Raw genomic sequence first — 72,089 nt, forward strand, 5'->3', positions numbered from 1 at the left:
GTATCCATTCACAGTTGGAAGTATAACCAGAAAACAAGTGAATGGGAATGAAATTATTTGTGGAAACTATTCACTCAGCTGTTGTCTTACTATTTTCTTCCTTTAAATGTTAGATGCAGTTGATTTAATCCTAGAAATGGAATTAACATTATAGCCATTCTGTAAAAAATCTCAGTGACAACTAAAAGAGAAACAATCACCTTTCTACAAGCTTCATGAAAGAGTAAAGGTTTCTTTTGTTCTCATGTAAAGCTTTGCATAAAGTCAGAAACTAATTCTGTTTGTGTGCAGCTGGGAAGTTATAATTCAGATTTTTTTATAGCACTTGCGCATCATATTGAAACAGAAAAGAAAATTTTCCTCCATCGGTTTTTCTTAATAGCAATGTTTCTTCAGGAAGAAAATTTGACTCCAGTGACTTTCCAAGTGCTGCTAACAGAGCCTTCATGTGTGCTCACTAAATAAAAACATTTCTCACTTCACAGGTAAGTGATTGGTAATGCTTGGGCCACAGCAACATTAAAATTAAAACTACTGTTTTTTATAATTTACTCCATTACGTATACACCAGAGATTCCAGGACTAGCTCTCCCAACCTTAGCAGGGCTCTGGGCTTGACCCAATAACACATAATACACCTATTGCAGTATATGCTGAGAGGTGGCATCCACTGAGCAATCCCCCTTTCCATGAGATTAGGGGCAGTGTTTGGTTTTGGTTTTGTTTTTTTATTAAAGTGATTCATATGATGAACTTTAGGTGAACCAGAACTGATTATTAATTTATATTTAATTTATCATATCAGAAAAAGGAAGAACACAGAAAAATATCTGAAACAATACTTGCATGTTTATATATATATATATATATATAGTTAGCATTAAATAATCCCAAAAACCCCAAACCTTTTTCAAGATATTTTCCTAAGTAAACAAAAATGTGATTTATATCACTACCTCTCCTATGGTCTAGTTCAGCCTTAGGACACAAAATTCTATAAACACATTTAAGGTGCAAGATGTTGCTTTTTGTTATGTATCAAACTGACAAATTATTCTATAGCATTCACCAGTTTTATAACATTAAGCACTTAATCAGTAAAATCCAAATCTTTTCAGAAATTAGGAGCCTCTAATAATTTAGCTTGATTTCTTTTAAATGTCATTCCTGTATGAAACATCCCTATTCACTGAAAAGTCATTGAGACTGCTTATCAGATAAGGGAAATAGAGACTTTCAAGCTGGCTGCTCCCTTCACAGGGGAGATTGTCATATGTCATGTTTTTATTAAAAGTTCCTTGATATTTATGCTTGGAGGAAATTCTTCTTTGAGGATGACTTAGTTGGTTCCTGATTTAAAAATCCATTACTGACTATTCAGTATTTTTCATATATTCCACTTTGTTTAAACTCTCCAGAAAGAAGTCTGGGATGTTGCCTTCACTTTGTCAGCATGATAGGAAATCTTTTTTAATGTTGAGAGTGAATTGTGACTTGCCCTGTTACTGAAGATGTGTATTTGCAGCTATGAAAAAGGATAGCATTATCACTGTCTTTCCTTGGTTTTGAAGACTTTACTAAGAAAGGTTTCTGTTATTTTCCTAACAAATAAGCTCATGTGTGTATCCTTTATAAGTGTCTTTATCTTAAACACAGAAGAAGTCAATGTTGAAGTGACAAAGTAAAATTATATTTACCTGTTAAAGATATTTCTAGGCTTGTACAGTTTTCATAATTTGTGATGTACGATACCTCCTGCTAAACATCCTACTAGTAATTTCTCTTTATTTTTAGAAATTCTGGCTCTGTATTCCATTTTCAAGGGATTTTAGCTCACAGGAGCCTAAAGGCATGTTTACAGTATTCAGTGGAACTCCAGTTTGAGGAGCTATAACATAGCCAATATGACATGGTAAATTCAAAAGAGTGAAGCATAACCTGTACTGGTGTGTGCCATGTTGACCAATTTTTTTGGTTTCGACATTATCTCGCAGAGTCAGCTTAGCTGACTGTACCAACTGATTATTCATGTTTGGTGTTACCTATATTTGAGTCTATATAGCTGGTTTTGATAACGTGATTCTAGGTTTTTAAAAGAATGGAGAGAGAATTCCCAAATGTGTTCAATGCATGACCCTGATTAAAATGCAAAATAATTTAGTTGTCATGTAGCCGGTTAAATGCCTAAGAAGATATTCAAAAGAGCTTGTGTTCCAAGACATTTTGAAAATGTGGTCTCAACTGTCAAGCGTTAAGTTATACAAGATAAACAGACCTAAAGAATTTTATTGATCTTGATTTTGTGGGTATCTAGCAGAAGAGAAACAGGGTCAGAAACATCCAATGCCCAAATCAGAGAGGACAGGGATGTAAACAATCATTTTACATGATCTTCCTTTCAGCTTACACGTTTTAGAGATTTTTGAGTTTTAGGATCTAAACATTAGCCATGAATGCCAGCTCCATAACTGACATCCACCAAGTAATTCAATCTGTTTATGTATCAGATCCTGTTCTGTAGAATGAGAAAGTATTTCCTCTGCATCGTAACAAATTGTGAAGACAACTCAATAATAACCGTGATGCTCCCAGTGTATAGGGAAACAGATAAACACCTAATACATTACGACTCACTTTTATCTCTCACTTTACTGCCTTATTTTAATTTTCCTCCTCAAGTCTCCTGTCATCCACACTATTCCTCCCTTTTTTTCATCCATCTATACTTCACCTCCCATATCCTCTTTCCTATGTACTCTCATTTGTACATCAGAGTAAGGATAAACTTACCAGCCAAATCTAGATATTGATATTTCCCAATACTAGCAGTAAAATCATGTTATTCCTTCCCATCTCATTCCTTCCCTTGTCTGTATTTCACATATATTTTGGTATCAAAGAATGAGATAGTAGGTGCCGCATGGGGACTTTAATGCATACTCTAAACTCAAACCATCCAGTCATGACCTGGCCCACCAGAATAGATGCTGATGATTTGCTACTAGTGTCACTGCTATGCAATGCTACTTCTGGGATCTATGATTCAAACAGTAATGGAAGAAATGGAAAGATGAAGCATCCACAGGTTTTCAAACATGAACAGCTCTCTGTTGCTGCTAGTCAACATTACGGATGGACACACACACACACACACACACACACACACACACACACACACACGGGTCTGTCATCCCTGCAGTGCACAGAGAGAGAGATCCACCTAGTGACTAATTCATCTACAACAAGACCCGTGCAGTATGTTAACATCATGCAGCACAATCTATGCTTATAAGCATGCCAGAGAGAAGTACGATTCTGTTTGTATTCAGATAAAGAATCCTTTATACATACCACTTTCTCCCATTAACCCCACTAATTAGGTTGTGATCCTAGTTTGGCTGTTTGATATGGGTTGGTTGATATGTGCTCCTTTGCTGGCTGTGACAGTTAGCTGAAGACCTCATCCAGGTCTCTCCTCCAGTAGCATATGAATCTTTTTTACATTTTCTTTCCAGCTTGTAATAGAACAAAGCAATGCTCCCAACCCCACCTCCTCATGACCTGTACAAATAGATCTATTGCAAGCATGAAACAAATCATGAACACAGAATTAAAAGCACATCTTGTTATCCCTACATGACAGTAGAACCCATCCTTCATTTCAGCTCATCTTTACACTAAACGACAAATGAATTGATGAACACGGTAGAAGTTCACACACATGGAATCTAGCAGGCCACTAATAGCTGACTTGAAAAATACGGGCTGATACAAGTCAGGTCTGTTGAATACTCCTGGGGCAACTGCGGAGATTACAGCTCCCTGTTATTGGTCCCATCTCACTGCTGGAGGTTACCACATCTTATGCAGGTGCTTACACTGGCACCTCAAGTGTGTAATTTAGAGTACAGACCCTAAGCTCCATAGGACTATGAACCTCAGCATCTGAAGGATAAATACATGCCCCATTTTGCCTTCATGATATGCAGGCAGTGACCTCTGCAAAGATCAGATGGGCCAGTATCAGGGAAAGCATTACTGCTGTTGTTTCAAGTAATATCTGGCAGGCAGACTCATTTGCTGCAGTCCAAAGAATCACTCAAATAGAATGACACGGATCCCAAGTGACAGGTAGAAAAATTCTACATAGAAGAAATGAAACTTATATAGCTCGTTTTACAAAACTAAATTCAAGTAATTTGCCTCCACCTAATGCACACATTTACTGCAGCATATTCTGAATATTTTTTTCCTTTGATATTTTCAGTTTACCTGAAACATTTTGTAGCTAAATTATTGGGATATATATCACCAGCTTCTATAGATTTATCTGATCTTAGCTATTTCATTGCAAACTTCACAGAAGATGAAAACAAAAGCCAGGTATTACGACTGGCTTGCTGCTGCCTAATTATATGGAAACACTGCTTTTTTGATAATAATGATAAGTTAGCAACTTGATTTACTAATCAGATTCTGTATCTAGGGATAGGAAGGGGGGGTATGTGCACATATGGACATGTATATTTGTTCCAACATTTGTATTTTATGTAAGCTAGCACTGATCAGTGACTAAATTTTCAACAGTACTTGTAGAGAATAATTTGGCTGAATCATTAAATACAACATGGTACCTTTGAAAGTAGAAATCTACAGTTCTGGCGAGAAAACAAAATACCAGTACTATATACTACACTGAAATACAACAATATTGATGGAATAACTTACTTATTCCCCTGAATAAGTAAGTCCAATCACAGAACAGAAATAATAAAACTATGTAACTCACTAATCATGCAAACAATACTGAATAATCAAAATAATTTGCAAAATGCAGACTGAAAACCATTTGTTGAACAAGTCATTTAGCCAGTCCATCCAAACTCAGAGCCACTGCCAAAAGACTCTGGGTCTGTAACAAATATAATTTACAGCAAATGTTCACACTGCTATGCTCAGAAAAATAAGATATCAATCATTTCATTTCTATACATCAGTTTGACTTCAGACCTATCTTAGTAACAACCAGAACTTCCCCTTACAACCAGCAAAGTATGGGCACACTTGTTAGCAGGAAAATATACATATCATTCTGGAATCTGATCATTTTACTGCTGAAGCCTGTGACTGCAAAAGGCCACTGCCTGAACTCCTGAACTACCCATTTATACATATCTAGATATATGGGACACTTCAGCCCAACTTCAGAAACAGCTTAAAATCCTTTTTTTTTTTTTTTTTTTTTTTTCTATTGCAGTCATGGTGGATTTCATGAATGGGTAGAGAAATTCAGCCTCCAATGAGGACTGTACAGCTTTCTTCTCAAAACCATCTTAGTGATTCCAGGCAGAACCTGATAATCTGGTATGACCCCACCTTGATGAACATTCCCTAGGTTTTTTGCTAGACCATTGACACACTGATTTCTTTTACTCTACTGACCTCTTCTGAAATGTGGCTGAATTTGTTTGGCGAGACATCTGCATAGTTTGTCCTACTAATTGAAAGACTAGATGTGACTTATTTCCCCAAAGACTGTCTGTAGTCAGCAAGCAGGAACAAACTTCAGTCGTTTCTGATTGGCTGCATTTCAAAATCATGTCCCAGTTGTACCTGGTTTCTGTTTTCTACGTGTCATTCATTTCCTTTAAGCTGACATTTTCATTTAGTTATCTCTGATCAGCTAAGACACGCCAAGAGATCTCTTTGGTTTCAAGCCAGCTGCAATTGTGCCTCATGTGTTCCTCCCCTAGAGAGTGAATGTACAGGTGAAGCTCCTACTTACTCCCAAGTCAATCTATATAGCAAAGAAATTATGGAGTTGATGTCAAGTAACAAGAAATGGGGAAAAATGTTACTAGTAAGGATAGATGAACTAATGTGAATGATATATTTTCTATTTCTATAGAAAGTATACTGAGTTTGTTTCTGGCTCATCTGTTGATAAAATCAAGCAACTAAAAAACACTTGAGAAAATATCATCATTAAGAGGAAATTGAGACAAAGAGAAGAATGACCTTCTCCCACATTTTACAATGCATGGGCCAGGAACATAACTATTTGAGATTCAAAATCCCACTGTAAAACTTTGGAGATCTAAAATTGCCCTGGAACTGGAGGGGACATACATAATTTGAAAATTGTCCCAGTGATCAAAGATGAGGTTGTCATGAGTCATTCTAGCAGATGAGCTTTTCTTCTTGACTCTGAAGACTGACAAAGCTACTGGCAACCTTGAGCAAGATTTGCATGCCTGTGCAGTTATCTGCACAAAAATGCAGCACAAAGGGGACACAGAATCTATTATGATATTTTGGAATCAGTATTACACTCATATTTCAGCTGAACAGGAAAATGGGAGTTTATGACAGATGGTAGTGGAGAATTGGCAGGAATAATGAAGAGCTGAAGAAGGCATGGGAAATGTATTTTTTTTTGTTAAAATGCTTCTCTGTAATTAAGCAATATGTGTCTCTTGACACCATTTCAGTGCATAGATATGTTTTAAGACCTGAGAAGGTAAGACAGGCCAAGAAGTTCTCGGGTTTTAAGTCAGCTACACTTGAAAGAGGTCCAGTAGATATTTGTCAGCATAGCAGTTTTTGCCTTGTGAATTCCAGGAAACTGAAAATACACATCAACATTTTTAGATGGTGAAGATACAGTTAGAATAACTTATTCTCCCTTACCCCACTTCATTATAAGTCTCAACATATTTGTGAAATTTATAGGAATTTAATACACACTTTTGCCAATTAAACACATTTTGAAAATCACAGACCTTTTCTGCAAGGAGACTTCTGACAGCTTATACAATCAGTAAAAGCAAGGCAGGAATATTCAGTGAGTTACAATGTGTTCTTAGTCTTTTGCAGTGACTAACCCTAGCAAGCATATTTGGTGTTAAGAGTAATGTTCAACTCCAAGTGATGTGGATTCATACTTGAAACCTCTGAAAATTACTCACTGCTAATAATGGATGAAGCTGAATTAGTGTTGAATATGGTTCAGCTGGAAGTATGACAGTCGAGCCTATTTCAGGGAAAGGTTTTTAAGTGGATGTTTTTGAAGATGTTTCTTTGTCCTTGGCTATATACCCAGTTAAATTTTGCTCAGCAAAATGACCACTGCACTGTTGAGGCATAATTCAGGCTTCAACTATGTCCTAATAAGGACTATCAGCAAGGATGCTAATTGTCAGCTGTGATTAGACCACCATTCTGCAAGAAGACTACTGATTGTTTTCTGCTACTTCTTTACTGCTGGGAATCCTGCACCAGGTGACTCATTACCCTTGCCTGAAGTAGAATTCAAAGGAATAAAGACACTAAGGCTTATCACTAAACATTCTATTCTGTCTACTGAGGCTTTGTTTCTAAAATGAGATTAGGTATTGTTTTTATCATTTAGAAGTGTCAGAAAATGTGGGCATCTTTCCCTATAATTTTATAGATAACTGTAATAGAGATCAACAGAATTTTCATATAAAACAATGCAGAATTGTGATGCATTGTTGATTATACAATAGCAGAACATCAATCCAAACACTTTCCCTTTTGAAAGTCCAGCAAAACAGAAGCACTGTTATTTTGTATTGACTGCTTTTGTATTGCTTTTCTTACCAAAACATGTACATAAGTAAACAAGATATATCTCTCCTTATGCTCAATATTTAAAAGTGTATGCAGGCACTGTGGACTACAGAGCACTGCAGGTGAGTATTTCAGCACTTAAGACAACCTTTTCCTCTCCGGCTTCCCTCATCTTTTCAGAATTCAGTTGATACACAGAAATCACAAGCCTCTTCTTACAAAATGTGCTCTACAGGTTATTCAAAGAACAACGCACACAGCCTTGAGATTGAAGACTCGGAATTCAGCAGAGAATAGCTGGAAACTACTGTTGACTTGATCTTGTTTTTCTGAGCAAACTATATCCAAAACCAAAATCAGATTTGTTCCAAGGGAGTCTAGAGGCAAGATTTGTCCCAGAAGACAAATGTGGAGCTCAGGTTGATCCCCAGTTCCAGAAAAGGCTGGCAGGGTGGGGTGGATGGGTGGGTAGGTGGGGCAGGAAGAGATCTTCTTTTGAATGGGAACTAAAAAAAACCCTACAAAATGAAGTAATGGAGAAATATCTAGATAGTGAGATGGGAAACAAGGTGACAGAGATTGGTTACGAATGAAAAACTCTGGAGGTAAAGGAATGGATGCACACAGAAAAAGGTTTGAGAGTAAAGAAATCTATCAGTAACATACTGGGGGGGTGGGGGGCAGCAGATAAATAAGGAGGGGAAGAGACAATCCAGGAGGAGCTGGAATAGTTAAAAAAAGAATCTGAGTTGTTAGATCTAATCATCATGTTCATGTGTTGTACTGTGCTCTGCTTCATAGCCCATATGATGAGTTCCCTCTGCTTTTTATTCAAAGCAAAACAACAAGTCAAGCTGACATACACAGAGTATGTGTGGGGTGGGGGTGAATCGGAGAAGGTATTTCGATCTCTGTCCATTATGCTGTGTTTACAGGACCTGACTTTGTTTAAACAAAACTTTAAAATACCTTTCTGACTTGGAAAATGTAAATATTATAACAGTGAAGACATAACCACAGCTTAAAAAATGGGCTAGGAGGTTCAATTCTAAGTTTTCCTTCTCTCAGAACCACTTCTGCGTTTGAGAAGAATGTCAGGACAGAGGCAATAGTGAGTGGGAAATCAACATTCTCATAACATTAATGTCCCATTGGCTGTAAAACAATTCTGGGATCTCTTTGTGAAGGAAGAGGATCAGCGCAAATGTCTTGATGAAAATCCCTCAATATTACATATTTCAGTGACTTTGAATTCAAGGACAAAGTCTAAAGACGACTGTCTGCACTCACAATGTATGCAACAAAATTGCCTGCTGGCCACTGGGACGTGCTCAGGTCACTGAAAAATAGCCGATATAGTAGAAAGAAATTGTGAGCCCAATTCTCAAACGGAGCATAAGGTTTTTGAGCCCTTAGGCCTGGTTCCAAAACCTTAATGTCAGCCAAGCCCCACCCACTGGCTTCAGCAGATCCTGCCCTGTGCTGATACATACGCACATACGGTAATTATGACTGTCAGGGAGGGACTTTCAGCTACAGCTCTCCCGCTCCATTCCTGCAGCACATCATGCAGCAACTTCTGGCAGTTCTAGACAACAGCGCTTAAGGGGACTTGCAAGTTTGACAAAAAAGTTCGTGAAATTGATTGGTATTTAGAGTTTAGTGGTCTCCTATGAGTATTCCTGTGCTTCTATGACTGATTTTGATGAAGTGCTTTTATTTGTCTTTCTACCGAGAGACTGCAGATGAATTTGCAATAGAGCAGCATGGCTCCTGTTTAGCTTTGTCAGGCACCACTTAGCCATGCTATAATTTATTTTGCAGGAAAAAATATTTCTCATGAGAGCTTCAGGCTAACACAGTTATAAAGCACCTGGCTACCATTCAGCTTCGTGTCTGAAAGCAGTTTCATTTCCATGCATAAACAGAAAAACACCAAACTGAAAGTTCCTCCATGTACATGAAGGTACACAGGTCTTCTTTTTAGTGCTGTTTATTTAAATCAAACACCACCTTAGTACCGAAGTTAGCAGAGTCAAGGTTCAAATAGGCCTACACGAAAACACAGACACTGCTGTCAGTAGTGGTGATGCATGGCAGGCTCTGGGAAGGGTTACTCACTTAACAAAGCAGCCCGTCCCTGATCACTGCTAGGTTGGGAACTGACTGTTCTAAATTTTTGAATGGATTTAGACCTGTATTTAACTTTGACATACTGTGTAATAGAGCAATCTTTACCTTGCTTCAGCTTTATTTGGTGAGAGTCCCTTTTACTCAGAGTGCAATGATTGTGGTGTTTGTTGGGGTAGTTTTGTTCCTATTTTCTGCTGAATTATAGTGATTAGTGAGCAGTTTGAAAGCCCCGAGCTCAAAGATCTTTTCTGCTTTGATCACCATTACTGTTATTCAACAAGGGGCACAAGTATGGTTACAGGATGAATGTGAATATCAATTCAGTTTCACTGCACTTATGGAGGGTCTCTTGTACTTTTTTCCCTGTGCTTTCTTTCTACTCTTTATCTCATTAGAATGCAGGGAAAGAAATGTAGTGATGCACATATAATTAAGACAGAGAGTCTTTCTAGAACATGCCACTAATCATAAAATGTGATTTCTAATTAAAAGAGTATTTTTGTTTGTCTCGATTATATCTTGCATTTTAAAAAACAGATTAAAAAATCTGAAGATCCAATGAGAAAATGGAGTCTGTTCATAGGAAACTGCTCTCCCTGGCAGTTTAATCAGCTGTGATGTTTCATTAGCAATGACTTAACCAAACCAGACAATGCTTATTGCAGCACCTAGCACTATAATCATTGCACATTACCACTGTTGTGTGGGGTTTTTTAAATTGTTCATTGAATGCACTGTAATATTGACAAGTAACTGATAACTGCAGAATCAGGCTAAGATCAATTAACTTGCAGCTTCCGAAATGACAACACAACAGTTCGGCAAGAAAACCACTCCAATTTTGCAAACTTTGGTACAAAGAGAATGAAACCCAAATTGTACAATCAAGTTGAGACAATTCACTTTTCATAGAACATGTTGAGCACTCCCATCTATCCATACAGAGTATTTACATATATTATTTCACTTATACCTCCCAGACATTTTCAGCAGTACCTTCAGCTGACCTAAAATTGACTATTTTCACATTGGTAGCACTATTTTGCTTATTGCCACAAAAAAATGGTATCCTTAATTTAACTTTAGCCCTGGAAAGTTATTAGTAAATGCAAAACTGAAACAACATGAAAAATCTGACTTCCCAAAGCTTTTCTACCAGTATGGTAAGTGAAACATGCTCAGATGCTCCAAAGACTTCTTAACTGCTGAGGGGGAAGTACGGATTTTTAAAACAGTAATAGAAATGATAGTGAACCTGTGAGCAGGATAATGAGGGATTGATTGTGTTCAAGTGGATGAAGGGAGCTGGATGGAGCACTGGTTGTGCTATGAGAAAGAACGGCAACAGCACTATGCTGCCTTCCTGTTTTGAGAGAGCACCAAGGGAGAGGGATCCTGACACGGGGGATGCTGATGGGAAGAGAGCAGGGCTAGATTTGACATCCTGTTTCTTACGAACTTCTGGTGAAATCCAAAGCAGATCTCTTTTGCTCTGTGTGGCTGAGTTACTCGTCTGTAAAATGACAATAATAGCACTTCTTTATCTCTAAGAATAAACAGTGGAAAGACTGGAAAGTACTCCACTATCATCATCGGGAAGACAGGGTAACCAGTAGCAGCATAACAGAAGGAAACATTTCTATTTTTTCAAGTAAATTCAAAACAAACTGGAAAAAGCATTTGACATATCTGGGATTAAAATGGAAATGGAAAGAGGATATTTGGACATATTTTCCCCTCAGAAAATAGTATTGATTTCATTTTGCTCTGACTGTATAATTCCCATAGCTTATTCTAATGTAGCTGTCCTCTTTGATTTGTGTATTGGAACATACAGTGAAACTGCATATATTCGTAGAAATAGGCTTATTATTGTAACAACTCAAGGGAATCTTCTGAATTGAGGGAAAACATTTACAATGGAACAAATTACATTTTACCAAAAAACTAATTGTTACACTGAGAGCTGTATACTGTTGTAATTGCACTGTCCTAATTACACACATTGCATTATTTAAAAAGAATAGCATTGTTTATTTGCAATATTCTCTGCTTATTTACAGTTGCATATTTGAACAAGGAGCAAGGAGTTATTCCTACAAAGCAGCAGAGAGATTGTTATCTGCACAAAAAGACAAAATTAATTCAGTAGAGGAAATCTACTCTCAAACAGAGCAAGAGAGAAATTCCTCCTGAGGCAAGACATTCTACAATTGTTTCTAAATTTCTGTATAATTAACAAAGCACTTACCATCTGCAGTGATTGACCTGTCAGATCTGCTCCTCTGAGATAATTTCAGTGACATTTTAAAAAATAGTATGAATACAAAAAAGCCATATTCAACTTGTAGGGAATGGTGTTATCCTGTAAATAGAAATTACCAACACTCAAGATGGAATTGGTTTACGATGACTGCTGATTAACACCAGTAGCCCTGATCAGATGAGTTCAGCTCAGGTATTAGTGGGATATCCTTTGTTGGCTATCATAACAGTGACCCTATTTCATCTCCTGTTGTTTATTGTGTAAATGCCTGTCTAACTTATGAAAAGGCATCTCAGAAAATTCACTTATTTAGACTAATACACTAAACAATGTTTATGCTCCATGTTAAATGGAATTATCTGGAAACTTCATTTTAAACAAAGAAGAGGCTGATTCTCTGTTGCTCTGCACCCTCACTGCACATTTATTTTGACCCAACTAATTAGTGTATCAAGTTGACATAATGCTACCAACTAGCAGTGACCCCCTTTTACTCAATTGCGTGAACATCTGAGTATGTTTCATAGCACCAGAAAATCCAGCCTGTACTGTTGTGTTCATAGAGAAAAAACATTCTGTCTTTTGTTTATAATTTTTAATTAAATCTACTAATCCCAAACAGCATAATTTGTGGATTAGCTCCATCTCTTTAACTAGTCCTCTTTCTGTTCCTGTGTTACATTAAGTATTTATAGATGCTGCAAAAATGTATCTCCATTAACAGCCTGTAATATTTCCTCCTTCACAAACCTGAATTTCTGGCAAATGTTATTTAGAGACATGTAAAACACAATTTTATCCAAACCAATACACACTTTTCTCCCATCAGGTTTTGTAAGTGATCTTTTTAGAAGTAGCACAGAAAAAGAGCTGGATGTTGTGTGGCATGAGAGATGAATGCATCTTCAGTTCTAAGGAACAACTATTGAAGTTTCAGATTGGTAACGATCACAGTCAAAATGATATTTTAATCTTAGTACACAGTAGGGAATAGACAGTTACTGCACAGTTCACTAGAATTTTACCCCCCTTGACACATGAAAGAGCAAGTAGTCTGACTTTTCATCTTATTTCAGAAGAGATTCCCTTCTGGAGGTGGTCTAGTCAAGTCCAGCCAGTGCTCCTAATACAGAAACTTTCGGTTCTATAGTAAATGTGACTGATCTTTTATCTTTGATTTAAGTTCATTGCCACAAAATCAAGATGAATTTGTTGAAGTGTAAGGTTAAAAAACTGCATAAATGAGGACTCCTACAGTAAAAGTTGTTTGTAAATTTTTGATTAATGACTTTTTACAATAGAAATTGTAAAAGGGTATCAAACTCCTAAAGTATCTTTGACAAGAAATAGAAAGTTTAATCTTTTTTTCTTCATTTCAGAGAGATTTTTGTAGATTTTTTTTTTTCCAATCCATATTGCTAGATGCACCTTGCTATTTTCTCTTGATTCAGTGACAAGGAAGACTGAGAAAGGGCTATTTTTCTGCTTTTTCTATGATCCCAGTTCTTCGAAAATGTGTGGTTTGGGTGGGTGGTATATTCATTGCGATTGAATAGTGGTAGTTAAAGGGAAAGCAGTGAGTGCAATTTCGTCTTGTTTGCAGGTAATGGATAATGAAAGAAGTGAGAATAAATTTATACTGTCTTTCAACAAACAAAAAGGTACTAGCACAGACTGAGGCCTTCCAAAGTCTTCAAATAAAATTAAAAAAAAGCAGCATAGAAAGAAATCACAGAAGAAATAAATATTGTGTAGGCAGCTGTCCTGTGCAGCCTGTCAGGGAAGAGACAGCTGTGGAAACTGTAATTCTTTAATTTGGAGAGATTCTCAAGAAAGCTTCCAAGTTGATTAGGACTTTCACTAACCATGGACACCTTTCTTGAGAAACAGAAGCTAAACATATGGTGGAATCAAGAATACAGAGACACCATCAAAAAAGGAGAGAAAACATGACTGAATCCTAGTGAAATGCATATCAGATGAATTACAGGACCCATAAAAATGAGGAACGTATCTTACAAGTTATTAATCTTATATTGAATAATTGTACTATTGTACTATTCCTACTGTCATGGTTTAACCCCAACTGGCAACTAAACACCATGCGGCTGCTTGCTCGCTCCTTCCCTCTCCCAGTGGGATGGGAGAGAATTGGAAAGAAAAAAAAGTAAAATTTGTGGGTTGAGATAAGAGCAGTTTAATATTGAAATAAAATATAATGGTCATAATAATGATAATGATAATAATAATAGTAATGAAAAGGAAAATAACAAATAAAGAGAGAGAAATAAACCCAAGACAGACAAGTGATGCACAGTGCAATTGTTCACCGCCCACTGACCGATGCCCAGCGAGTCCCTGAGCAGTGATTGGCCCCTCCCCGCCAACTGCCCCCAGTTTCCGTACTGAGCATGACATCCCATGGGATGGAATAGCCCTGCGGCTACTTTGGGTCAGCTGTCCTGGCCATGCTCCCTCCCAGCTTCTTGTGCACCTCCTTGATGGCAGAGCATGGGAAAATGACAAGTCCTTCACTTAGGATAAGCACTACTTGGCGCCAACTAAAACATCAGTGTGTTAGCAACATCATTCACATACTAAATCCAAACCACAGCTACTTGGAAGAAAATCAACTCTGTCCCAGCTGAAACCAGGACACCTACACAGACACCTTGAATCAGGTGAACTGAACCACTTAGAAAGTGGGTACTTTACTGGGATCATCATACTTTCAGAGCACTGCATCAGTCTGTCCTCAAGAAAGAATTCCTGAACTACTCAGAGTTTATAAAGAGAATAGCTTAAAACATTTGAAAACAGTGAGATATTTTTTTTTAATTGGGAAAAAAAAAAAAAAGAGGAATCAGCCAAAAGAACTTCTCTGTCTTAAAAAAGCCTCAACCAGTTGTGACTTCCCATACTTCTGAACAACAGTATTCATTTAAAATGTCAAGCACTTCACTGACATGCTATATGTATAGATAAACCTGTTCTATATCATGCTATGAATGCTAATCTTAATGAAGATTACAGTGATTACACCTTACATTGAATTACTACTTTTTATAATTCAGTGTAGTGAGGTATTACCATGTGACATCTCCAAGCTAGTGAGCACTTTATTATATTTAAACAGAAAAATTGAAGGAAACCACTTAACATTGAACTGTGTTGATCTCTTTCTTTCTCATTCTATGTTAGAAGAGCAAGCCACACAATAAACTAGGACTTCCTAGAATCCAGCTGGTTTACTAACTGGCCTTGTATGTACCTACCAGTATCAATACTAAAAGTCCTTTAAACTGCTTATTTATGATATCACACTCTACATAGCACACAGAATAAACTACACTGATGGCCGTACACTGTATTATTTCCACAAGGCGCATTTCACTTCTGAGACATGCATATAGATATGCATACAAATTGTGTACTTCCATATAAATACAGACAAGCTATTAAAATTGGCAGTGATTTACCCTTGCTTTTAAGGTAAAAAATCCAAAACTCTCAGTCTTAGCATAACAAGGACAAAGGTTAAATGTTGCTTGAATTTGTGCAAACTATTTCAACTTTTAGAACATATCCTCTGAAGGAAAATGCATTATTTTCCAAGGGACTACAGAAAGATTTTTCATTTGTGCTCAGTCAGAGAAATATCCTACATGATGACACACTTTTAATTCTCTATTTAAAAAGCTTTTGGTGTCACCTTGGAGAGTCCCAAAGTGTGCTTACTAAAGTAAGCTTAAGAAGAAGGTGTGACAGCTGTGGGTTTTGACATGAAAACATCTCTCACTACAGGCACAATAACATTTTATTTATCCTATTTTGATGAGTATGTCTGACATTTAAAAGACCAGAGAAGGAAGAAAACCTAGACTCTGTTTTATGGGAAAAAAAAAAAAGTCTTTATGTCTTGTGTTTTGGTTTTGCTTTTCTTGAAGATTCTCACATATCTTAGCTGTTTTAAATGTTAACAGATGCTCAGCAGACAAGCATAGTTAAAAGAAAAATTCACATATAATTCTCTGGTTAAAATTCAGCAAACAAATATATTCTTACAACTTTTTAAGGGATACAAATAAATTAAAACTTTTTTTTCCATGATCATAAAAAAGGGAATTTTAAACACTTGAATATTAGTATTTTATCTTGATCTTTTCTTTCTGAAGTTACACATGCTATGGTAACTTATAGAAGTGGTTTAATAAAATGCAAATATTACTGTACTGACATTTGCTGCTGGATAGTTGCTCAATGACCTGTATGAAGTGAGTTGTTTGTGTAGCTGTTAATGAATCAATATTTCATATCACAAAACACATGATCTCAGCTGACAGTACGGATGGAAATATCAGTTAAAGAGATTAAGGCTTGCCTGATAGTGGAAAAATGCTTAGTGGTCCTTCACATCCAACACTTTGAAGGGATATATGAAGATGTTTACACTCCCAATATTAATATCAGTAACCATTAGACACAGAATTTCTCCACTAAAGTATGCACAAGTACTAATTTTTTTAAAGTTTTTAGAGAAGTTCATTCTATAAGCACAACATGAATGAGGGAATCTATGGTCTCAGAAAATGAATATGACATTTTATTTTTTTTAGTTCCTAAAGTGCAGACAGAAGTTCCAATTACATTCAGCACCAATCTAATACAAAGCAGCTTAGCGTGGTTTAAAATCTTAAATGTGAGAAAAGTTATCATTTGTCTAATTAACTTTTGTAGCTCACCTCATCAAGGAAACATGTATTTCCAGATTGCATTTGTCTTACTGAAGCTGTACATTGGATAGTATCAAAGAGATTTAAGAAAGTATGAAGAAAGGCTGAACTGAAGACATTTGACTGCAATTAGCTTCATGGATTATATTGTTCAAAGCTTTTCTAACTTCCAAGTTTGATTAGAGGAAATGTGATACAGCACAAGCAAAAATCTGGATTAAAAAGGTTGGACCTAAACATATGCTTTAGTGCAATTGCTGTCAGCATACCTGGACATCACTAGATATATAATTATATAGCTTTTTTTTTTTTTTTTTTTTTTAAAGAGAGAGATGCAGTGATAGGATACCTAAAACTAAATAGTGAGAGAACCAAACTGTTTTCTGTTCACAGAATCATAGAATCCCAGAATGGTTTGGGTTGGTAGGGACCTTAAAAATCTAGTCCCACCCCCCTGCCACGGGCAGGGACACCTTCCACCAGCCCAGGTTGCTCACAGCCCCGTTCAACCTGGCCTTGAACCCTGCCAGGGAGGGGGCAGCCACAGCTTCTCTGGGCAGCCTGTGCCAGGGCCTCACCACCCTCACAGGGAAGAATCTCTTCCTTCTATCTAATCTACGTATACCCTCTTTCAGTTTTAAACCATTACACCTCATCCTATCTCCACACTCCCTGATAAACAGTCCCTCCCCAGCTTTCCTGTAGCCCCTTTAAGTACTGGGAGGCGGCTCTAAGGTCTCCCTGGATCCTTCTCTTCTCCAGCTGAACCCCCCAACTCTCTCAGCCTGTCCTCACAGGGGGTGCTCCAGCCCCAGAGCATCCTCGTGGCCTCCTCTGGCCCCGCTCAAGCAGGTCCGTGTGCTTCTGCTGTTGGTGCCCCCAGAGCTGGACACAGCACTGCAGGGGGGTCTCACGAGAGCAGAGCAGAGGGGGAGAATCCCCTCCCTTGCCCTGCTGGCCACACTTCTCTTGATGCAGCCCAGGACACGGTTGGCTTTCTGGGCTGTGAACGTTGCTGACTCACAGTCAGTTTTCCACACCACCACGTCCTTCTTGGGGCTGCTCTCAATCCACTCCTCACCCAGCCTGGATTTGTGCTTGGGATTGCCCCGACCCATGTGCAGGACCTTGCACTTGGCCTTGTTGAACTTCATGAGGTTCACATGGTCCCACCTCACCAGCCTGTCCAGGTCTCTCTGGATGACACAGCCCTTCCCTCCAGTGTGCTGACCACACCACACAGCTCGGTGTCATCGGTGAACTTGCTGAGGGTGCCTCGAGCCCACTGCCCATGTCACCAACAAAGATGTTAAACAGGGCTTGTCCCAATACCGGCCTGTGAGGACGCCACTTGTCACTGCTCTCCACTTGGACATTGAGCTGTTGACCACAACACTTTGAGTGCGACCATCCAGCCAATTCCTTATCCAGTGAGTGGTCCATCCATCAGATCCATGTCTCTCTGATTTAGAGACAAGGATGTCCTGTGGGACAGTGTCAGAAGCTTTGCACAAGTCCAGGTTGATGATGTCAGTTGCTCTTCCCTTACCTACCAGTGCTGTAACCCCATCATACAATGCCACCAGATTTGTCGGACACGATTTGCCCTTAGTGATGCCATGTTGGCTGTCACCAATCACCTCCTTATTCTCCATGTGCCCTAGCATAATTTCCTGGAGGATCTGCTTCATGATCTTGCTGGGCACAGAGGTGAGACTGACTGGCCTGTAGTTCCCTGGGTCTTCCTTTTTTTCCTTTCTAAAAATGGGGGTTATGTTTCCCCTTTTTCAGACAGTGGGAACTTCACTGGACCGCCACAACTTCTCAAGTATGATGGATAGTGGCTTAGCCACTTCATCTGCCATTCAGTGTGCTGAAAACAAGCAAATCATATCCACCATGGCAGAAGCAGAGAGAACTGAAGCCCTGGAAGCATCAGAGGATGACAGCAGAAGTATGGAGAGCCCTTTGAAGTACAGCAGGAAGCTGGAACTGTCCTGAGGGTAACTTTGACAAGAAAGAACTCTTCCCTTGCTCACGCAGATACTGTGCAAGCTGATAAGACATTATCAATTATATTTAATACTATTTGATACATGTCGTCAAAGTTGCCTTTGCAGCTCTAAGAGCTGAAAGCATTGCTTTAAATTAAATGTGAGATCCTGATAAAATCATGTATTTCTAGAAGCTGTGTTATGATAACCTCAGTACTGTGTACCTACTGTACTTCAATTAACACTCAGGCCTATTCGATAAACTTTTTTTTTTTTTTTTTTGTCTCAGACACTAAAATTACAGAAACACTGCAATCCTGACAAGGATGATGGTACAGAAATAGCTTGCTTAGAAGACTGAATGTCCACATCAGCACAACATACAGAAGTAGATGGACCCCTACTATCATAATATTCTGCAAATACGTTGGGAGGATCTGTGTAGTATGCAGAGCATGCAACACAGGCTTAGCAGTGTACACGAAGTCTCAGTATTACAGAAATAGTCTTTCTGCTTCAGTTAAAACCTAGGGAACTGGAGAAACATGTTTCATAAGCAACAAGGACATGAATTCGCTGAACTTTTATGAAGATTTTATATTGACTCTTTCCTGTATTATATGGATTGTTTCCACTTTTGAATGAAGAAGAGATACCCTCAGTCTCTCCTCTGAAATCTGCTCCCCCCATGTTCAGAAAATGTACCTCTTCAGAAGACAGCTTCACTTATATAGATGTATATTTGCAGCAACCTTTGTCTAATTAGATTATGACCATCATTTTTTCATGAACAAAACCATAAGCAGAAGTGGAATTTGTTATCAGAGAACTACCAGAAAACATGCCTGAGGAAAATAAGATTCCTCTATTATCTTTGCAGATTAATAAATTTGTGATAGCGATAGAGAAGTTGGAGAAGCACCCTTCTTCACACACCTGCCTCTTATTCTTCCCTCCAATATGAATTCAGTAAGTAACTTAGCTTGCCTTTCTTTCCAATCCTTTAATTTCCTGTCTCATTTGTCTTTGTAAATCTTCATACAGTAGAAGCTAAGAGAAGTTCCCATTATGAATCTATACTGAAAGGGGAGCTTGGTATACTGCAAAAGGGCAAATCTAAAAATGATTGCTCACCCTTCCCTCTGTATAATCCTATGTCATACCCCTCTTGTGAAGTGCAAAAACCAAATCTATTTAATGTTAAAATATCACTGTCCTTTCTCTGAAATTCTGCCGATTATTTTCATCATATCACTCTCTGTCATTTGATCTGGAATTGAAAATGCACCTTTGTAAAAGTGTAAAAGTGGTCATCCCCTAGCTTTCTCTCACTGAAACCTCTAGCCTACTAATTATCTATACAATTATTAAAATTAGTACATAATATTCCTCTCTCCATACTTCCCCTGTGTTCCTGATACATACTGTGTTTTGAAAACAATATGTGTGTTAACCATGGAAACCCCTGAACTTTAACCTGTTTTTTCCCCCCTCCCCCTAGTTACAAAATATAGTGTTCTAGTTGGAGTGTTAAAATACCACCTTATGTAATAGAATTACTCTCTATTACTTTGAAATCTCTGTGTTCAGGGAAAACAAAATAACAGGTAAAGAAAGACTTGGAATGTTTGTTCAATTTGTTTTTTCTTCTATGTATGCAAAGTTCATCAGTTCTTATGATTAAACAAGATGAGAAAAGTACACTTCAGACAGAAGGAACAATAACCACAGCAGCATACCAAATCACTCACCCTGAGTGGCTGTGCATACTAGGTAGTGTTTAACTACTGGACATTTTTTTCATCATAATGGAGAAAGTACAAACTGTACTGGACTTGGGAAGAACAGAACAGCCACACTTTTAAATGTTGATGGGTAAAGGTGTCTCATATTCTTGTAGCATGACAGGCACTAGGATTTTCATTCTCCAAAACTCCTCTAATATGAAAGAATTTCAATGAGTGTAATGAAAGGCCAAGAGATTAATATCATGGCAAACTACAGAATGGGTAATTTCTGTAACAGAAGTGACAAGAGTGAGAGTTACCATAACAGACCGGCTCTAGGAGGGTTTACACTTCAGTACAAAAATAGTGAACTCAGACTCCTGATAGCAAATTCTGCTGAAACAGAACCTTCCCTCTCCTCTCCTGGCCGAGCAAAGCAAAAAACTTTCCTATTTCAGACAGTTGGAGATCCTGTGAAGGTAGAAGGAAGGTCAGGTACCTAGTAGGAGGGAGAGTGTGGAAAAAGTTACAGATAAACAGCGCTTGTGAATATGAAGGTTGGGGTCAAAGGAACCTAGGCGTGTCAGCAGCTGAAAAAGACTTGCAGCTGGATTAACAAAAAATTTTTCCTGATAGTTGGTTTGTATATATAATTTGCACATAAGTCAATTCTGATTTAAAAGACTCCAAGACACCCAATTTTATCAGTATTTTCTCCTAACTGCAATAATGCACAATTAATTTCTGGCTATCCATCTGAGTTGAAAAAGGCTAAGTTTACCTTTTCATTTTGGAAAATTAGCACATGACCGTTAACAAATAACCTAACCTGAAGCATTATTTCAGGCTTTCTATGCATTTTGTAGATGGCTTGCACCATCTCATGACATTTAATGCTAGATTTACTCTATGCTGCTTTTCTTCTGTATTTTTTATCCCCTGCCTTTCTGAGAGGTCTGGAAAATAGTTGCTGACTCCATGTTGACCTCTCTTTCTCCGTCTCTTCACCATATACTTAACTCAGTGAGTAGCCTGTGAAGTTTACTCAAGTAGATACTATCAAACTTGACAGCAAGAGAAAAACTCTGCCTTGTATAAGCAAACAATGGTACTAGTATATGGAGGGCCTAGAGGACAAAAGAATATGACTGTTGCAATTCCGTTATTTACAGCTTTGTATTACAGCTTTTATTTCTTTTTCCTTCTTGAGACTGAATGGAGCTGGGTTATCCTCAGGCTCCTTTAGGTCCTTCTTTCAGAATATACATCAATCTGCAGTCCCTCTACAGCCCCCATTACTTTAATACCTGAGCACCTCACAATCTTTCACTATCTTTGCTCTCGCAGCACCACAGATGCAGGCAATTTTTATGATATCAATTTACTAAGAGAGAATCAAACTGCATAGAGATTTTTAGGTATCTGATGTCCAGATTGAAATCCAAATCTCTTCCTCTGCTCTTTTTATTTTGCCTGGGATCATCCTTCAGCTCCTCAAAATGAGATTCGGGACAATCTGAATACTGAGCAAGGAGTCACCCAAAGACTGATTGAAAAAAATGAGACTGACCTGCACTGCAATTACGAGGTAAACCTGTACTTTTGTTCTGAAGCTGTCAGTGCCATACCACTATGTATTCGGAAAGTGTTACTACAAGCCCTGTTTGGAAGAGAGACACTTCTATTCTACAACTGAGCATGGATCTGTCTTTCTTTAAGACAGTTAAAGAACAGCCTAGAGGCATACCTCCTCTCATTTTTATATAAAAGTCACCCATAAGGGAAATTCTGGTGCAGTTCCTTGTTCTGCCTGAAGGGATTAAAAATTCACATTTCTCTTCTCATAGGAAAGTGCCACAACCATCAAAATACAGCACAGGCTGGGGTGGGGAGGCATGATGTATTTCCTGAGCTTTGAAAGACCTGAACAAAGAATTTCAGGTTCAGTGGTCTGGGCTGAGTGAAGGAACATGACTTATGTCTCAGACAGTGAAAACATTGCCTGATTTTACCTGGATTTTACTGCTTGCTGTCACACGTATACTAGTGTAAATCTGGACTGCATGTTTTTGTCAGCAGTAGGACTGTCTCAAAAAATTCAAAGACATTCAAATGCAGAGTCCTGACGGAGATGTCTGAAACATACTCAATACAGATCCGTGCAGCTGGGAATTAGAGCCAGAAATCATTCAGTTTTCTCATTCTAAAACAGAAAAGCTAATTTATTTAGAACATAACCCTCCTATATATTTGTGATGAAATGCCAGCATCTTTTTTTACCTATTGCTGGAGGAGAAATTGCCATAACAAACTTTTGTTAGCTATTATCTATTCTATTATAGTCTATTGAATATTAATAAATTACCATCTGCCAGTTTTTGCAGGAGTAGCTGAAACTGCTTGCATTAAACTTGAAAATAACTTCTTCCTTTTTCGCAATCTTCACAAGAACTCAGACTTTAAAATAATAACTGCTGTCTGTCCTATTTCAGTGGTGTTTCCCTTTAAAAACATTACTAAGACTTATGTGATACAGTCAGCTTTGGAATTGATAATTAATTGTCACTTAATTACACACTTTAATAATATTTATTTTAAAGTTATAACAACTCTGGCTTAGAAAAATGACCCTGAATCACTTTAATTTATTAATTCACTTAATTAAAATACTTAATCTTGAAAAGAGCTTTCAGGCTGTTCAAATAAAGGTAAACAAATCTTCAAATTAAATCAACACTTTTTTCCTTTGATATATGTAATTAATTTTCACTCAACTCAATAAATAAGCCTCATGTAAGGTTGTTCATGTGACAACAGAAAATGGGTTGCTGTCAGCTTAATCTTCCTTAACACTGTAAAGCATTTTTAGTTATGCTGACAGGCCTGCTGAAAACCTTTTGCTGGAAAGCAATAAATATTAGCATTTTTCCCACTGGCACTGCAGGGAAAACATTTATTTGTAAATGATGATCATTAATCAGCATTTTTGTACAAGCAATCAGAAAACCTCCCAGGCTAAAACAAACTTGATGGAAATTAAACTTCTATTTGCAATCAGATTTAATTTAAGAACATTTTCTTCTATAATAGAAATCTTTGTTTTCTCCTTACACTGGCTGTTGGTAGAAGAGTTCTGTGTGCAAAGGATTGCACTTTCTATCCCTCATATGTTAGAAGTGAAAGTTCTGTGACAAACTCTAGGACTTAATTATGGAGTTCATAGCACTGCCAAGATTTTCATGTGCTTATACTTTACCACTGCAATTAGCTCCACTGAAATCAATAGCAGTCAAATTAACCACATGCATGAGAAGTCAGTATCATGATGAAAGCTGTCACTCATACAGGCACACATGAATAACTTTACAACTGCAAGTTTAACTATTAAATTTAGCACATTTCCTCATATACATAGCACTCCTTGCATGTATTTCATCGCAGAAGGAAGACAGTATATTTCAAAAAGCAAATTTCTCTTGAAAACAATTTTCAATTGTTAGCAAAACTCATCTTAAGATCTCGTTATGGCATATACTTAACTACACCTTCCGCTTGCATTTTGAACACTTTGGTCTGTACCTTAAAAACTGCTACAGGAGGATTTCTCCTCCCCCTTATATCTTAACAAGGATAAGAAAGCCATGGTTTTTATTCCAATTTACCGTCTCTTCATTGGACATTCATAGTTTAAGCTGAAGTGAGTGTTGGTTCTATCAGCTGTATTTGAATTAGAAAAGGATTCAAAAATTTGGGCTGGGTATTTACAATCTAAGACTCACTCTCTCAGTCCAACTCATCCCTGAAAAGCTCAACTTAATTAACGACAGATCTAAGGAACTACCGTCATCAAGATTATAATTAGATGGGACTAGATATGAAAAACAGAGGCTTCAGCTGATACTAGAAAGTAGCTTTCCATCAGTCCTCAAAGGCTGTTTATAGTTCAGGCATTTGTATTGGGCTGCCACAATTTTTATTCAAATTGCAATTCATGAATGTCTTCAATGAACTAAAACCAGCATAAAATTCCTATATAAGCAAACACTGTTATGAGTTTTCCAGCTGCTTCTAGTACTCAGGAGAGCAGACATAAAGCAAAGAATTCCACATTTCTGAAGAGGGGGAATTTTCAAGACTTTTTACAGTTTTTAGGTGTTATTAGGTGAAAGCGCAGCAGTAAGAAATGACTGATAATGATAAGACAGAACTCCATTTTTGATGGAGTATTTTCAGCTGGCAACCTAAGTTTAGTCTGACTTCTTGATAAAGGCTTCAGAGGTTTTGTTTTCAGCTGTATCATTATTCTATCTCTTACTTTCATTCTGAACAAATTAATAAAAATACATCTGGGAAGACTTCATTCATTTTTGTTTTCATTTTCACTGTGCAAATATGCCCCTTGCTTAGGAAACAGCTAAATAAAACCACAGATCATCTTCACACTATAAATAAAAATAGTCAATTTTTAATGCATTTTTGGAGAAACACAGAATGTGCTGATTATCATCATGCAAAGGGTTTCAAGCAATACAAATAAATTCTTAAGCTTAAAAAGTAAGCAGCGTACCTACTGCATTGGAAGAGCAGCTGGTGGCATCTCTGTTAACTGTGGTAAGAGTCTGCATGTTCAGCTGCTTAATGGAGTCGATTGCAAACTGAGATCAGAAAAATTATATCTCTATTTTAAACAACTTTCTCTGTAATATAATGCAGAAAACACCATTCAAAAACAGCCTCAAGAGATTTGGGTGCCTATGACAAAATCCAGTGCTCAAGTGCCATTACAGTCAGCTGGCCTCCAGCTGCTGTTCCAGAAAGGCACGGGTCTCCTCTTCATGATCAAGCTCTGAAGGTCATTCAGATGCCTACAGCTGGTGCTAAGAGACATTTCACAACCCCACAGACATTTGTCAGGTTCCTAAACACTTTTTAAAATCTGGTCCTGTGAGACTAAACTCCTCCCTGGAGTGCAATAGCTGAAAACTGTTTTGCAGGTGGATTTATTCTTTTCCTGCTCTGATTTAAAAGGGTTCACAACCTCAATCCCAAAGGGTAGACCAGTGACCTTATTACACAGCTATACTTCAGCCATAAACAAGTTGCTTTATATCTTGTGCTGAAGCTCATACAGGCTACAGTGTTGCTTGCAGGCAGGTTGTTACCTTCAACAGACCAGTTCTGTATCCTAAATTAATCCATTTGTATTAAACATCCAAGTTTTTTGTTGCCTGCTGCTGAACTGGGCAAAAATAAAATGTTGTCATGTTAGAAAATTCTCTTTAAACATTCAAAAAAATTAGATTGATCTAAATGAAAGTGATGCTGGGCTGGGAACCAGTTCTAACAAGCCCTCACTTTATGTGTAAACATAACAAAAATATGTAATCTGTATTACATATTTTTTATATATATATATATACACTAATTATATAGAATATATGTTATATACAAAATATAAAGTAAGAATTACTGATATGTACTTTTATTTTTAATAAATATAAATTTTATATATTTAAATCCTAACATCATTTTCATTGAGGTAATTGGTTCTTGGTGGCTCACAGACATATATTTTAAGAGGCAGGAAACTGAAAGAGTTGGAATATTTGCAACTGGAAACACTGGAGAGTTTCCTATTCATTTCATTTATTGTCCAGCATCTCCCTCTGACAAAACGCTGATTCTTTTTGGTCTCAGTTGCTGTACAACACCTGCAGCGTGTGCAGAATGAGGAGAGCGTACAGCAGCAGCGTGATGCAGGGGATGTGAAGGGCTCGGAAAGACCTTTGGGTATGATCTGCCAGTGCCGTGGCAGCTGCGAGGACACAATGAGCAGCCCAGGGCTGAAAGGTGCCAGGAGCTCAGGGAACCGCAGGAAAGCAGGAGAGTAATAAGTGGCATGGAGAAGGAGAAAGGGTCAGAGGAGGAGCGCAGTGAGCTGAAAAATCCTAGCACAAGAGCAAAGGGAAAGCTAAGCGAGCGCAGCAGAGGGAAGCTGGAGTCAGGCTGGGCCCTGAGCTGACAGAGAGCGGTGGGGAGGGCAGCGGGGCGAGCCCTGGCCCTGCGGTCACCGTCCCCGCAGGCAGGGCCGCAGAGGGGCCACAGAGGGGCCGCTGGCCTCGTAGCCCTGCGGAGCAGCCTCGCAGGGGCAAGAGTGAGCGGCACTCCTCTGTTTTCATGCATTAGGGATTATTTCTGTGGTCATTGTGGCAAGGGGGTTTTGGCAGCCGGTTTGGATGTGCCCAGGCTGAACTCCCTTAGCACGCTGGGATTTGCCTGTTCATTCACTTGGTGATCAAAGCTTTGATCTCTGTACCGGTTTATTAATATAAGGTAGCAATGTAAAGATTCAAGTTGCAAAGGAAGAAATTACACATCATTTACAAGGGACAACCCATTCCATAAAACAATCGGATGCCAGAAAAAGGCACATTTTCACTATTGTCTAGGTAGTGAAACATGGAAACTGCATCAGCATGCTCCAGTTTCCCCGCAGTTCCAGGCGGTAAAATGAGCCCAAGCCAAGTGCCATGTAGGCTGTGATGCACTCCCAAGCCCTTTGCACCCACATTTCTGAATTTCTGGCACTGAGGACCTGAAATAACAGTTTGCTGAAATGAAGTTCACAAGCAGCTAAATTAAAACCAAAGGTTTGAATAAACATAATGAATGTTCAGGCTCAAAAATTCCTCAACTTCAAGCTTCCAGTGGTATTTTTAATATTCTGCAATTTTAATATCAATGGTTTAGGCCAGTTGCCCACAAACCTCTTCCATTTTTTATTGCTATTACAGTATCTTGGTGCATGTGCCAGAACCAGCAATGTATCGGTTGTTAGAGAGCTTACAAACACAATTTTAATGATTTAATCACTGTACTGTAATAATTCTGCTGCAATAACCTTACTGATGACTGTACTGACAATACATGCACTCGACTACCAGAGGGAGCAAAGGACTCCTTATGTATAGAAATGTTGTATCGCAAGTGTAGAGACCTTTCAGTCCTTGGTTTACCCTGCACACAGCAGTGATGTGAGAATACTCAGACTTTATTGATTTCAGCTGTCAAGTGCTGATACTGCCATGCTAACAACCGGGCTTCTCCTCAGGACTGCAGAGATCTTTGATTTTGAACCATACCACAAACTAGCAAACAGACCTCCAGCAAGCCACTTAAAAACCTGTCTGCTCAGGTTTTAATACACAGAAAAAACCTTCCTGTCTAAGCAAGGGGATACTGGCATATCTTCAACCTCTGTGAGGCATTCATGTGTTACAAGACAAATTATACTCATCAGAGCTGTGCCTCCATAAGAGAAAACCAGATCTTTTTCTGAGACAGTGACCACGATTTGGGTACAGTTTAGATGTCTAAAGGAAGCAAATATAATTTTATGAGTGCTAAGTACCTGCAGCACCTTTTTCCTGCATGTGACCAGTATTGGGCTGGGAAACAAACCCAGTGTGAGCATACTAAGGAAACACTCAAAGGGAAAGAATGTCCACCAGGAAAAAAAGAAAAAAAAAAAAAAAAGAAGATGATTCTGCCCCATACTGGATGTTTCAAAGGAATGTAGCACACATTTCATTTAGTTTTGCAATTCATTACTGTTTACTCAAAATGTTGCTCTTGATATTCCCTAGAACAAAGACAGTAATCCCTGCGTGGGAGATGCCTCTGCTCACAAACCAGAGCCTTATGTCAAACTTGACCTTTCATCTTCAAGAGTGAACAGGCAGATTTGAGGACTAGTCTATGCTCCTATGTTATGCAAGCAAAAGGCACAAATTTGCTGAAAATTGGTACACCTCAGGCTTTCCACTGCTTAAGTAAATCCATCTCTGTGAGCAACACAGACTGCCTGCCTGTATTCCAGCAGCCTAGCAATGTCAGCAGCTGGGACTGGAAAGTTTTGTCAGCAAACCTAAGGTTTTCACAGAATCAAAGCAGCCTTGGAGGAGTTCCTGGGAGAATAACAGGATAGCTGTGGTTTATCCAGGCATGACTCAGGTAATACACTGTCTGTAAAAGCACTTCAATTTGTGTCGCCCGTAACCCACCAATGAATCAATAGATCAGTGAGGATGATCTGCTGAGTTCTGTAGTCACAGAAACAACATGAGATTTCAGATCTTGAAGATGATTCTGACACCCATATAATTTAGGTCTGCTTCTAATGACAGCAGTTATGGCACAGTAGCATAAAGCTACTATAAGATAATGCAGACTCTTAGTTTTACAGTTTCCTATAAATTATCTTGTGTAAATGGCATTTGGAAGAAACAATCCAGACACATACCTCTCTCTGCCAACTCCTAGAAGTCATGTACCATTTTAAAGCCTTGGTTCAGTAAATAACCTAACCGTGGGCTTAACCTTAACCTACAAGTACTCCCAGTTTAAGTCAGTTCACTCAAGCATCTTGGCATTTTTTGTATCAGGTTCTGAAGACACTGTTATATTCAGATAACCACTACTACCTACCTCAAGCACCCCATTCTCGATTTTACTAAACTGGCATAAAATCATGTCATTGCTTACAATCATGACTTTAGAACCCTTGCTTTAGACTGTGCTTTTTCATAATTGAGAAGGCTTTCGTTTTGTTTAGCGTGAGAATCTTTAAATCAATAGTTCACATTGAGAAACTATTTCCATTTTCAAATCATAAGATCAACAATAAAATCACAAGATACTGAATCACTTTCCCCCATTTACTGTATCCGAGTGAGTCTGGAATCTGAGCAAGACAATTCATATGAGACATACAGCTATGACCAGAGGCAAAAATTCTGGGAATCTAGTGTAAAACATTGTTCTTGTGTGACTCCAGGCTTTGCAGACTTTTCTTGTCAATGTAAGTCTTTTGATTTCAATGCAGTCACTCCCGATTTACCCCAGGGGCAGTAAGACAGAAGCTGGAGACACAGCAGTACAATTTTTTTTCCTTAGGAGCTCCTGCATAACTGCATTGAAGGCAACTGTCCACTCTGATTTTTAACTTTGCTGGATATTTGCTACTATTAAAAAAATCTCCCTCTTTTTCCAGATTCTGAATTTCTTTCTCCCAAAGTAATTAGGTTTGAAAATTGAATAATATTGTTGCTATTTGTAAGTAAGTATTAAGATAAGTATCTTGAAAGGGAGGATGTGTTAAAAAAATAATGTCCAGTTCCATTGCTTGACTTTTTTCCTGGCTTGAATTTAATGAATTCTTCATTTGCTATTATAAACTAAATATTTCCTTTGAGTCCAATTAGCATAGCTGAAAGAAAAAGCAAAGCAAGGCACTGTTCAGCATGCATCAATGTAATAGAAAATCAGTTCTTTTATTCTAGCTTTAATAACTGCAGCTTGATTAGAGAGAAAAAGCTATGAGAGAGAGAGAGGTGGGGGGGATGAGAAGGCCTGCCAAATTAGTTCTATAAGAATTCTCAACCTGTCTGCTCTCTGGCTTACTATTCAAATGCTAATTGAGCCTTTTTTGTAAACAGAATGGGTAATCATGGAAGACAAAACAGACACAGAAAACAAATGAAATATCACACCTTATCCAAACCAGCGCAAAATTTCACTGATGAGCTTTAGAAGTCTTAAAATTTTGTGTTCTTTGGTCTCTTTAAAAAACATAGAAAAGAATATAATTAATATAATAAAGTAAAATATAACATAATAAAATAAGAAATAATAAAGAGCAGTTCCTTTTGAACAATGAAACCAGTCATGTTATAATTAGATAAGAGGATTTATATTCACAGCTATAAACTTGAAAGTGGACCATGAGACCGGATAAAGGCAAGGTTTTAATTCTTAAAAATTAATTACATGGCATTATTGTTATCGGTACACAGGATGCATTAATTATACAATTAATAATAAGATGAAAGGGATTTTTTTTTGCAACTTTAAATCACTTGGGGACATTTGGTTTTATACAAGAATTGTCCTTCAGGCATTTCTATAATCTTGTTACTGTGCAAAGTCAGGACCTTAAACCTGTTAGTGGAAGCAGTGGATAGAATGAATCTCTCTTAATTTAGACTTTGTACTTACACATACTGCAGCAAATTTTAGATACCCCGTGTAATTGGGGTCTAAGGTGTAACAGATTTATTACAACTTCTCCTCATAAACTAAAGACTGATGTTATTAGAAGCAAAGTACATCCAGTACACAATCAGGTAAAGGTGGATTCTACTACAATCTCTTGTACAAAGCCTAACATCAATATTGCACTTAGGCTTCCAAACGAAGTTTTCCATTTCTTCAGAGCTGGGCTTTATGCTCAGCAGAGTAGGAATATACTCACAGTAACTGAAGTATCAGACCTCCATTCAGTGTTTAATCTCACGGATCCTAGCACATACCTTCTAATCCCATCACTAGGCCATTTGCTGCTCCCAGCCTTGCTCAAGCCAGATACCAGAAGCTTGAAATCCTATCATGTATGAAAATACCATATTTAATCGTCCATCTTTCATATATGCACATAACATCACAGAGAGATCCTCCTCCTGACAAGGCAAGTCCTCCCCCAAAAAAGGCCACGTTTAACTGTTAGCAGGCCATCAGGAGAACATCAGTCTGGATGCTGCCAGATGTACCCAAGCAGGCTATGCAGGGACTCAGCACAGATCAGTGAGTATACCAGGGAAAACATCTTGCATTTTTGCACAGATGCATTGCAACATACTTGCATTTTTGTTCCTATTTTGTTTTCTGTTAGATCTCCCTGAAGCAAACCCCTTACCATCCATTTTAAATAATATAGAATTATTCAGCAAATAATTATATTCTTTAATTGTATTGATGAATATAATGTTTAGCAGTGCCAACACGGGGTCACAGAGGAATTCAGAAGGGGTGTGGAGGTCTTGTTTAATGTCATAAACACTCTGGCAAGGGTTCATCTTTCAGCTTAAACCTTTGAAAATGAAGATTCTTTAAGGATACAGCCCTGTGTTACTACCACTAAGTAATTATTCCCAAGCATTATATTGTTTTTCTGTAGCATTTTTGGTCTTCTCGTACATATATTGTTCCAAATTATGACCATCTGGAAGAAATGAACTTTATTTGTCTGTCATTTTGATTTCAGGTGTGTTCACTGTGACAGACCCCCTTCCTCATGAAAGGGCTCACCTTCTTTGCAATTTTATTTTCTTCCTCCATATCCTGTCAGAGTCAGCTTTGTAGCTAAGGTACACCAATCTGATATGCACCTATTGTGAGACTGTTCATTTCTGCTGTGCTTTTTAATATAAACCGTATTTTGATTTGTTATTATTTGTATCATCATAGTCCCTTGAGAACCCAAGGAAGGGACAAGTACTTCATTGTCCTTAGCACCATTATCTACGAACAAAGCAACTCTATCAACCATACAATCTTCATTGTAGAAGATGATGGTTCTGCTTTTTCTTTTTGTTTTTTTCAAAGAAGGGTATTATTTAATTAGATTTCCTGAAATATTGGACAGCATTTCTATACAACAGGGCATCAATGTATAAATAGAATGAAAAAATGTGTCCTTTTCTAAAATCAAAAGATGTCAAACTTTATTTGGACTAGCTGGCTAAATGCCCAGTGTTCAAATAGGAAGTCAATAAGGCGATCAAAGTTTTTCATTAAAACCTTTGTCCTTTGTCCTGTATGTCTTCCTAATAAAAAATAGAAACTTTCCATTTTCAAACTAGCTCTATTATTGTTATAATAAAGTTATAATATTAGAGTAGCACCAAGTAATAATGCCTAGTATCAAAAGCTCATTTTAAGTACTGGAATAATAAGGAAAAAAAACCCCTGCTTTCACCTGAGTTTAGACTGCATACTAAAAGAAAAAAAATCAGCATATAATACTATTAACAAAGGGCTGAATTCTAGGAGGTTCAGCCTTTGTGGCCACAGACCAGCAGGGTACATGACCATGTGTATAACCCAAGCCTCATAGCTGAAGTCAACAACGCACATGACTCTCTGTAACTTGTAGTATAAGCCCTAGGGAAGTGAAAGAAAAGGAAGGTGACACAAGTAAGATCATCGAAATTGTTATTTTTTTTTAAAAAAAAAGGAATTATAATGCAGCCCAGACTTATGTGGATTTTTTTCTTCAAGAAATTGCTTCTGCCTTTTGAGAGCACCTCTTGGGAAATTGGGAATCACATAGCATTATTCCTCACGTGTCTCTAGGACCCTTACGGCCACCCACTGCATATCCATTCTGAGCGGTCTGGGAACACTGCACATTCTCAGTAACTTCCACTGAAAGAAGGCATTGCTTGGAACTTTGGTCAGAACGTAGACCCTATCTTTCCCAGCAACTGAATTTTCAAATACAAAGAGCCTAAAGCTGCTGTGGTTTATTCTATTTTCCCCTCACCCTCCATCCAATTTGCTTACAAGTCAGTTGCTTGTGAACACAACAAAAGTCAGTCTTCTGAAAACTAGGGTTATCTGTTACTTATGGATGTCTTCAATGCCAGAGGGAAATATTTAAAGTATGACATTACAAACAGACCAATTTAATATGGATTTTTTCTTAGTCTTTTTCCTGTTTTGACATGGTGCAAAGAATAGAGCTTAAAATACTGGTTTGTGTGTTCATACATGTGTTTGTGTTTTTATATATCTATATATATGCTCTGAAATGTATTTACTGTGATATATTTACAGGTGGAAAAAGAGCTAGTAAATATGAAAACCTTTTCCCCCTAGATGTAATATTTATTGTATGGCTTTGGGTCATAGAGTAACAATCTCTTCTGTACAGAACACAATGCAGCACCATGTAAAACTGAGTCCAAACAAACAGATTTTCTACTATTTCAATACTTCTGAAAATCTGTCTGGGTGCTGTGTTTTTAAAAGCTCAAGTTTATTTTGTGCTAGTTTTCTTCATCTGTTGTCAAAAATAGATATTTAAATACAGCTAGTACAACATATTAGCCTTACCTAATAGCACTATTTAACATTTTTATTGAATAAGGTTAGGCTCACACAGGATAGATTTCATCTATACAGTACAGCTTTCTGATGTAAGCCAGATAAGGCTGAAAGGATTTTTATGGGTTTTATATGCTATAAAAGGAAGTAGGTCACAGGCATGTTGCAATTAAATGGGTTTTACAGTTGCCAATGGTCCTCATGCTATTTTCTATATGTATTACCAGTTCTGATATTGGGGGGGGAGGAAAATACATCTGTCAGCCAACAGTTCACTGATGACAGCAAAGAACATATTTCTAGTGCTTCTGTGTAATATATCAGATTATCAGATTTAGTTCCCAGGAATCTAGTATGAACAGCTTCCTTGACTTTACAAAGCTTATGTGAATTGTCTGTCCCCTTTAGAAGATGATGCTGATGTGAATGAAACCACCATCTCAAAATAGAAGACAACAAGAATGGCAAAATGTCAGCTGGTTTGCTTTAGACACAGGCAAAGGTGCAGGTCCAGACCATCTCACTGGAAGATCAGACACAAAGCATGAGGATAATTTTTTTTCTCATTCTCCTTCGGTCTTTAAAATAAAAGCCAGTAATTCTTTACCACAGATGGGTGATAACAACCACCTTCTCAGCATTCTCGGATACTGGGGTTCAGAATGTTGCTTCACCTTGTACCACAGGTGTTCAACCAGACAGAAATGAAAAGCAGCACATGAGACTAAGGCAGGTACAGATCAGGATGCATTCAAGCTGAGACCAGCCTGTGTTTTTATGTACCTTTTAGAGTTTTTTAGAGTCAAGGTTTGTGCTCACTCACAGGTGGTTTCACTGTGAATTTATTGAATAACCAGATACAAATGAAACATTTCTAAACCTTAGTAAATCTTGGAATTGGTCTGAGTCCTCAAGAGAAAGCTTCTATGAAAAGCTGGCATTTTCCTTTTTTCTGAGTTTAATTGGAAACATTTTGCATGTTACACTAATCACCCCTTTGGGAGAACAAAAGACAAAAACTCTGCCAGCAAAACTCATTCCTTTTTGAGATCTTGATTTGTCAGACATTTGTATTTGCAAGCTACATCACAGTTCTATCCCAGACCAGAAACACTGATTTGTGAAGTTCATAAAAATTCTGTATTTCAAGCTAAGAACATGACACTGGAAACATTTACAGTAGAATAAACCTGAAACAGCTTTGCTGAAATCTGTAAGGATACAGCCAAATATGACTGATAGAAGTGTGACATAAATCAAATTTTAAGCTTTTACTGTAAAGTTGAAACAGTCTCACCTCCTGAAATAATTAATCCAAACTCAGAAAACTTGTTATTTTTTCTGACTGTCCTAGAAAAACGGTTGCTCAGCACAGGTCATAGCCAATGAAGCATTCATTTCTCCTGCCATACTACTTTCAAGTTTTGCTCCAACTATTCACCATTCACTATTTTTTAATCTTCCATGTGTCACACAGTGTCCCATGTGATAGAGATGGCTAATTACACTCTCAGTGATGAGCAGTTTGTGTGAATTATACAGGACTACAGAAATTGCTGCTGCTGAAAGTCAAGAAAGTTTGGTTAACTGACATGGTACTTTACAGAATTGCAAACGTAGTATTTTAAGTAGAAGTGCACTAACAGACAATCTCATGTAGACAATAAGATCTCTGCTCCAGTGTGACAGAACTGACAACAGTAATAGACATTTTCTAAATATTCATTTAAATAATATTCTATGTAGATTTTTCATTAAAGGTTAGCACTATAAGATACAGGTGTCTTAGCTAATCACAAGGTAGCTGTGAACAAGGTGACTGTGACAAGAAATTTGATTTGAAAAGGTATTTTCAATAGGGATAGAGAAAGGCACCGATACGATATAATCTGAATTACTGCGCACAGTTCTGATCACCTATACCCCAGCAGCAAAAAATCAATCTTAAATAAACTTAACTATTATTACAATAATAACATGGGAACAGAAACTGTACTGTACAATGAAGGTGTAGGAAAAAAAGGTAAAACCTCTGTGAAAAGATTATTAGAAGTACAGAGAGGATCAATGCACACAGGCAACAGGAAACAATACTGAAGTGTAAGAACACAAACTAGGCAAATAACCAAAAAGCTTATTAAAGCTCATACAGCCTTGTGATGAGGAAGTGAATTCAAACCACTGAAGAGCAAAGTTTGAAAACAATCAACCAAGCTTTTTCTGTTTGGACCCAAAAAATTGAAGGAAATTTAAGAGGGACTTTCTTCACGTTAAAATGAAATGACAAGCACTTCCTAGTCTTATGTTCATATCTCAGCTGAGTAGTCAGAACTCAGTTCAATACATCTGAATATTATTTAATACATTTGGCTATATTTGATTTATACTTTAATTATTTTTTTTTTCTTTAAAAATAAAACCAGTTATTTAAGGGGATGTGGCAGGGAATGACAGAAGACAGTTCAGAAACAGCACACTCTTTTCTGCTATTTTCTCCTCTCTGCTGAAAGAATAATTTCAAACCACAGGCTTTGATCCTAGTATCTGACTGGTATGTCATCCATTGGGGGTGAAGGACAGGTTTGTTTTCCCCCTAAATCCCCATTTTTTTCCCTCTTTTTCTTCCGTTCTCTGCACAGACTAATTTGGGACTCCCATACAGTAGCAGACAGGTTTCTCCCAAATAATGCCATTTTTCTCAGCTACCACTAGTGAGCCAAACAAGACTCAGACTTGTGCTTAGCCCTATTCATCCCTCTAAGAGTGAGGGTTTTATCCCACAATAGTAGGTTTGGGTAAACACTGAAGTGAGGCCTACTTTCCTGTGCTCTTCATAAATTGAAAATTTGTCAGCCGGCACTGAAACATTTCATTTAAACATTTTCTAGTGTTGATGAATAACCTGTGAGGGATTATAGAAATACAGCAAACCCCATCTAGGCTCTGAGTGGATAGAGGGGAGGCAGCTAATACGGTCTTAATGCTTCTAATATATTGTTCCCATTTAGCATGCAGTAATTTCAGGCTCTCAGAAGAGGACAGTTTGCTCAGCCTCTCTTCATGAAACAGGCAAACCTGCAAACCTTTCACATACTTCACAGATGACAGACAAGGACGGCAGAGCGCTGCAGGGAGCCTGCTCTTCTTTTGTGTGTACTTACATAACGGTGAGTTCAATGTGCCCAAAGTGACTGCAATGACCTAAAGGAGCTTTTAACATCAGATTCTTCCAAAAGTTCTACATTCATAACCACAGTGAAGTAATTCACGTTACCAGTAATTGCTAGAAAAAGAGCTCTGAACAATGCATGAGCCCTCTCTAAAAGCCTCCACTGTCATGATTGGTGTCAAGGGCTGGCCTTGCACTTACTTTTGCAACAAAAGTGTGTTTTCAGAAGACAGGATTTTCCAGGTAATACCGTGGGCAACAGAGCTAGTAATAGAACGGCCCCTCCTGCTCGTGCGACATGGAGATGGGTTGGAAATAGCATAGCAAACCAAATTCTGACTACAGCTGTGATAATGGACTGGTTTCAGCATCTGATATAGACTTAAATGTTAGCCTGAATGGTTACCAGAGAGGATGAAGATGACTGGGGTCACTCTGGGACCCCACCTGAATCCAGGTGTTGCTATGCACTGAGATTGGGATGCAAAAAGGACAATCCTTTTGAGAGATTGAAAGTGTGTAGTCAGATTTGATCACAGAAAATTATAAAGGCAAAGAAGAGATGCACAAAAATGACACCATCATTATGGTATCAAAGCCACATTATGCCCTACAGCTGATTCATGTATTTATAGGAGTCACAGGGAAAGCAAGAAGACACCAAATCCTGACACTCTGAACAAGAACACAGAACTTCTTTGGTGCAGAATCAACAAGGCCGATTCTTTGGTCAAGACTCTGTCACACAAAAAAAGGGAGTCTCATCTTGATACAGACTTTGAAGTCTCTGCTGAAATCCAGAAATGCTTTCCTCCCAGAGAGAGCACAGGAAACAAAAGTAGTGCATTTGGAAATATATTTCAAAATGAATAATGTTTCAAAGCTCTGATCTGAAACTTTTTGCAAGATTAAGTATAGTTAATTTTAAAAAATGAAGAGAAAATGAAAGTTATATTCAATCAATAAAATTATCTCCATATGAGCAATTTCAAGCCTACTTTTGAGCAATCTTATTTTGATGCAGAAAAACAAATAAAAGGCAAACAAAAAGTCTTGGACTAATACGTACTTATTGAAATGTATTTTTTAGTTCAGCCACTGATCTAAAAGTCAATATTTCACTCAGCTCTAGGACCCAAAGAGAACTGTCTCAAGTATTCACTCAAAGAACTAAACAAAATCACTTGTTTAATTAATGTGATTTTCTAAGAAGAGCAGACTCAATACATTTGAGAATACCAATGTCTCTTAAGACAGGAGATTTCTTCACAAGCTCATCGTAAGAAGATTTCTCTGTACTTCTTTCCTATGCATATGTGTTCCAAGAAACATTTAATGAGCTTCACAGAGTCACTAAGAAAGAGTCTAACTACTTACTTTCTAGATCTCTATTGAATTTCTTATTAATTAACATATTAATGTTCTGTTTTCTTAAATTTAACTTTAAAGAAAGCAAAAGAACTTTTCAAATTAAGTCATGAGACAAGAATGTTAACAGCTTTTTTCACGCTACTAGTTCGTATACTCATTAAAATTTCTTCTTTTAAGAAGAAAGATAGCAATGGCAATGTTTCTATTTTTAAAACAAAGTCCACTTGACAAACTAAGCTCTTTCTTTGCTGGTTTCTTCAGATTTTTTTATCTGACAGAAATTAAGTCAAACTTTTTTTTCATCATACAAATGGTTTAAAGCATATACTCGAACAAGTAAATCTTTATGGTCTTGTATACTATGTGTCCTTCCTTGGAACAGTGGCAGGGATCCTGAAGACAGCTACTGGAATTCAACTGTGTCACCAGTCTCCTGCATGAAGTGCTCTGTTTCTTCTCTTCATGTATTGCTCTTCTCTCCCAGTCTTCCTATATGAATGTATTTAAATTGATCTGCTTGAAATAATCCCTGGAGAGTCCTCTTACTCAATCTACTATGGGAACATCAACACTACTATAGTTTTGATATGAAGTGGACTTTCTAACTCAGTCTTCCAATTCTCCTCATTGACTGAGCTCTGGCTGTGTCACAGCAATATCTCACGCCAGCTGCAACTGGGCTTTCAGTATCTGGGACCAGAGTTAAGCTAGTCCCAATGAAAACAAACAGACAAAAAACCTCAGAAATATATAGAGGATGGAGACCTGTATACACCTACAGGTGTTACCTAGAGACGAGTTGAAGGTTTCACAAAGCACATAGAAAGAAATAAGTGTTCACTGATACACATATCTGAATACCACTCTCTCCTGCATCTTTTTCTTCTTGCCTGCACCAGATTTAGCTTGTTCTGAAGAAGTAAGTGCCCTTGTGGAGCAGTCCAAAACACTACATCCTTAGAAACATAATTTTGCTTTACGTTTACATGAACTTCTGGGATTCCTTCCTCTAGCTGGGCTTTGCTTTAGCTCTGTCGTAAGTTATCCATTCAGCACATAGTTTCTTTTAAATGCAGATAGAGAAGGCAAATCTATGCTCTGCTTGCCACATTGCTTTTCAGAAGATAGCCACAACCCAACACCTCTATCAGCATTTCTGCTCCTGCCTGTTAGCCCCAGCTTGCACATCACCTTTCTGATGCCCACACAGGCCTTTTTTTCTCTTTCCTGTGGGATGTCTGTGATAGGCTTGCCCTTTTCCTTGCTCCCTCTGGCCAAGGAAAACGAAGATGTCTTTCCCAGATGAGACAGCAATATGAGATTTAGTACAGGCTCACCTTAGGTGCTACATTTTTCTTCTAAAATCAAGCTAGAAGGAAGAGGAATTTCAGAAGGTCAAAGTGGAGAAATAAAAAAAATCTTCCTTTTGTGATGCAGGCAGCAGAATAAAGCACTGTGATCAGAACAGTAAATACTTCTACCACTATCTGCCACCATGTGGATATAGCCTCAACAAAGAAATTACATCAGTAGAACAAACATAATATATGATTTATACAGTTGCAGTGATTTCAAATCATTGACATAAACTCCAGATTTGTGATCATGCTCAGAACTGGTTAAGGGTAGATTTACATGAGGAAGAGCTTTACTGGTAAACTGTTCAAACACAGATCCTTACACCCATCTAGTATATCTTAAGACCAAAGTAAAGAAATCTCTATCAGTGATGAATGTATATATTTAGTAGGTTGGTAGTCATCTTTTTCAAACTAGATCAGACTACCTTTCTTTGATTGAACAGAATGTTCAAAATCACAATGATTTTAACAACATAATCTCTAACAAGACTATGACCATTTTCTAAAAATCAAGAACAAATCATCAGTAATGACTAATCAGTCAGTGAATCAAATATCCTCATGTTCCTCCCCATCTTGCTTTTTGTTTTGTTTTGTCTGCACAGTCCACAAGCTGAAAACAGATTTGTCTGCCGAATTGAAGTAATGTGATAAAAAATATAGTCCTATGAATATTCTAGACCTTATCACTATATGCATTTTACAGCTATCTGCAGTAAGCATCTTAGACATTATTTTCTTCCTACTTGCTGTTTAGCTATTCCTGCCCAGTCTTATTTTCTCTCTGTTGGGCTCCCAACCACAACTTTTCAGTGTTAAAGTCCACGTAGATTAATAAACATATTAAAATTTTTTAGGCTCAACAGCCCAGAAATCCCAGTTGGCAGTTTTACAATTGTTTGGTCACTTCAGAAACCACTACAGTCCCTCTCAAAATGTACCTGCACTCTTTGAAGGTCTAAACACAACGACAAAGGACAGTGTAAATAAGATGCCCATGGGCATTTTGTTTGTTTGTTTGTTTTGTTTGTTTCTTCAGTGGTTTACAGTATTTATTCTACTTTGATTATTTACCCATGCAATCTTACTTGACAGAATAGTCCTTGTTTCCAGACTGAATCCAGCTGCAGAATGTAGCAATCAGGATATCCTATGACTGGTCAGCTTGGGCAGATATTAAAACCTGAACACAGTGGTCTCAGTTTCCGTTTGTCTTTGAGATTAAATAATATGCCCCCAAAGTCCTCTCAAACTTTGGACAACTAACACCAAACAACACTTTCTTTCAGCAAGACTACACAGATTTTAAAAAAAAGCAACAACAGAGAATAAATCAGTTTAGGCTAGAATGGAAAACAAGACCTTAGCTACATGAAGACCAAGCACAAAATCTGTTGGGACAGGAGGACCAATAAAGCATTCAGGATCTGGATTAATATGCATTTGAATAACCACCATACATTACACAAGGAGTCTGCATTACACGCAGATTCTGACAAAGAACATCTTTCAGGTCACCATACAAGCTGCTCGATGTAAAGCTAATGTCTGTAAAAAAATGTGCTTACATGATACTAAAAATTGAAACGTACCTTAAATACGCTATAGTGCCTTGGTATAGGAAAAAAACAGATGGAGCTTTCTCTAGTCAAACCTCAACTTGAAAGACACAAGCCTTGTAGAGCTGAAGCTTAGTTGGTGGTGCACTTCATGTCCTTCATGTAAAATATTCTGTCACTTTTAATTTTGTATCTTGTTTACTTTCTCTGTTACAAAAGAACTGGGACTTGTTTTTAGCAGCTCTGATTAAGTTTCTATTGATTTTCGAGATAGGAAATGGAACTTTCAGATTTCCCACATGAATTTAAAGCAAGTCAGATATTAACCTCGAGGTAAAACATCTGCCATGACATTCAAAGAATAGACAAGTACTATCTTACTGAAAACAGCATCTGTGCTCAAAGCTCAGTGCCTGGGATTTGGGTTTTGAGAACAATGCAAGCAGTATGACTGTATTTTTTACATGTGTAAAAATACACATAAGTGCAACCACATTTATTCAAATTTACACATAAGCATTATTGCACATACATGAAATCACCCTTTAAATACACACACTTTAACTATTAAAGCACTAATAGCTAAAGTGAGTTAGAGATAGTGTCAAGGGGAATTAAAAAGAATGTGAAAGCCAATGCAGAGCTGGAGATAGTCTTATTTTTTACATCACCTTGTACCTAATCATATAAAGGGTATTTATTATTTTTGAGGATCAGTGTTCCCTTTCTCATCCTGTAACAATTGGCAATATGTACATATACCTTGAAGTTTGTAACTTTCATTATGAAACATATTACTACTATAGGTAGTGGTAGACAGCATTTAGTAGACCAACACAAAATAAATATGCATAACAATCTGAAATATATGCCATACGCAACACCTACTGAGCTGAAAACCATTACTTTCAAATCCTTGGATGGGTTTTACTATTATGATAGTTTTCTTTAATCTAGTTCTTTGGAGCTCTATGTGATATTGGTGAATATTTCCAGACTATGCACATTTGGGAAGATTCTGAAAACAAAACCCATCCAAAATGAAAAAAAAAAAAAAAAAAAAAGAGAGAAAAAAAAATCTTTAAAGATGGAGTTGAAACATTCTAGTTCTCTTCTTGTGAAGAACAAGAAGTTCTCACCTAATTCTCATCCTGTGAAACATCTGGTTACAATGTATACCTGTCTAACAAAACTATTTTATCAACAGACAGTGATATTTACATACTTATAATTTACAGAGTAAATTATGCCTACTATCTTATCATTACAAGAGTGATCCCACTGAGTTTTGCATCTGATTGGAGACAAGCACGGAACCTTCCTATCAATGCCCTTGGCAATAGGAGGAATACGCTGCAGCTGCTTAAACTCTGGTCAATACACTCAGTCCTATTAAAAAGACAGTTGGTCACTGCATTCAAACACCCTTGTAAAACCACTTTGATCAACAGAGTAGAACACCTTTGAAATGCATAAAAAAAAAAAAAAAAAAAAAAGCGCCTTTATGAATGACTTAATCTTCCAGTGCTGAATGTTAATTTTAAAGCTGTCACCAAAAAGATGGTAAGTTAAAGGAACTTTAAGGGTTTTTAGAAAATGCTCTAATCCAAGAAAATAAAAAAAATTTACAAGGGATCAAAACTTTAAACTGAAGATGGAAAATATAAAACTATATAATTCATTTGCATGAACCCAAATTCTAAACTTAAACACAACTACTGCAGACCCAGGTAAATCATCTTGCAGAAGGCCCTTTAAATGGCACTTTGGGAAACATGAAAGCATACCAGTATTAAACTGTCAAGTTATATTTAATAACAGCTGATGCAGGCACCTAGCCATGAAAGATAACAAAGGTCAAAACTTTATGAGCAAATTAAAATAAACAAATAAAAAAACCCCATATAGAATCTATTGTTATTACCTGTAAGTTTGCATTATGGCCATATTCTGCATATTAATAAAAAGTGTAAAAACTTATATGAGATTTTTACAATTCCAAACTGTTATTACATTTGCTGAAAAACTGGAACTGTGTTGTCGTTTTCCCTAGCAGTGATTCAGGAAACCTTGGCTTTTCCTTGTTCAATACAAGGCACACTATTGTGCCTTAGATTTTTAGAAAAGAATGAAGCTATACTGAAAATCAGACCTCATACCACCAATTAAAATAAATGTGCTATGCTTTTTCACAGCACACTACAGATGTTAAGAGGATTATGTGTGTGTGTGTGAAAGATTGTATGGATTGCAAAATACATAATAAAGAGGTAATAAATATATAGCATGAAAAATGGCACCACTAATTTCCATACGTGCACCTGCATGATAACAAGGTAGATCATTTACGTGGGAGCAGTAACACTTCTAACACCATGTTTGTGAGACTGTACTTCTCAGTGACCCAGCCATTAAACCAGGTGGCTGAAATGAAGCACTTAATTTGGAAAAAAAATTAGAAAAGTATTGTTGAAAATTCTCTATTACATTAGTACTACTACTAAATTATTCATGAGAAAGGAACTTAAAACTTACAACAAACTTTTTCCTTTTTCATATCAACACGTTACATTTTTATTTGGTGATTGCCTCTGTAAAGTTTGCAGAGCAACCGTAGTTAGACTAGAGATCTGCTTATGCAGCAAAAATATTTTAGGAAAGGTGCTTTCCACCTGAACAGCTTTGTGTTGTTGACATTTATGGAAAAAAACTCTACACATTTCCATTTGTATACCTAACAGAAATCCATCTTTGAGCAATGAAAGTCAGTCATTTTGCATTTCAAAAGATTTGCAACTCCTCTGAATTTGCCAAAAAAGGCAGTCAATGTTTCCTAATCCACAATGGAAAATGATACCCTATACATGCACAGAAATCTATAGAATATTACCATGCCACATAGTCACATTCTGCAGGAGCCCTGTATTTAACAAATGATATATTGACTAAGTCACAGGTAATACACAATCTTTTTGTGAAGATAATTAAAGATTAAATCATCACCTGTTCCTTCAGCTGCTTTTTGTTAGCAGTATCCACTTCTGCCTATAGGACTGTCTTACTACTGCCCTTCTTCAGCTGCCATGAAACATTCCCACTGGCTTTACATATATGCACTAGAAACACATGAGGCTTCAGAACAGGCAGTTATGTTTACTAGTTATTACCAGGATCTACTGAAACTGAATAAATACGGCCAAAATAAATAAAAAATAAAAAAGAATGCTAGTTGAAATTTTCAATTGAATTAGATGTAGCCACATTTGAATTGCACATCTGAACAGTCCATTTATAGTCACTTCTTGTGAGCATTCAGTTTGCAGGCACAGATGTTCAGGGAAAATACATTTTAATCTCAGGATGAGATCATTTAAATATAGCCTTCTGTGAACATTCATACCAGTCAGGGAACAAGAAAAACACCAATCAAATTATATGACTAATCATTTTTAAGCTGTGTACAGATATGTATTTGAATTTCAGATGCCAATCTGAAAAATGTGCCTCAAAGCTTTAAGGAACATTCAAGAAAGGGGCTACGCGTTCATGGAAACTTTATTAATGGCAGAAGAGACACCCATCTTCACGAGTGGCTCTAAGCAGATTATTAAAACAATTTGAAAATAATATAAATAATATTTAGAAAAAGATGTCCTTAATTGACAGTTTTATGGAATTACAGTTTCATGGGTTCCATGGTGAGAATACAGTACTTCAATGTTTGATAATGTTTCTATAAAAGCAGAGATTCAAATATTAATGAATGATGATTAAGAAAGAAATTACTTAATCCGCATGAAGATTAAGAATTGGACCAACTGGAAATCTATCTTCCACAAATGTTCTTCAGGCTGGAGTGATTCAGATGCTTTGACTTTCTAGGCTAATGAATCTCACTGAAATCTAGTAGTTGACAACTAACCCTTTTCAACAAAGAATTTCCTACAGAATTATCCTTTTCAAGGTAGCTCCCCTGTTCTCTTGTTCTCAGCGGGCTGAGGTTACAGGTGTCTACAGTTAAAATGTACTGTTTCAGAACTGCTACCACTTCCTACTTCTCCACTGGGAGTGCAGCCAAACTACTCTGAGACCACTGTCTTCTCCACGTACTGTCAGACTTAAATCTGTAGGACACACTGGAACCATTTTAGAAAAATGTCAAAGAGAGACAGAAGGCGTAAAAATAGAAAGAGGATAGCAGTATTCCTTTGCAGAAAACTATTTTCCATGACAGATGACAAAAAAGTGTAGTTTGAAAAAAAAGCATATTACAATAGAAACCAGGGAAAAATACACAAATAGTTTCTCTCTACACAGAAGGTAAATTAGCTGCTTTCTTGAAAGCTTACAAAGCCACTCGAGCAACATCCAGTTCTTTTGCCTTTTCTTTAATTTCTGTAAATAGGCACAATGTTAATATGTGACGTATTGTTAAGCCTAAGGTTTGGAAAGTGTTTTGTGATCTTCAAATTGAGTTCCAGAAATGGAATTATTATTATGTTATTATTTTACGTTGATTTCACAAACAATTAAAATGCACTATCATGCAATGCAGATTATGACATTAATTAGACAGAGGCTTGATTCTGATTAAAGCTAATTTGTGTCAGCAATAGCGTGGCCAGCAGGGACAGGGAAGGGATCTGACCCCTGTACTTGGCGCTGGTGAGGCCGCACCTCGATTCCTGTGTTCAGTTTTGGGCCCCTCACTACAAAAAGGACATTGAATGACTCGAGCGTGTCCAGAGAAGGGCAACGGAGCTGGTGCAGGGTCTGGAGCACAGGTCGTACGGGGAGCGGCTGAGGGAACTGGGGGTGTTTAGTCTGGAGAAGAGGAGGCTGAGGGGAGACCTCATCACCCTCTACAGCTGCCTGAAAGGAGGGTGCAGAGAGCTGGGGATGAGTCTCTTTAACCAAGTAACAAGCGATAGGACAAGAGGTAACGGCCTCAAGTTATGCCAGGGCAGGTTTAGACTGGATATTAGGAAGCATTTCTCTACAGAAGGGGTTGTTGGGTGTTGGAATGGGCTGCCCAGGGAGGTGGTGGAGTCCCCATCCCTGGAGGTGTTCAAGAGTTGGGCTGATCCAGCGCTGAGGGATATGGTTGAGTTGAGAATGGTCAGTGTGAGGTTAATGGTAGAACTAGATGATCTTCAAGGTCTTTTCCAACCTAGATGATTCTGTGAAACACAGACTTTTGTCCACTCTTTCAACATCTGACAACTTACTTTCAGTGAATAGGATAATAGATAGATATATGGAAGGTACTTCTGTTGTTAATCACATGTATAGGAGAAAGTGCTCAAATATTAGGAGACATTAAACTTGTTTGAATCAGTGTAACTACTGACACTCTGCAAATTTTCATTCCAGATATCATATTGTGTTTCTGAAGTACTTTATGAACAAATGATGTGGAGGAGTGCTAGGACCATATATCCTCGGGACAAAGTCTAAATCAGTAGAGGTAACAAGCAGCAAGTTAATGTAAACTTATTTTCCAATCTCTTAGTTGGTTTGCAAAGCTCAAGGTTACTTGATTAATTGATCAGGTATTATATTCTTCCCCAAAGAATGAACAAGATGTCTCTACTGAAAAATCAATAAAGTGAAATAAGCATATTACTAAGGGAGGCCAAGAACTTTAGTCTTATTTCCACAAGGAATAATTTAGACTTATTTTTCTAAATAGTCCCACCCCAAATTAACAAAACTAAAACACTTGGTGAAATAAATCTTTCCCTGCTGTCTATGGCTCACTTTTGGCATTCACAACCCAGAGATACATACAGTAATTGAAGCTTCAGAAAAATCTGAGACATGTTTTAAAGTCCTATGTATGAATAAGAAAAAAATATGCTGGATTTTGTTGCTTTAGTTCTTCCCAGAATGCTGTTATTTAATTTCATGCAAAGAAGGCATAAAACACTCTGTTCTTAATTAGTTCTTGATACAGCTTATCTGCTTTTATGAGGGTTTGTCAGCACAGCATGAATCAGAATCATAGGAGACCACTACTTAGCTTGAGTTTATGCATGATTTGTCTTTAAAAACAGATTGGTTTGAATTGTTGGATCGCAGAGTAATTGCAGACACTATTGACTTTATCTATATAACAGGTCAAATGTGATTGAGATGCTCCCTTTTCAAGTGCGGTATTTATCATTGGGATGACAAAGCTTCACATGTATTTAAGACCATAAATGGCACACATTTGTGAGGATTTATGTTAGTAAGTTTGGAAGTCATTTATCAGTTGAAAAACAGAAATGGCAATCAAATACAAATGAGGAAAAAATACCAAATGAGCTTTCACTGCTATATTATTTTGCGGATTATAGATACTGCTAGCAGTAATCTCAAACTCTCAAAGTGCTTATTAAAAGCATGATTAACTCTCAGAACACCCTTGTGGAGAAGGTAAATATTATCAAAGCATTTTACAGGTGAGGCTGCCATCGTACCAGAAGGCAAACTGGCTTGCCTTCACTAGTGCAACAGGCTATTTGCTAATGCAAGAGGAGAGTACGTGAGTATCACACATGGTAAGTGTGCTCACTCAGGATGGCCCTACTTCTTTTATTAGTTTCTGCACTGTTCAAAGACCTTTGCATAGAATGCTCTGCAAAGGGGTATGCTCAGCACTCAGACAGCTGAGAAGCAAGAAGGGGCTAAGGAGTTTTACAAGATTATCTTTGTCTGCCTTAGGTGTGCTGTTATTCTTTCGCCACTAACCATCATCCGGACTGGAAAGTTTCATGCTGTGAAGCACCTGCTGTTCCTCCATGAAGGGAGGAGAATGACGAGTTGTCTCCCTTGTGCTAAGAAAGCACAACCAGCCTCAGTCATCTACTTCAGTGTTACATCTTTAGCTCAGGCATTCTGCCTGCTGTTGCACAGGCTAACAGGATCTGTCTAGCATCAGAAAAGATTTTGCTTTTTAATTGTACAGCTAATCTAAACAAAATGAAGGAAAAAAATGGTTTTCCATTTATGTTTTCCCTGCAATATTTTGTAAACTGTAACCATACATAGGTTTTTGGAGTATTGCAGTAATGGAAAAGGCATTTCTCTGATAAGGGTTATGGTTTCTTCCATGGGAATCCTAAAATGCTCTCCATTCATGGGCATGATCCTGCAAGTGCTGGCCATGAAGAACTCCCTGCAGGTCCAGTGGGAGTTCTGCTTGAGAGGTTTTGAAGCTTTTAACAATATTAGACTGTAACAGCCCCCTGAGGAGTTTGTGAACACGCCAGCCAATGTGGAGCACAGAAAACCACTACTCTTACAAAATGTGTCACAGGATCTTTTATCCACACAGAGTAGACAGATTATTTGAGAATGAGTCAAACTACATACACACACACACAATCATGGCCACACACTCAACCCCAGCAATTCCACCACTGGACAGTGTAAGCTCTGCCACACAGGGATGCATGTCATTATGTTCTTTGTCAGACACAATACGACAGGGACATGAAATTTAGGGTGCTGCTAAGTGCCACCAATTTTAAAATAAGAAATTAAAGAGCATTCTTAACATTTAACTAGGATAAAACTCTTTAAGTCCAAAACTTTGGCATAAGTCTGAGGCACACTAGCACAGCCATGAAGTGAGTGAGAACACTTCCAAACTTCAGGGTGGGTACATAGTGCGTTTCACAAAATATTATCTCAGGCTTAAACTTTGATATCTTATTTCAGAAATCAAAGATTAAATTGCTTTATTTTACGATCTACAACGCTACCTATAATGATTACTTTAGTTATGCTCTGTGTTGTCAAGCACAGTATGAGACTGCATGGAAAAAAAGTCTCATGTGGAAAACAGGATGCTGTTATGTAGTTTTGATTTATGAATAATACAGTATAGTCCTATTTGTTATGCTATTAAAGGTTGTATAAACACTAAAGTACAGGACAGATGAACTTGCACAATCAACTTCCATTACGACATTTTCTAACTTACACTGCATGATTTTGTAAACCAAATAATTTTCTTTACATTTTATCTCTGTGCATATGAAATGTACTGCAAAAAAAAAGTATAAGATAGTTAAATTTGCTGAGGATGAAAGAATATTTTGTGTTTTAATTATTGAATAATTTTAAAATTTTCTAAGGTAGAAATTAAATTTGGAATACTAAAAAATAGTTTTTGTTTTTATTACTGATTTTATTGCTAATATTACTATTTGTACTTTTGTGGGTTTTTTCTCCATCTGCAAAACAATCAGATTCATAAAATGTTGACAAAAAAAGAGAAAAAACATCAAACGCAAACCTTCAGGAAGACTCCTTCCCCCATTCCTAATTTTGCTTTGGAACTCTATAAAAGTTCGGAAGATGAAGAGAGTAACTTTCTCCTGAGTTGGTCAGTTTTGCTACAAAGGCAGCTGGTGTGCTGCATTTCAGCACTGAGCAGATGTTACACCAACAGTCATTTCCAGTAGGTGGAGAACACTGAATGTGGTACACATGCCCTTTTCAGCAAGAGTCTGTCCCAAGCATTATGGACCCTCACAATGTTGTCCACAATCAGTTATGTGCTTGCTGATGATCACATCTTCAAACAGAGGACAGTTACATGATTTATTTTTTTTTTCCTATCAAGAGCAAGCATCTTTGTGCAAGAGCTTCTTACTAACAGGCATTTGGCAGGAAATCCACAAGGTCATCTGTAATAGAAAAATAATGGAGCAATTTGAAAGCTGAAGCCCAAACATTTGCTTGTAAAAGCTATGGACAATTGTCAACTTTGTATGTTTGAGATAAGGTACCTATTTTTATAGCTTAGATTCTCCAAATTGCCCATGAGCAGGTAAAACTGAAAAAAGTGTCATTTCCACTGGGAAGTTCACACAGGGGTTTCTCTTACCTAGACTCAGCCATTTTGCTTCTCAGGGCAGTATTTTGATAACTACCTTCTACACAGAAGAAATCTGCCAGAATTTACAATCTACTCTTTAATTGCTGAAATTAACACTCATTTTAATTGAATCGTTGCCTAATAGTAGAGAAACAGCTTACACTGCCGTAACATGTTGCTATGCTGGGATGCATAAAGGAATTACTCTTTTCAAGGGTATAGTAACAGCAGCTTTGAAAAATCACGCATATTTCAAACTGATACAGGTTTGGGGGCTTGAGTACTGGTCAGATTAACTGTCCCTTCAGTCCAACTTGTATCATCATTCCAACTTCTTAACCACCACAGAGCAACCATATGATTAAAGCACAATTCTGTCTTTGCTGACTATTGTCTGAATAGTTGCATTTGTTACTAATGTACGGTCTGGCTCATGGCATTAGTGATTTGTCAAATTTAGCAGCAAACAACCTTTCATAGGCATGGAGTTCTTAGCACTTTTCTCTAATTTGGTCTACAAAATGATCAAAAATCCCTGCAAATTGTTATATATAGTTCATGTCAAAAGCTTCATGAAATACACATTTTTGTAGAACAAATAAAACTGCCTAATAAAGCTAAAGCAAACAACTTTCGAATTATATGAGCATATCTAATTGAAGAGTTATTTGTTGAAAGAGCAATGTTAAAAATAGCTCTTAGTTTCCCCTAGAAAGATAACAACAAACTGAAGTTACAATTTAGAAAGGATGATTTTTTTAAAAAACAGAAGAGGAGGGAAAAGTTATGGTGTAAGATGAACTTAACCACTGAGGCTTGACGGTACAATGCATAGATTCATTTGTTCCATGATAAAGAAGGAATCTGGTTATGTATCTTTCTAAAATAATTGGGTAAAAGAATGCTTTGCATGCAGCCAATGAGAGTTTTTCCATCAACTTACAGAGTCAAGATTTCACCAGTTGTCTCTACAACCAGGTAAGTAGCCTATGTAATGCCTATCCTTTCTAAGCAAAAATATTTTAAGTATTTCATTCATGGTATGCCAGCTTGTCACATACCTGCCACAGATGTAGGAAGCACATATATTATTTACATTTTTAGCATTTAAATTGAGCAAGTACTGTTATTGTCAAATTATGACTGTGGAATGAAATGTCGGAAGACAACATACCTTCTATTTTCCCTGACAACAAACTGTATGGAAATATCCACTAAAAAATAGACTACATTATGAAAATATTTGGCACACATTATTAAAATATTTGAATTGGCATTCAAAGAGTTAATGATGACTCCTGACTCACACTAAACTGATGTGGCTTTTATGAACTGGCCTTTCTAGTGGTATCATGCAATGTTCCTTCAATAAGGCAATAAGAATACAGTAATTTAGTATCACGACAGATTTGTCTGCACGTACTTCTGCTATAGTCCAAAGACTGGCCTTTCATAGTCGCTGTTCTCTAACTCAGTTAAAATTCTCACTGGTTTGGTAACATACATAGAACATTTACTTATAAACACCTATACGAGGAGAGCAAAACTAACCACTGACCAAATGAAAGCTGTGTAATGCCAAGCTCATTACACTTGACCACTCACAGTCAGAATCAAAATATTTTTGCATGCACAGCACTTTGTGGTGAACTGGTGATAACAGCATTTTCCTATTACTGTAATGATTGACAATTTTGTTACAGGTTAAGGTCTGCAAGCTGCCTAAATTATTTCAAGGAATACAGGAAAATTCTGGTGATGTCCTTCTTGAGGAAGAACAGAAAATAACACAATAACTCCAGTGAATGCATATATGCTACTTTATATATTTCTATCTATATGTAATATGTAGATGTTATCAATGTCTGTATCAATGTCTGCAGTGTACATACACTCCTCCTTTGATCCACAGAAATTCCATCTATCACTTCTTGTATACAATTCCTCCACTGTGTTTTAAAATGGTTTGTTCACAGGACTGATAGACCATATGACTACAGCTTTTTCTTCAATTCTTTTCTCTATGTTCTAGGTTTCTTCTAAACTCAGACTCCTTTTTGGCTATCTCATCTACTTTGATTACAAATCAGTATTTAGCACTACAGCTATGATTCTGCTGTTAGATGTGGCTCGAGAACATCAATATAAGGAAAGGTGATAGAAATGCACTGTAGGTCAGGTTCCCCATTGGAAGCTTCCTGAGGAAAGTTACTCTTTTCTCATGCACCACAGAGCCTAACCCTTTGCTGCTTCCCACAGCCTGTACTAGGTAGTTTTGTGGTCTAGCTTCTGACATTCAATTTAGACATCAAACATATTGTTTTATCATCTTTTGTAAGTTGAAATACATCACATATGAGAGGTCCAGATTCAGCTGTCATTTCATAACATGATTATACAGGACTTGAGCTCAGAGTTTTGTGGAGAACTATTTCTGATCAAATATACAAAGAGTACAAAGGTAAGAAGCCTTCTCTTGCATGTGAAAAAGTTAACTGAGGAAATACAGAATTTAATTTGTGTAATGTCACATGGACTAATTTTCTGATGCTACTTAAACAAAAACTGAAAACCACACTGAAAATCAGATAGCAATACATACTATCAAGTTAGCTGAGAGAAGAATTTTAAATAATTCACTTATTTTAGAGTAAGCAGGTTTTGTTGCTTGGACCCATCCCGTATTATTGCTAAAATGTCTTTTGTTGTACACGAATAAACTCCATCTAAACATTACATTAATACTGACACAACTTAGGTCTTCTACATTTTTCTTTCATCTTAGTCTAAGTTTCCATCTAGAACATGGCACGAAGAAAAATGAAAGCTTTGTGCAGTATAATAAACATTTCCATAGAAGTCTACATAGTATTTCTGCTTTACATCATGTTTCATTTATCAACCTGAATTAGGCTTTTGAAAGAGAGGGAACGGCAGCTTTGCAGTTCAGTACCTTTTCTAGTCTTTTCTTGCAATAACAAAATTGCTTAATGTCATTTCAAGTTCATCCTGTTCCATACACACATGTACGCAGAGCTATGGGTAATTCACTTATACAGTTCAACATCTCCTTTGTCACAGATGGTAAATGTGCAGATTTTTCCCTCAAGGAAAGAAACTCTTTTATAAAATAATTGTATATTCTGCTCATTTTTTTTTTCCTTCACTGATGCTCTTGTATTGTTATTATACCCTGTCAGGCTGGTAATTAGCATTCAGGCTCCATCTGACACAAACGCAGCTCTCAATCCTCCTTAAAAATCCCTTAGGACACACATGATAAGTAAAATAATGTGAGCCACTAAAGGGGGAGAAGTACTAAAAAAATAAAGAAAAAGAATGAATAAAAAACATGAGACAGTGAATAACCACAGACTGCTTTTGTCATGCAGTCAGTGCAAGGCTCTTGTTCAGTGAACTGCATGGAGCTAATCCTACTGTGTGGAATAAGCTCTCAGAATGCTACAGCTGTCTTCCTACAGTTCTCCTTTGCTTTTCCTACACAATGATATATATCCTCTTCCTAGTCTCACCTTTATTCCAGACTTCTAAGGCACCCAGTGTATATGGGTTTCCCTCTTTTAGTCACAGTGATTGCCCCTCCTCCTTTTTCAGGTGTCTCAAGTGAGTAAACATTTCTTCTTTCAGATCAATCATTATTTCCTGAACACTCTGTCACACATGATACTTAAGGCATCATATTGTTCTGAACTCTTCTAACTAGATTATATCGCTCCTGGTAAAATGATAACGTTACCTTAGAGCTATGTGCACATACCAGAATTATTCCATATTCAGTGACGATGCTGTCACTGGAAAGAAGAAGAAAAAGAATTTTTCTTGCAGTTCATACAAGATAAATCTTTCCAGTAATTTCACCTTTAAATTATCAGTGTGATCACAGATTAGGTCCAGCCCAGAAATTATGTAAGCCTAGTACCACCACATAGTTAATTTTTTGCTGAAACTGCATCCTCACACACGCTTGTGTTTTCATGTAAGACAGACAGGATGTGCTGAAGACAGACTGGCGTAGCACTCACACTGTGTCACCAACCCATCTTATCAGAGATGTGAGCCAGAGCTTTCTGTCTTCACATACACACAGCAACAGGAAAGACAGAGTAGTAACTCTTACTGAAACTGGTGGTTTAATATCACCCCAGCATCCTAAAGTTATTATAGAAATAACCACAAAAAGACCTTTGTACCTCAATACCAAATTAGTATGAAAAATTGCTAGGCCAGAGGCCTCAGAAGTCCAATGGCTTTCAGCAGTCATACAACAAGGTAGAGGGTCACTGATCTCATAAAGGTCTGTGGCTTGACATAAACCCTGAATACTAGAATTCTTAATTTTGTGATGTCAAAAAATGGTGTATCCTCACACCAGCACAGGAAACTTCTGCTTTGATATCAGACCAGCCATTTAAGGCTTCTGAACACTGACCTCAGATCTGTCTATTGGTATAAGACTAACAAGCAAAAGATGTTCAGCCAGTAGCATCGCAGTATGTTGTGGCCTAGACATGAAGTCCGTGAGTACAGAAGACCATCAGAACATGCAGAAAGGTAAGTAAGGTTGGAGTGCTGTGCCGTGGAGCTCACAGCTACTCTGCTTCAGCTCCAGCCACTCTGCTAAATCTGAGGAGCTACTGAACACACAGAAAGTTCAGCATCAAACACAGTATGTGGGTCTCAGATATGACATCTTAATAAAAAAGCTATTGACTTGTTAACAGAGATGTATGCCTTAAAATAAGAATATCAAATTTACTCTAATATTAATTAATGCTCTGACCTGGCACTATATGCCTTGACATCATTTTTAGATCCTAGAAAAACTCACTCCGTTCAAAGAAAGTATCTGAGAGAGAGACCTATTCAGACCACTGACACAAGGTGTTGAAGAAGAAGTCCCTGAAGATCTCTATTTGTACAGTAGACCTCCACAGCCGAGGTAACGCTGCAAGTGTAAGCAGAGCCAGATTCATGCTTTATTTCACTGCACAAACACAGTGTCTCAGGCCTCCAGACAGATACTTGTCCACAGGTGGGAGAAAATCAGTTGATAAAAATCACAGCTAATCAAATGTAATTTCTAACTGTAAAATGCAGTCTTAGAATGATTCAAGTATTTAAGAAATTTTAGATGAGAAATCTCACTCAGAATTAATTCCTATGAAAGCGAGACAAGCATGGGGGTGACTACACCAGCCTATTCTGAGCACCCCCAGCGTAAGTTGCATTATTTTCATGTGTTTAATGGAGTCTTGTGTCTTTTCTCTTTTAACTGACTAGGATGCTGTGTGAAATACTACACCTGTAACATTCAAATACCTAACACAAGCAGCATCTGACACAAGCAGCATCATACTAAGAAAATAAACAATACACTCAGCTAAAAATGCTGCCTCAGTCCTGTATAAAAAAAGTGGAAGAATAACATTCAAACTGTTTCTGTTTCTGCATGTCACAGACCTAGAAGCTTTTAGGATTATTTTGATAATTCAGAGTGTTCTCTCATACTAATATCTTCATCTTTTACTAGGTAAACCAAGGAGAAGGATTAGGGATTCTGTTAGTCTGGGATTTATGGCTACAATGGATTTAAACACATGAAAACCATCTGCCACAGCACCCAAGAAGGAACTATTACATACTCAAATCAGGAAAAAAACATTAGTGGTGGATTTTACGCTTTTTGCAGTAGAAGCAAAACTGTGCCTTATCCTGACCTCTAACTACACAATGTTTACTTCTTACCAAATTAATAAGCCAACCTTCAGAACACATTTCTGCAGTATCTGCTTACATGTTCATACTTTCCATGCAGCAGAATTCCTATTTTCCTGGGTTCTCAAAAGTCCAGAGACCCAAAAGGGGCACCTGCTGGAAGGACTGAGAGGGATGAATGTTCAGACTCAACATCGCTACTCAGCCCGGAGGCCATATGGCTCTCAGTTGCCTCTGTGTAATTTTAGGTGGCAATATATCACAATGCCAGGTGATATCTCAATGACATTTCATCTCAGTACTTCCCCCACAGTTCACATCATGGACGTGAACCATTTTTCACAGAAGGTGTACCCTGTATAAACAGAAAGATGTATATGCATCTGCGTATGGAGATGTTAAGTTGTGCTGGGGAACTGACTCGACAGTACAGCACAAATCTTTTCTGTAAATGGCACTGGCTTTCTAGCACGCTCCTAACAAATTTGGGGCTAATCCTAAAGAGCCTCTGGAGAAGCAAGTGGAAGCAACTACAGCGACAATGCTGTCCACTCTAAAGGCACAATATTTTATGGATAAAACCTCCTGGGATGTCCTTTCCTTTCACTCTTGTGCGGATTTCTTGGAGGACTGGATGATTAAACTCTGAACTAGCACTAGGCTCAGTATAACAAAACGCCTAGTTCTTTGCTACTTTGAATCTTACTTTCTCTTCCTGAACTTCTTTGAGAAACATTTTAAATTATATATTTAACATCCACCTACCCTTCTATCTTTAAAATTCTGCTAGCTAAATGGATAGAAATTTCCAACTACTAAAAGTAAGAATCCATATCACACATTTCCCATGTTTGATCATGCCTCCTTTGTCATTTATTGGAAAAAGCAGATATACATAATATCACACTTCTCTGGATAGTACACTGACCTGTGTAAAACAACTTACCAGAGAGTAATCTTCTTTCATGAAACACCATTTTTTCTGATGCCTTCAAGGCAAAAGATGTAGGCATCCAGTTCTATGGGTAGCAAGAGAGAATTATCTTCATAGATTTATTGAGGGAATAAATACAACTTTGCTAACTGATTACTTCCATTCATTCTAATGGCAACATGTTGCTTCTCCAGCAATTAATAAAACAAACATGCCCCATACCAGGGAAAAATGCTGACCATACTAGAAAAAGTGAGCCAATACATTGTCCAGGCATGTAAATACATTAAGTGACAGCATAATTAATCCTCAGTACATAATCAATGAGGAACGGTAAGGTCTTCTGAAAAATTGAAGACACCAGAATGAGACTGAATTTTCTCTGAGCTAAAATGTGGAGTCACTAGTCAATGAATCCTCCCTCAGGAGACTGTAACAAATACAAAGAACCAGCTCAAGGACAGCCAGAGTTGTAAATTGAGAGCTATAAAAAAATAATAATATAACGATTGTGCCAGCATGTTTATAATTTATAGGTTAGAGTTACAGGTGAGAAATAGGGGTTAGCAGTCTGTTATAATCTGAACTTGAGTCAGTAAAGCACTGCAGAACCACTAAATCACCACTTCTCTCATTGCATGTAGTTTAAAAACATATAATAAAACTATCAGACAAAGCCACTTTCTTTTAGGGTTTGAAGCTGGAGCCGTGGATACCAATCTGTTCAAAGTTAAGAGTGCTACTAGGGAGTCCAGCAAAGGGAAGCTCTTAATTTTTGTTATAGTCATTTTTCCTTTGCATTGGGCACTTGTCATGAAAGTACAAAAAGCACAGGGGTCTCTTTTTGTCATAATTGAGGCAGGCAAGAAAATAAGAGTTCCATTTCACATTACATTTTGGTGTTCTCAAATTTAATTCCATTTTGATAATCTAATTCAAAGTACCAAAAAAAGTTTGAGCATGCATTTAAACAGACTGAAACTGGAGCCTTTAATCCTATGCAGTGCTGAGTAACTCTGAGTTTCACATTCCCTTCTCCCAGTGGGTGTTGAGGTCACCGCTTACTGCAGAGCAAATTGGAGTCTAGCAGGACTCTGTTCTTTGTAAATAGGGGAGGCTGCCTCGCTGTGCTCTGCTGGGACTGAGCAGCCATTCCAAAAGGGTTTATATCAAGGCTTCGGGCTGTTTCTTGGAAATGACTCGCCCTTAGAGAAACATGAATTAAATGGAGCAACTCTACACGCATTTGCTAATAACTGCACAGATAGCGGTATACCACTTTTACTTTTTTTTCAGTCATTCATCTTTCAGTTTCCTCTGCTTCCCATGAACAGAGCAGTCATTATTGCCAATCAATCTTGTTACATCCTTTACAATGTATAGGAAAGTACTGGAGCACAGTACATAAAGATGGACCTATATCCATTCAGACTTTCCTTTAATGATAAAGTATAGCTATAAATACTTAAAAAAACTTATAAGAAACCTTCAAGATGCTGCCTGTTTATCTGACACAATCATCATGTGAGCTGCAACTCATCTTCCCTACCAAGCAATATACTGTATCCCTCAGCTATCGTGATCTGCATTTAACCTGAACTGTGAAATACCAACTGGCAGTCAGTATTCTTTGCCCATGAAAGGATATGAAAAATTTTCCTGATTGAATTACTTGTCTGCACGCTGTATCTATCTTTCATTTAAATTTTTTACGTGCATCTTTCATTGCTAATTACTCCCATGGAAGATAGTTGCAGCATTAATGTTAACTAAAAATTACTGCTAGAAAAAAAATTTCTGGAAAATAAAGGAGATCAGTAATGCAGTGAAACTGGTAGCTAGTAAGAGTGCAGCCAACCTTTTACAGTGAACAAGTCCAGTGGTATGGTGTTCTTTCTACATTTAGATCCCTTTCTTTGAAACAAGCCTAACAAACACACTGACAGTTGTGTGACAGACAGAAAACCTTCCAGGCAAGCTCATAAGCTACATCTTTGTGGGGGCTTGACAGCACTTTGACTTTCTCTGGTACTAACTGAGTAAGTAAACAAAATTGAAATAGTAGTCCTCTGTTCTCACATTTTCAGTAAAATTGTTTCTCTTAGACTCAGCTACACGCCAGTCAGTGAAACCTCAAGATAGTGTTAAACATTTATTCTGAGCCATCACAGGTTCCTGGATATTGTGAGAGAGAGGAATTGGGTAGAGTGAGGCAGTGTGCTATCTGCAGACAAGGCTTAACACTGATTTACCAGCCATCTTTAAAGAAACACAATTTTACACAGGGACTTGTCCCTAGTACCAAAGGACTTTGAGCATCTTGGAATACTTGGTATTGAAAGAAATGTATAATTATGTGATGAATAACTTCAGACCTTCTCAAGACAAAGGTTAACTCTCCATAGCTTCAGCCTAGGGAATTGAAGCTTGAAAAAAAGAGCTATAGGATAACAGGAAAGTTCACATCTGCTGAATAGATATAATGCTTCCCTTATTACAGAGTAAATAAAGAAATAAAAACCCCAATTAAAACCAAAACCACAGATACCCCATTCTGAGGTAATTTTTTAGAGTTAAGATTCACTCTTGAGTAACCAGCAAACCAGCATCTTAGGAGACCCCTCACATACAGCAAGAGAGAAACTGAGCCAGAAAGAAAGGCTCCCAGTCCACTTATGCTCTGGGTTCATCTCACTTGCAACACGCTGTAATCAAATGAAACTGCTCTGCTGGAAAGTGTCTGATGCATTTAAAATCTACTTCTGTGGTTTACATTTAGCTGTAAACTGGGTTTAAGATCGCTAACATGAGACCAGAGTAGCACCGAGGTCAGCACACGCTGAAAAGCCCACACTGGAAGCACCTGCTGTTTTGAGATTCCTGCCACAAGACAGTAAAAAGCTTCTGCAACTGCAGTTGCAAAAGTGCAAAAAGCCTTATAAGTACTTCAGGAAGGAAAGTAGAAGTCGAGTACAAATCTGAACTTTTTTGAGCAGCCTGCTTTCATCTCAAGGGAATTTAGCATTTCTGTAGACCACAGCTATTATAGGGTCATCTCAGGTAGAAAGGTCCAAGCCCTCTCAGCTCTCACCCATCAGAAGCAATGTTTCCGACTTTCCTAGAAAACAGAAACACAGTGAGAGTGGAACTAAAGGCTAAGTGTCATGTGAACTCCATGATACATGTTAGGTACCAAATGACCTGGTACATTACCCACAAGCTTCCTATCTGACTGGATTCACTGTACGCCAACTGGTACAGGCAAATCTGCTTTATTTCCAAGCTGTCTTTATTTATTTAGCTATTTCAGACTATGGAAACTATCAGACTATTGAAACTATCACTGCTTCTTTACATGTTCTCAGCTTGGGTAACTGGAAATATGAAATATCTTTAAGATGCAGCTATTTGAAAACGTTGCATACAAAAGAACAAGGTTTAAGTAATTAATTACGTGTCTCAGAAGTCAGAATGAGGTGATTCTATACAAAGTTGCTCCCTCATAACCTTGAAACCTTTCAGAATTTAAATTCAAGCCCCACAGACACCTCTATTATGGGGAGCCCAACTCCTCGGGAGGCTTCAGGCTTTTAATAGGAAACTCTTCGCCTGTATGCCAGAGCCAAAGCCACAGCTGTGTTTTAGCAGAGCAAATCCACTGACTTGGGTCAAATTCAGGATAATTTACATCACCTATGGGATCTTGCATACCTTGAGTAGACTGTTGTATTCTCTCCAGGAGAAAAACAGATATTTGACCTGTATGTATATTTGAATATGACTTTCCATTTGTCAGTATTTGTATCCTTTGTCTAAAGAAGGGAAGCACCAAGTACCTTCTGCAGGAAAAACTTCCACCAGGTCAGCCCTGGCAAAATAATAATAAAAAGTTTTAAAGTGGGACAAACAGGAAATACATTTTCAAGCTTGTCTGACTTTAGTTCAATAATCTCCTTGGTGAATTTACTAAATTTGCATGGAGGGGTTTTTTTTTTCCTAATCTCATTATAGGTTCTTGAAAACAGGAAATTGCTTCCATTCTAAGAGATCAATTTACTTGCATATAGCATGATGTTTCTCTGTGGTTGCAGTTGTAGGAATAAGCATGAGATTAGAAAGATTTTTCTTTCGCCAACAGATTTGCACAGAATACATGGCCTTCAAATAAAAGAGTCGTGATGTGCACATACCTTAGGCACTCGGTGTGAGCTATCCAGGATCAAAACATAACTGCTGTACCAATGAGTGGGACATACGGATATACAGCAAGCCCTGGCCAGAGCAGCGCCATTACAGATTGCCTCTAAAGAACGACAGAGGCTTCAGGATTGTGAAGGGGCTGTTCCGCATAGCATCACGTTTTCACTGTGCTTGTCCGGAGCTCTTTTGTGATAAATTAGTGTTGACACTGTCAGGATTAATTTACGCTATTGCCTCTCTGTTACTTGAGAGTCCCTCAACGAGAAATTCTTCTTTGGAAATTCCAGCAGAAGGGCTTACAGTATTGCCTATACTGAAACCACGCTGACATAGGAGCTCGAAGGCAGACAAGACACGTGAGCAAATGTGAAGGTATATAAATAACACATGGAAACACTGAGAAAAAAGAATAGGAGTGTACTAATGCAATCAACTACACAGCTATCCCAGGTTTCTTGTAGAGGTGTGACGGGGGAAAGGGCCTTCTTTTAGATATATATATATATAAACATACATATATTTATTTATATACATTAATTTTTTTAAATGAAATAACAAAAAAGCCTTGTTCTTAGTCAATCTAAAAATCAGTTGAGGGGGGCAAATTTTCAGCATATGGTTACGAGTTTACAAATATTTTATTAAAAATTAAAGGTCTATAAAGGGACCTATGCAGCATCCACAATAATTTCATCATATTCACTGAAAATCTTCATTTTTAAAAGAATCTTAAACTGTCCAAAAAGTTCAACTTGCATTTACTAATAATGTCATCCTGAATGCATTTTTAACAAAATACCTTCTTTACCAAGCCGGCCCCTTTCTATCTAAAGTTGAAAAGAAATCTCTTATGTCTGTTCATGGAATGAAAGATTATTTCTTTCCATGAACAATTTTTACTTTCCATACAGATCTGAAATCCTGTCCACACAGTACTCCCCTGGCAAATGGGCTTTGGTTAAAAATAGTTTTTAATAAATAAATAAATAAATAAATGTCCTTTTTTTTTTTTTTTTTTTTAATAAATTGTGTGTTTCTCAACCAATTCTAATTTAATCCAAAAAAATGCCATTTTGGCCCAAAAAAGTCTGAAAGATTACATTAATGCAGAATACTACTTTAGATTTTTGACTGCTGCCTGTATGTCTAGATCTACTGTTCTTGCTCTTGTATCTAGTACACGCTCTTCTTAGCTGAGAATGTATCACCTCACTTTTTTCATGGAGTCTTATGTATAAAACGTAAACATGGAAGAATAAAATTCAGAACCACACTGAAATAAGTGATCTGCAAGATGCCCGCTGCATTTTCTCTCTCATGGCTTACTTTACTGTACATTCAGCAGGAGAAAAGGCACTTCTTGCACCATCTGTCCCTCCTGCAACTTGCTATATGCTGGCCCAGAGTTTATAATGAAAATGGTAACAATGAACGTCTCAAATACACAGAGCTCGAGGCTGTGCCTTTCAAAGCCGCCTGCAAGACTTAGCCAGCTATGTTCTCCAGACAGGTTTGAATTTTCACTCTTACCTCTTGCAGTAACACATTGCTTTGCAATTCCCAAACCCTGCCCGCTCTGAAAATACAGGCTACCTTAACTCGTCCTCTTGTGAACACTGCAGTCCTTGAAGGCCACATTATATACAACTGACAAGCTATGGCTTCTCTTGCGTCAGAGAAGGGGTTACATGCATATCAAAGAGCATAATTTGGCTCTGTGGTCAGAGAAGCTCTTAATAATTAACTGACACACAGACACAGGTCTGAATACTCTGTACCATACAGTGGAAGCAGAGGGAGAACATCAGTGACTTTATACCTACCTACATATCTGTGTCTATACAGAAAGCACACTTCACGGTTTTCTTGCAACTGAAAAGGAAGAAAAGTCAATTAAATAAACTTTTGATTCTACTTTTGTTGGTTGCGCTCTTGTGAGAGTAAGAAAGAAACAGAATGGGTGGTGTGGTAACTTTTAAAACAGACAACATTACTTCTGATGGAGAACAGTTAATTGGTACCAGAGAATATATCTGAAATATTGATTTAGTTTGTGTGGATAGGGAAGCAAGTCCCAACATACTTTCATCTGTTCTTAAATATAAATGAAAAAACAATACATTTGCTATAAGGTCACAGAGGGAACAAAGAGCATCAGCTGAAGCATACTTGTGATCTATATTCAGAACCCACAGGCAGCAAGAAAAGACAGACTGATAGCATCATCTTACAATCAGCTTTTGGATCATGTTGTGCATCTGAGAATGCCAGCAGTGTCCATGGCTGTTTCTTTCTCTGCGTTCTGCAAACAAGTCTTATTCAATGATCAAACATTTGCTTTTTCTATCCTTCAGTGCATGCAGCCATATATAATATTATGTAGTTGCTAGAAGTTTGCAGGCATATAATGATCACATTCTTGGGTGTCTTTTGAATATCAGTTAAAAAAAAAAGTAAAGTCTGTAAGAAAAGAAGATGCATATGGGCATCGAAGTTCTCCAGGAATCAGCCACAGACCTGTAATCACTCTTAAGCACATGGAGCGATAATTGAGAGTTCAACTGTTTTTTGAGAACTTGTGGAGGAGAAAGGGTGCAAAATTGCAACAGTCGTTGACAACACTGAAGAATACTTTCATATAGTGCAGCTATCAAGTTAATTTGATAGGTAACTCTGGGAGCTCTGTGGATACTCAGAAGGCTTAGCCAACAAGGTTTCAGCAAGGTTGTTAGTTGCTTCTCCATCTGCTTCACAAGGAACTCTTGGCAAGCTTAACTCTATTTCCAGTTGCTAGAAAGGTACTTTCAGCCTCAGGATGAAAATAACACTGGTCTTTCCTTTCAATAGGTAGCGCTGTAACTTAATCCTTAAATAATTTTCACTGTTGAGGTTGTGTTTGAAAACAGAATTCACAAGTTTGCTCCCAAAAACACCTAGGAGTTCATAAGTCAAATATTGACATTAAAGACAGAAAAAAGTTCAAAACTAACTGCAAAACATAGTAGTTGTTTGTTTTTTTCGTTGAAGCAGCCAAAGGCAAACAATTCACATCAAATAATTTATCTGACACATATTTTCTTTTGCTCATAGAATATCCTCAAGTAACTTGTTATAACTCAGGTATATTCCTTTTTCAAGCAGAGTTTCCCTAAAATTTAAGCCACATTCTGAACTTTCTTGGCATGTTCAATACTCCAGAGATAGAGAGCTGCATAGCAGAATAGAAAAGAAGGAGAGCAATTCTGGCATGCACATCTTCAAGTCTAAATTTTATATTAAGCTTCTGCGAGTGTACCCTCATAAAACTTTGAAGTGTATTCCTTTTCCTGCTCTTCCCTGAGGAACTGACTAGCAGAACAGAACCATGTGAATGATCATGAAAAGGAGGAGCATGAGAAAAGCAAATTAACTCAATGTAGTTCTTTGAACTAAAAAGAAAAGCATTTGGCAAAGTCTGGATTTAGGGTATGACACTGCAGATTTACAGAATGGTGAAGAGAAGAAATTCAGCTGTTCTCAAATGTGCTGAGTAGAATATCTACATGCTCATCACCCAACAAGCTGAAGTAAAGATAATATTGCTTGGTCAGCCATTGCTCAGATTTGCAATTTATAGGAGTGGAGTTTAAGTGGCAGAAAGCCTACTACTGTGTCCTGTTATTACTGGTCCATCTTTGCCTTATATACATTAGGCTGAGAATACTTTGGTCAGCAATGCTGACCCTCACAGCTCCCCACTCCTCAGTTAGATGGCCTTGGCAGTACAGCACAGCCCTACTGCAGAAATTAAGGAGTCGGAGAGGAAAAACATAGCGCATCATTTAAGCTAGCTACAGACAAACAAAACACAACCCGTTTCCTGAGAAATAGCGTGCTGGTCCCAAGTGTCTCAGATGCTGGCTCTACCTGCTGTTTGTTACTTCTACCAGGCATGATTCAGTGTCTTCCAGATTTAGGACTGCACATACTCCTTTTTTTGACCCCTCTTCATGTGCATTACAATGTAGTCTTTCAGTGCAGATCCATTTCAAAGAAAATATGAAACAATCATATCACACATCTATACAGCAGCCTCTAAAGAGCTCTGCAGAATATAGTACAGCTTGCTTTCCTAGGATGTGAAAGCGTTCATTATAAACACAAACGAAACTTCATTTAGCAACACCTAAATTTGCCTTGGGTCCACCACTTTTGCACTGGCAGCCTTAGATAACAGAAGCCCAGGCCACTAGTAATTAAAATCATATTGATTTTACTCTGTATCACAGCAGTATGATATGAATAATGTTAGCATTCTTATAATGGAATAGAAAATGCTAAGTGGCTGTGTGAATAAGATACTTTCGTTTTCTATAAAATACCATCAGAAATTGCAACAAGAAGATTTCAAATCAGTCTGGTGAAATAGATGGTTTTTTAGAGACTGACTGATATATTTTAAAAGAATTTAACCCAACAAGTACATAGAAAAAATTCTCTGCTACGCCACTGAAAAAAGCTGGGATGTCTCAGTGATCTCAGGACAGGAATATGCACAAAGAACACTTATCCTGCTTGCAAATTTTTATTTAAGGGAAAAAATTATGCATAGCCATTCCTCCCCCCCTCATTGCTCCATAAAGTGCAGACAGTTGTTTCTGTCCCTCATACTGTGCCTGTACTGTCCTCTGCCCTTAGCCGACCAGTGCAAACAGTCTACAAAGCCCACCACCAACTCTATAAAATTCCCCAGGATATTGCTGGAGGAAAGAACTATATCTGGTGGCTCTTTAGTTGCTGCAGCATTCTTCTGATCTGCCAGAGGCATGACGAATTTGCAAGTCAACCTGTTTTAAGATGGATTATCCTTTTCAGAAAATGTCTGCAGGGATGGTTTTGGAAAAAAAAATCCTCTAAAAATCTTGTTCCTGCTTTGCTTTTCACACTAAACATGAGGAAAAAACATTCAGAGATGTTTTCCTGCGTTCATAGCTAATGGGGGGAAGGGATTATTTAAGTTCATGTCACATTTAAAATAAGGGTTAAATAATCTTATCATTTGCTTTGCTATTCCACATATACGTAGATGTGTATGTACACACGTATATACACACACATTCCAAAGACTATGGAGATAAATCTATACTATCTATTTGTCCACCTTTAGAATGATAAAGTGAGGAGAATTTTTCAAAGTTCTGCATCACTGCAAACCCCACATATTTCATGAAGATAATTAACCACTAAAGAAAGCTCCCAGCAATTTAACAGATACAAGCAAAAATTTAATTCCTTGGAGGCATATCAAATATTGGAGTATAGCTTAACTACTGAATTATCCACTAACCTTCTCTTCCAGCTCTGCCTTGGGGATATTATAAAAGAAGTTTCAAGAAGGACCTGAAGGAAAAGCCATGTTAAAAACTTTTAAGGAGTGGCCTAGATCTTGACCTTATCTAAATTAGCTTGGACTTGCATAAGATGGAAAAAGGTTGATGTGGAGGAAGAAATGATGATAATGATCAAGTGTCTTGACTTGCAGCCAGGCAATAAATCACTTTTATTGGACATGCCATGAATGACAACTGAGAGGCTTAGCACTGAGACTGAGTCACTGAAGACATTGTGTCTTCTGAGTCATCTGGGAAAAAAAAAATCTCTTTGTATAGGCATTGTCCTCTTAATTTGCAGAAATGTAAATAAGCATCTTTCTCAGCTTTCAATTACAAAAGAAAATACAAACTCCAAACCTGGATAGTCATATAGTCAGTAAATCATCTTTCCAGTTGAAAATTTTTCACTTGCTATTGCCTTAAGATAACACGCTCTGCCGCCCAGGACTGACCTTTAGGATTTAAAAAAAACCTTATTTCGCCATCTATTGATTCTCCCTGTGAACCCAGATAAGTTCACGGCCTGTCTGAAGGAGAGGAGTTAGCTCTAGCGCAGGGCTGCTCCAATTCTCCTGTGTGTAACAGGGAGGTGTCCCACCCCTTACAGAGAGGGGCACCTCACTCCTCCCCGTCCTGGCTTGGCAGCTGACTTGGGCACTGGGGTATCCTGCAGATGGGGATGGGGCGCTAACAGCAGAAGGGGGAGAGCAAATGTGGGCATCCCGGGTGCAGAGGGTGCACCACAGGGCAGGGTGCATAGTGAGAAGCTGCAGAGTGAGTCTGAGGACAGTTCTTGCGGTCAGCCATACCCAGTTCCACCATCCCTCCTGGCAACCAACAAATATATCTGGGAACCTTTGTTCTTAACGATCCTTTCCCTGTTCTTTTCTTAACAAAGGAAAAGCCTAACTTAAAAAGAAAAGAGGAAGAGCAATTTATTTTAGTGATCTTGTTGACACAAGCCAGTAGTTTTAAACACTGATTTTAAGTCTAATCATAAACTTTCCAGAAGTAATCTTCTGCTGCTGCCCTCTCCACTTTTTCTTAGTCTCTTGCTGCCACAGGAGAGGAGCTACCAGCCTGAATAAGATCACTGTACTGCTGTCAACTTTAAAAAGCACCAAACAAATAATATTTAAAATAAAGCCCAACTCTATGCACACAGCTTCAGCAGAACTGCGTACACATTCTGAAAGCTCTTAAAATTTGTATTATATGCTTTACAAATGTTAATTGCTTAGTTGTTACACTTCATGGGAGGTAAAAGCCTAAAGGATTCATGGATTAATTCACTTGATAATTTTGGAGAAGGATGGGGAGGATAAAGGCTTATAGCTTACAAAAATGAGAACAAAAGACCAATGTTACTCAGTCTACTAAATCACCTACAAGGGATCCCACATGGGTGTGCAATATATTTGTAAGCTGCTAGAGAGAAGATGGGTTATGAACTCTAAGGTGGGAGGATTTAGAAATACACGTCTCCTCCTCAGAGGTTTCTCATAGTGCAAGCAGTGTTTGCTTAAGCATATGTACTAAAAGGAAGTTTTCTGTGCCTTCTTTTTTTATTGGTTGTAATGTTTTCTTTTTCGGGATTGCAAATCAAGTTGTAAAAAATTCTCAGTGCATCTCAGAGTCGTGTAATAGACTAAAGAGAACTTCTGCCTTATAGATGGCATGACCAGGTTTTCTCAGGAGTTCAGGTCTTTCTCTCTTCCTTGGTACATTCAGTACATTTGAACCTTTGCCTCACCTCATTAATTAGTTCAGTTCTCCAGACACACTAAAAACTCCATCCTCTTCCCAGGTAGCCAGCCTCCAAGAAAACAAAGGACAAGTTCAAGCCCTTCTTTCACGTTCTTTCTTAAAGGTCTGTCAATCTTCTCCTTCTGAGGCGAATCCTGGAGTCTTGAGGGACTTCATACCTACCCTTTACTGTCAATGTGCTAAACATCTCATCTATCTTTCAACTATTCCCCTTTCATTTAACTCTCTGCTCCCCTCATACTCCTGCCTATACTCTAATATCTCTACATTAAATTCTCTAATTAATTCTTCACATAATCTCTGGTTCTCCTTCCTATGCCTGGATTCTCTTGGCCTTTCAACTGCCAGAAGTGTGTTCTCACAGGTGTTACGGCCAAAGTTCTCAGTCCAAGGGTTTTGAGCCTCATTTCACTATGGAGATCCAATTGTCCTCACTTCAAGAGCTTGCTCGACTCCTCTACTCTCTGCAAAAAGATTCCCATCTTTTTTGTCTCCCTGCACGGCACATCTGCCACTGGCTGGGGTCTGGGCTACTGCAGGAATAAGTTTTCAGTCACCTCCAACTTTCTTGAAAGGACAACATTTCTGCGTGCACAAACACTGATGTGCCTACCAGAGCATGTCAACCTCTCTCTTCAGTTTTTGATATCTACACCCTGCCATCCAAAGCCTTGAAATTGTTTCATAAGCCTTCAATGGGAGCACGAGGTATCCGTAAGAAAATGACTGCTCCAGAAAAACTTTTGAGAAAATGATCCAAAGGCAACATCCTTTGTTTATATTACCCAATCTGAAGAAAGCTTTCAGACCTTTGCTTTCAAACGCCGCTTTCAACAAAGGGGTGGAAGTCTAAATTTGCTTCCCCCCCCCCTCTGCAAAAAGATTATTAGTGGCATTTCTTTTTAATCTGTCTTGTCACACTGTAACTTTACAAGCTGTTCACTACAATTTCACTTTTTTAACCCTCAGACTTTTAATCTTTTACAGTTCTCAGGGAAGAATAAAAATTCCAAGTCAAGAACAAACTGCACAGAGAAGGTATATCCAACTGTAATTACTCACATGATGGCTGAACATTCCAATCAAATCCTGAATACCTGGAGTTTTTCAACTTTTTAGATCTTAATTTCACAATTATTATCATCCTCTGCTATATGCATATTTTCTATGTTTGCACTAGGAAAAAGGTATTACCAATGGAATAAGGGATTTGTAGGAGATTGTTGTACAGTCCTATTAATAATATAAAATCAATCTAAACCACAAAGTAATTTTGTTGACTCATGGGACATTAAACATGCCTTATTTAAAGCCTTTATATTTTTTTATTTCTGACTTCTCCTTCAAATAATTTTTATTGTCTGATTTAGAATAATTCAACAGAAGATATGAGTTTTCCAGCTAAGAAGCCATTACCAATTCAAACATCAAATTGACTTTGCTTCCAATAGGCAAGAAAGTGAACATAACTTGTTAAATTTTCTGTAAATTGGAAAGATTTTATAACCTAGAAAGAACACCTCTGTCTTTAATGCATGAAATTCTTTTACTGCTGTAAAGGATGTTTTACTTACCATGTATTTCAGGTTCAGGTCACAGAATAGATAGATACTAGATTTTCTGACTACAAATAAGGGCCAAATTCATGCCTATGCATTATCTGAAATACTCTGACTGAACAAAAATCTTTAGGTAGATGTGAAATTTACTGTACATTTTACTCACACTGACTGTATATGACACTCATATGAATTGGAAGAGATTATATGTTGAGATGGTTGGTTATTATCTGATAAAAATCGGAGCTGGGGGGGGGGGGGGAAGTGTGTTAAATGTTAAAACATAGATCTTTCATAGGAAAATTTAAACCGGTTTTGATAGAAAACATTTCCTTGATCTAAAATGGAATTGCAGACAGAGAGACAACAGGAGTAAAAGCTCACTCCACAATAAAAGAGTCCAGTCCTACAGTAATCAAATCTGCCTGTTCTCCTCTCCAGCTTAGTCCACCAAGTACTGGGCTCATTTCAATATAATACAGAAGGGCTGATCAGGCAGGTCAATGCCATCCATTTATTCAGAATTTCACTGGAAGATCAATTCTTCATGGAAATTAAAAAACTATGTATTTTGGTACTATTTACATATCCATAACATTCATGGCTATAATGAAGAGAGGGATGTAAATAACTTGTCTGATATCATTCAGCCAATAATTTCTATGACTTTCTAATTACCTTCTTTAACCTTATACATCTTTCATTTTTGCCATCAAGTAAGCACTTCCTAAACAGACCTGCACATTCAAATTTTTGAAAGTTGTCAGCCTCTACAGTAGTGACCTTAATTTTCACAGGAAAAAGGTGAGTATGGCAAGAGCAAACACCTAGAACTTCTCTTAAGGAGGCAGTCTGTTATTTCAGAGAAACACACAATACAGTCAGGTGCGTCAGAAATATATGAACAAGGTAAAGACAGCTTAGATCAGGACACTCCGTTAGTAGTCTGTTATAGTTTTAGTACATTCTAGAAGTGACAGAAGTGAAAGAAAGAATTCCTTCAGACTAACCTCCAAGTCCTTCTGTCCAAACCTGCAGCACTGATGGAATAAGGTGCACCAAAATTTTAGAGTCTTATCTGCGTTACATAAACATGTCAAGAGCAATATAACCTTATGAATGCAAACATAATTCTGTTGTAATGAGGAAACTACCCACAGTGATGATGGGAAATCAGCTGCCTCATACAAAACTGGATTGTCTGAAACTGTAACAGGTTTTTAATAATTATCCGAAGCCAGAATATGATAAGAATTTAGCACAAGATATGAAACCAGTAAGTCTTTTTTTTTTTTTTTTCTTTCTATGGGTTAGCTTATTATAGCTGCACAGTCTAGGAAGAAAATATTTCTAAATTGTCCATGGATAATCCTCTCATGTACATTCTGAATATGTCTGCTTAACATGCAAAGTTTTTCAAATTGGATTATCAGGGATAAATGAAATATATGCAAAAATGCCTTTACTCATGTTCAAATCCAACATACATTTGAAACACGGGGAAAAGATGCAGTCCTTTTTTCTTTTGGGAAATATTCATATGTTCCTCAGAATCTCTGTAATTGTATAGCTGTAACTTTAGAAAAAGTACATATAAACAGTGAAAAATACTAGAGTAAAATCATGAATGTAGGGATATTGTTGCCCTCCACAATGAAAAACTAATGGCAAAAAGATTCTTTATTAAAAAGCAAAAAAAGTTAATTTATTGTTAGTGGCATAACAAAATAGAATTCTTCTATGCATACCTACAAGCACACATATATATTCTGGGGTTAACACAGATTTATGCATCAGAGAACATGAAAGGTCCTTGAAATTTGTCTGAGGCTTACAGGTTTTTAAGGAATATTTAGAGGCATACAACAAGAAATTACACACAAGTGCTAATTTATTTTTCTTTGCATTTCCCTTTGCACTGATATTCGAGTTTGTCAAATTTTATTGGCTAGTATTTTTGCATGAATGGCCACTGGGTGCCACTGTTCTGCTGCACAGAAAAAAAGCTGAAACAACATTTTTGTTGTAGTAATAAGTTTTTTATTATTAAAGTATGTGTTCTACTGCTGTATATACCCATCTTTTAGAAATGACACTGCTGCACAGTTCATAGTGAGCTTTTTCATAGCAGAACAATAGGAAAAGTGGCACTAAGAGATTGGAAAACCTGTTCAAACTCAACAGGCAATATAACCCCAGAGAAACTTTGTTATAACAGTATATTTTCTACTTAATAAAAGCTATACAGCAGCTGAGAGACCGGGTATCTAGGCTCAGGTTTGATATTCATTTGCTGAATGACCTTGTAGAACTCACCAGGGACTGTTGCTGCCTAGCTGTGCACAACTGCTTTTACAGTATACAAATATGTATGTCAAATGTTCAAAGGTACATGCAAAGAGAATCTAATATACTTGGTTTTTTAAATATGTAGCATGTGTGTGCAGCTACAGTAACTGTGCACATGTAATAGGTGCGTTTCTGAATTTAAAAACCTTATTCTTAACTTCTCCCAGCCTTATTTCCTTCAGTTACGAAATGGGGTTAACAAGGAGCTGACAATTGTTCCTAGCTGTAGTATAAATACATTTAAGGTCTAAATGAAGTTTCTGGAGGTCATTGAGAAAGACAAGTTCAAATGCTGCCATTCCAAACTATTAAGTAGTGAGCAAGAATAAAAACCAGTTATTGGAAGACTGCATTCCCTGAAAGTCCAGAAGAAATATTTTTACAATATGAAAATAATGAGAAAGAACACAGCAGCCTATCAAAGTAACACCTTTATGTCAAATGGAAGA

At 37.5% G+C, this 72,089-nt stretch overlaps 1 long non-coding RNA gene across 1 annotated transcript; it reads left to right on the plus strand.

Moving 5' to 3' along the window:
• The first annotated feature begins 30,985 nt into the window (after nucleotides 1-30,985).
• On the plus strand, nucleotides 30,986-47,848 carry LOC141965118 (uncharacterized). The gene is made up of 4 exons (XR_012634424.1): nucleotides 30,986-31,087; nucleotides 46,225-46,318; nucleotides 47,298-47,396; nucleotides 47,560-47,848. It is a non-coding gene; the product is annotated as an uncharacterized LOC141965118 (long non-coding RNA).
• The last annotated feature ends 24,241 nt before the right edge of the window (nucleotides 47,849-72,089 follow it).

This window comes from Athene noctua, chromosome 12 (assembly GCF_965140245.1).
Source record: "Athene noctua chromosome 12, bAthNoc1.hap1.1, whole genome shotgun sequence".
Taxonomy (NCBI): domain Eukaryota; kingdom Metazoa; phylum Chordata; class Aves; order Strigiformes; family Strigidae; genus Athene; species Athene noctua.